Source organism: Lepidochelys olivacea (assembly GCF_965140295.1).
Source record: "Lepidochelys olivacea isolate rLepOli2 genome assembly, chromosome: 3".
Classification (NCBI taxonomy): Eukaryota; Metazoa; Chordata; order Testudines; family Cheloniidae; genus Lepidochelys; species Lepidochelys olivacea.
The window spans coordinates 170,713,351-170,785,439 of NC_140413.1; positions in this window are offsets into that span (position 1 = coordinate 170,713,351).

The window sequence follows — 72,089 nt, forward strand, 5'->3', positions numbered from 1 at the left end:
CCCGTGTTTTATTTGCAGAATTTCCTTTGATGCAATTAGGAATCCTGTGCAAAGATAGAGGGTTTAACATGCTCTTTTGAAGACATGTGACATGGTAACTTGTCCAAGACATGTGCTTTCAAAAAGAATGGGATCACACTGTGGGAAAATGTAGGCCCAAATGCTTCCCTGAATTGACATAGATAGGATCGATTGGAGTGTGAAGTCATGGCAAAATTTGATCCAGGTGATGTATTAACTGTTTGGTGCTCAAGGATACTGCATGTCCCATTGCTCTGGTAAATTCAAACTCTTACTGCAAGAGTTCTAAAACAGGATATCATTGAATGACCTTTTATTCATTTTAATTAGACATGTGCACAGAAAGGATCCCACGGACTTCTATGAGCTTTGGATCAGGCCCACAATGAATGACTAACACTAGGAACAAATGGATGATTAATTTAAAAGACAGCTTCTGACACATACCTAGGCAACTAATCATCAGAGACCATTTGTGTTTCATAATTTCTGGGTTATATCCTTTTGACCTGATGCACTTTGAGACGAAGTGAGTCAGTACTGAATGCCCTTGACCCACAACGTGATATGAAGTAATGCAGTCTGATCAAATACGAAAAGATGCCTTTTGTATCAGGCAGGGAATTTCCAGCACTAATTTCTCTCTTTCTCTACTTTCTTTCTTTTCAGGTTTAAGAAGACAGCTGATGTCATCTCAGAAAGTCCTGCTGACTATTGCCTGGGCTCTCACAACAGAGTCCCTGGTGGTAACAGTAAGTACTCTTGAAGGATAAATTTCACTTCTCCAAACACATCCCCTACATCAACCTGAGTAAAGAGATTTTGTACAGTTAACTCCAAAACAACCCCAAACCAAGTCCTAAAGGACTAAGAACCAACTCCTCAGCCGATATAAGTGGGCATAGCTCCACCAACTCCCACAGAATTATGCTGGTTTTCACTAGGCTGAGGACATGCAGAGAAAAGACAATTTTGTACATAAACAAGCCCTTTAAGTAAATACAATTGTTGATTAAAAAGTTAGCTCTAAATTTAAGGCATTGTAAAAACCATGTGAATGAAATCACAATGTACCTGTGAACAGGCTTTCTGGATAAAGCATACTGTATCTCTCAGGTACAGAGCTTGCCAGCTGTGTGTTTCTGCAGCTGCTTTTTATTGAAAGACACAATAAACACTGTAGTCGTGTAAAGCCCCAAAAAGAGCCAAGGCACAAGTTAGGCCTGCATCCTGTGTAGTGTTAAACAACACACCAACTCTCTAGCCGGCCTGCCTTACCTTGTAAAATGAGGATAATACTAATTCTTATCCACTGTTAACTGCTTTGAGAGCTTTTCTGATCCAAAGCACTTTATACCAGTAAATTCAAAGCATTAAAAATGTAGTTATTTGATTATTCTTTTATCATGTTGATCCATCTCCAATATCCCCCTCAAGCAGTTAGAAAAATTAATGGCAGACAGTCTATTAGGAAAAGGAAAGGGTTATTGCTGATTGATTATTGTGGGCATGTGTAGTGACAAAATGGAAGCAGACAACAACAGAAAATGTAGATGGCCTGGGGGAACTTTCGCCTCATGTCAGAGAGTTTGTTAGATCTGTTCAAAATCTGAAAACTATCAGATTGTCCAAATTCTCTAAAATTCATAACATCCCATTTTCAGTGTCTAGATTTAGGCAGTTGCTGCTACCTAATCCCCGCTCCCCCAAACCTCACGCTGAATTATAAAATAATTCTGCCTACTCCAAACTAGCCCTCATTTTAGTGCCCTGAATATAAATTCAGGGCCAGATTTAGGGATACCGGGCTTCGGGGCACCGGGCTCAAAGTGCTGTTTGTGTTGTTAGTGACAAAAGGGAAAATAGAATGTTTGAAGTAAAATGTTTCAGGTATTCTGTATGTGGATTCATTTTTCACTATTCTCCTAGAATGTTCTGGACCTTTGCAGAATCTCATGGAACCATCCAGACTTTCTGAGAACTACATTTTCCTTGTACTGCTTAGAATGTTGTCAGCCATGCCCTTGCAGGTATATAATGGATGGGGCATCGCCAGTCAGTCAGAGAGATATTAGAATGAAGTGAAGTGAAAAGCCCAGCTGCGATATTGTTAACCTTGTTTTACTGTGGAATTGTGAAAGTGTACTTGTGTTTTAGGATGTGAAGAGTGTAAGTAGCGACTAATAGAGGACATATTTAATGAGATGCCAGAGATATCTATCAAACCCCTATCTATGCAATAATATAAAAGAAATACTGTTACTTCCTTTGCCATGCTTAACACATCATGTTTGATGACTTTCTAAGACTGTGGAACACAGACTTTTGCTTTCCCTAATACTGTTTGTTTTCCCCTGTAGAAAATAAAAGCTGTCCCTGAAGAAGCCTTCAGGAGCTCAATATAGGACACAAAAAGCTCAAGTGCAATCTAGTTTGCAGCAAGGGGCAAATTTGATGGGAAAATATCTGAAAAAAACACAGACCAGGCTTTAAGGAATTAGCTAAAGTTAAGGAATCGAAATGTGAGGAAAGTGATGGAGAATCGTCCAGTTTTCCTGGTGGTGTAAAGGAGAGTGATGATGAAGAATGTGGCTCATGTGAAAAGAAGAGTAATGACAAAGAAAAATCTGGTTTACATGAAAAGGAGAGAAACAATAAAGAAGATTCAGCCTCGCATGATGACAGAAACAGCAGTGAGAAAAATTGCAGACTGCTAATCATTACATCAGATCCTGCTTTATAGCCAGCAATCCTAAACTTTGCCAATATTGATCATGCAATTTTGAACAAGCTGGGCAAAATCAAGGATATGTTTCCAGTAAATAAGCAGAAGCAATACTTCTCAAAGTCACACTGCGAAAGAGTGCTCAAGAATGGTGAGAAATTGCATCGGCGTTGACTAGTTTACTCAAAATCAACTTTCAAAGAATTCTGATTTTGTTGCAAAATATTTGACAAGAATGCCAAATCGTTGCTTGTGCTTTCCGAGTACAATTACTGGCATAACTTAGCTGATTCTCTGAAGCAAAATGAAAAGCCACCTGGCCATTTTATGGCCTACTCCAAATGGATTGAGGTCGAGTCCAGGCTCAAGCTGAATAAATGAATAGATGCAGAAAACCAGCAGATTATTAATGTAGAAACCCAGCATTGGAGGAACATGCTCAAGCATCTGATCTCAATTACCTTCTTCCTTGCAAAGAACAATTTGCCTTTCTAGGTCTCGTTGGGTAAATTTTTCCCTGAACATAATGGTAAATTTCCTTGGTTTGGTAGAACTCCTTGGGAAATATGACGATGTCATGCATGAGCACCTACACAGAGTAGTTCATGAAGACGCTATGGACCATTACTGCAGCAAAACAATTCAAAATGAATTGACTGACCTTATGGCAAGGAAGGTGCTTGATAACATATTGATGCAGCTCAAAGTGAAGTACTATGCTCTAATTATGGACTGCACTCCTGACATTAGTCACAGTGAAAAGATGTAATTTACAGTAAGATTTGTTGATGATAAGGATGGCTGTATCCAACTTGTATTCATTGGAAGATGAGACAGTTTGGTTATCATGGCAGAGATGAGGTGATGGGAAGCTCAGAAGGAAAAATTCAAGAGGGACTTTTTTTGCTCACTCATTGATACTGCTTGAGAGTCCATCGAAGAAAGGTTTGGACAAATGAAGCACCACAAAAAGACCTGGGTGGTTTTGTATGACCTTATGATCTGCCAGCAGACAGGAAAACACTCTTGAACAACTGTACAGTCCTTCATCGGATACTGACACATGTTTGGGGAATGTTTGGACATCAATGATAAAAACCTCTATGTTGAACTGGACAACATCTATCACATTTTGCAACAGTACTTGGGAAGTACTTTCCACTCCAAGTTGTTCAATTCATTCATGATGCAGAGCTGAAGGACACTTTTTCTAATGTGTGGATAGCTTTGAGGATTCTGCTCATGCTGCCGGTCACAGCCACGAATGGCAAGCGCAGCTTTTCAAAGCTCAGGCTCATTAAAACATATCTTCGATCGATGATGGCCAAAGAGAAACTGACATGGCTTGCTATTTTATCACTCGAAAATGCCATTGGCCAGTCTTTAGATCTCGCTGACACTCTGCTTCAGTTCGCAAGGGAAAAGGCAAGAAAAGCTACCTTTGAACTAAAGGACTAAGGTTAACATTCTAAGGCTGTCACCTACTGTAACATTATGTAACACTTGTCCACCCAGTATTGGTGCACAGTTCCATTTCTTGATGTTAGTACATTTCAGTTATTCTTAAAATTAAAAAGTTTCTATAAGCTTAGAGAAAATGATTTTTATTTGCTTATATATGGCATGAATAAATACAGATTTACAGATGCTAGAGTGCAAATTTATCATCTTATATGACAAAATAAATCATCCATGAAAATCATGCATCAGTCATGAAATGGGCTACAAATGCAATAAAAAAAATAAGGCATTCAAAAGTTTAACAAATGGGGCAGGGGAGGGCAGCGAAGATGCTCCTCACCTGGGGCACCATTTGGCCTAGGGCCAGCCCTGTATAAATCTTTCGGAGTTAAACCATCTTCTGCTCAAATTCTCCATCCCCATCAATAGCTCACATTCCTAACAAGAAGCTGTTTCTCCTAAGTGGCCCAGTAAACTCTACATTCTTGCCAGAGACTCTGTAGTGAACACTGGGCAACAGGAAGAATTCACACAGACCCAGGAAACATACACGACATCAGCAATGCAAAAAATGATTGGAATTTTCAAAATCAGATATGGAAATGCATTCTGAGTGAAGCCTGTGTTGTTCCTGTACTCTTTTACTTAATGTAATCAAGCAATTGCTGTCTGAGGATAATGAGGCTTGTGTGTGTAGAGAGACTCAGCAGGGTTTTCAGTCAGACGCTGAGCTAGGCAGGGCAGGATGGCAGCTGCCATTGGGGCAGGGGGCAGAAGGTGGAGCAGCACTAGACATAGGACAGGGGCCAGTGAGGACAGTGGAGGAGACAGAAAAACAGCTGTGGGGAAGAGGAAGCTTAATTTCACAGATACAGAAATGTTGCCATCATTAAGAAGGCAGCACTTTTCCCATCCCTGTCACAACGTGCTACTGAGTTCAGAGAGAGATTTTTGACTCCTCTGTCGGATGGGGCCTGAATGGAGCAGGGATTCAGAGGCAGAGCAGCACACAGCTGACTGCCTGCCGCATTGGGTTGGGTTGCCTTATTTGGGAAGAAGGTCATGGCATCATGAATGGGAGGATATCTGGGATAGGCAACTGGAAGTGTTGAGTGGGACAGTCCATCCCTGAAGGCTCCATAGGTGAGCTGGCAGGATGGGCAAAATAGTCAATAAATCTGGGCTCATTTAGCCTTCCCCACCCTTATTTTTGTGTGAGTTCTGCTCATTACTGCTGAAGGGATTCAAACCAGTGCCCATCAGCTCAAAGCCCAACAAAATTCTCTTTTCGTAAAGCCTTTTACACCACTCCAGAACTTTATTTTGTTCTTTGTTGTTGTTGAGCCAAGGTCTCTCTGGGCACATAGCTTGCCTCAGTCCAGCAGTTATTCTTTGCATATCTTAACACTGCTCATGCAAATATTATTAGTGATACAGAATGGGGACAGAACACTACACATAGTTGGCAAACATACAGTGCCAGAATCTACATTGTTTTTAAACAGAGTGTTTTCCAGGAGGCATAGGCTGCTATTTTTAATTAAAAAGTAATTAAATGGAATCAACCCCGCCCAACTGAAACAGCTTTGCAAATGCTGTAATGGTTAATCACAGGATAATGATGAGAAACATGAATGGCTCAGTCACTGAAGAGTCTGGTGGGGAATTTTTCATACAGGCTTAGTGCTCATGAAAGGTGCTGGATTGCTCCTTGGAGACGGATGGTTTCTACTCAGTTGCTGCACAGCATACTTCCCCACCGTGATCTGTCAGTGTACCTAACTTGCAGGGGAGCTGGGACCAACTTTAGGGTTAAGGGGGGTCATTCCTTTTCCTTTCTGATTCAATCCTGGGCTTCTCTTCTGAAATTGCCAAAAGGGTGACGAATTGGTGTCAATTGTGTTAGGGGTCTCCTGTCCACTGGGAACTGGACTGAAACCCCTAACTCATTTCACATAAACTACCAGTGAGCACCAGCAGTCACTACCAACTTGGGCTGGAATGGAACACTTCAGACTGCACTGTATTATCGATCTCTAAAGTATCCACTCGCCCTGGTGCAGATTTTTTCAGCAAGCTCTTGGGCCTGATTCTGAACCCTTTATTGTAGTAGTCCTTATAGAAGTTGTTCCATTTAAATCTGTGAAGCTATTTACATAAGGAAGGAGTCAGGAGGTTGGACAGTTATACTAGAGTTAGGTGAATAATTGATTTTTTGGTTTGCTGTCAGTTCCAAAAAACTGCAAAATAAAATTAATTTAAAAATGAATGACTATGAATTGCCACTTTGAATAGTCATTGGGCCAAAGTAAGAGCAACTCTATAGCCTGGTGGTTAGGGCAATCATGCAGGCTGTGAGAAACTCAAGTTCAAATCCTTGTTCCAATAACTAATTGGTTATGTGCAGTGGAACATCTTCAATGGGAAAGATCAAGAGTGACCTTTCACACAATATCCCATAGCCTTTGGTTAGGGAATTCTCCTGCAATGTGGGAGACCCAATTTCAAATCCATTCTCCACAATGGATAGAAGGGGGAATTGAACCTGGGTCTCCCATGTCCAAAGTGTGTACTCTAAGCAGTGGGCTAAAAGTTATTAGGACTTCTTTTACCACTGTCATCGAGTCCTGAAAAAAAATGTTTGGCCAAAAATATTTAGCAAATTCCTGTGAAATTCACAAATAGTTTCGGGTCAACCAAAACTACATTTTTCAGCAAAGAAACCATTTGTCTGAAAAAATTCAACCAGGTATGAATCAGACACATAGTAACCAATTTTTTCTTGTCATTTTAGCTTAGAATCATAGAATATCAGGATTGGAAGGGATCTCCAGTGGTCATCTAGTCCAACCTCCTGCTCAAAGCAGGACCAACCCCAACTAAATCATCCCAGCCAGGGCTTTGTCAAGCCTGACTGTAAAAACCTCAAAGGAAGGAGATTCCACCACTTCCCTAGGTAATGCATTCCAGTGCTTCACCACCAGTGAAAAAGTTTTTCCTAATATCCAAACTGAACCTCCTCCACTGCAACTTGAGACCATTACTGCTTGTTCTGTCATCTGCTACCACTGAGAACAGTCTAGATCCATCCTCTTTGGAACCCCCTTTCAGGTAGTTGAAAGCAGCTATCAAATCCACCCTCATTCTTCTCTTCTGCAGACTAAACAATCCCAGTTCCCTCAGCCTCTCCTCATAAGTCATGTGCTCCAGTCCCCTAATCATTTTTGTTGCCCTCCACTGGATGCTTTCCAATTTTTCCACATCCTTCTTGTAGTGTGGGGCCCAAACCTTGACACAGTACTCCAGATGAGGCCTCACCAATGTCGAATAGAGGGGAATGATCATGTCCCTTGATCTGCTGGCAATGCCGCTACTTATACAGCCCAAAATGCCGTTAGCCTTCTTGGCAACAAGGATACACTGTTGACTCGTATCCAGTTTCTCGACCACTGTAACCCTACGTCCTTTTCTGCAGAAGTGCTGCCGAGCCATTTGGTCCCTAGTCTGTAGTGGTGCATGGGATTCTTCCGTCCTAAGTGCAGGACTCTGCACTTGTCCTTGTTGAACCTCATCAGATTTCTTTTGGCCCAATCCTCTAATTTGTCTAGGTTTCTCTGTATCCTATCCCTACCCTGTAGCATATCTACCACTCCTCCCAGTTTAGTGTCATCTGTAAACTTGCTGAGGGTGCAGTCCATGCCATACTCCAGATATCAATGAAGATATTGAACAAAACCAGCCCCAGGACCGACCGTTGGGGCTCTCCGCTTGATACCGGCTGCCAGCTAGACATGGAGTCATTGATCACTACCCGTTGAGCCCAATGATCTAGCCAGCTTTCTATCCACCTTAAAGTCCATTCATCCAGCCCATACTACTTTAACTTGCTGGCAAGAATACTGTGGGAGACCGTATCAAAAGCTTTGCTAAAGTGAAGGAATAACACATCCACTGCTTTCCCCTCATCCACAGAGCCAGTTATCTCATCATAGAAAGCAATTAGATTAAATTAGGCATGACTTGCCCTTGGTGAATCCATGCTTTCCTCTCCTCCAAGTGCTTCAGAATTGATTCCTTGAGGACCTGCTCCATGATTTTTCCAGGGACTGAGGTGAGGCTGACTGGCCTGTAGTTTCCCGGATCCTCCTCCTTCCCTTTTTAAAAGATGGGCACTTCATTAGCCATTTTCCAGTCTTCCAGGACCTCCCCCGATCACTATGAGTTTTCAAAGATAATGGTCAATGGCTCTGCAATCACATCTGTCAACTCTTTCAGCACTCTCAGATGCAGCGCATCCAGCCCCATGGACTTGTGCTCATCCAGCTTTTCTAAATAGTCCCGAACCAGCTTCTATGTGGTCACCTCAAATGTAAGAGTATTTTGAATGGTAATGTATATTTCTGGAAGAAAAGGAGTCTTCTCCCTGTTACCTTCTTGTTTGCTGTTTCTGGCTTTCTAGCAGAGATGACCTGTTGGCCACTTTCTGACTGAGGAAAAGAAGTAAATTAGTGATAAAAGCATATCCTGCAATTTGCTAGGAATGAAATATGCATCACACATTTACTGAGTGATGCGCATGAAAATCTGTGTACTGTACATGGCACAAGAGGGATTTTTTTAATATGAACTGTGCCCAGAATACTAAAATTGAAACCTTGGTCTGGGTGGTCTTTATTTTTGGCTGAAGACTCCTAAAAGTTCCATAAATATTGATTTACGAAGAGCCCAGAACACAAGTGAATGTAGAACTCCCCACTTTCTTGGTGTTCTCACATCACCTTATACTTTACTATTAATATTTGCTTATAAAACAGTGAAAATACTGTTAAAAAATCAAATGAGACTTTTATCATTGAAAAAGTTTGTGGTTTGCTTATTCGGGATAAAAAAATTTTCAATAAGCACATGCAAATAATAACAGAAATGAAGTACAACAGTACCAGTTTTGACATCAGCCCCATTTGTTTCCTCTGAAACAGTTTGCCAGCCTAGCAGCCAGAGATTTCAAGAGCAGGCTCAAACGGGGAAGATTAAATGTGTGTGTTTTCATAAAACAATGACATCTTGTTTTCAAAGCCCTGCAAGTTTAAAATGAATATTAGAGCAGTCACATATAAACTACAATTCCCAAGGACAAGTGTTTAGCTTAAGTGCCATTTAATGTTCTCCTAAATGGTTCCGCTGTTTAGGGTGCAATATATCTTCTAGATTAGAGCTTTAATCCTTAACATTGTGCTTGCTGTGTCAAAGAGGGCTTCACGCCAGCTTCATCCAATTGGTGGGTCTCGGCCTCTCTCTCTCTCTCTCTTTTATAGGCATATGAGGAACATCAAAGTCTTATGCTTTGCCTCTCTTAAACCAAACAAGAAATCCAGTTAAAAGTTTTGTTAACTGGAAACATTAAACATTTTAAAGTTTTCCCCCCTGTTTCCCTGATTTAATTTTCACAGATTTCATAAACACAGCCATGGAGAAGAAAGGCCTGAACTAGTTTACAAAGAATTTTTTTAAATGAAAAAAAAAAAAGTGACATAGCTTACTTGGATGCATTTAATGTTCATGTTGATTTAAGATGGCTGCAATTTTCATACCTCAGTGATTTAAACAGAGGACCAGAGAACTCTTTGCCATTATAAATGTGGTACACAAAGCAGACTGTGTTTTTGCACACGGTGTTAAATCAGACAGAGTATGAGCATTAAGGAATGTCACTTTTTCCCCCTGCGCTGGCAACTCAGTGGGCTGCTATTCTAACTAGAAGGACCGTCATTACTGAAGGACCCTAGTGTAACCACTGCATCGCTGCATAAGTCAATAGTTGGTTTCTGGAAGCTAGCTCCAAATTTCTTGGTCTTGGCCATGCTTGCATTTGCTCTTGGGAGGGAAATTAAATTGGCCTATATGGCTTAAAAAGCAAAAACATCTGCCGGAATTCTGAGCAGCCTATTGTCCGAGTTCAGCAGCAGGGAGGTCGGCACTTGTTCAGCCCTGCCTCACTGCAAGACATAGTGAAAACCAATGGGAATCATTTCCAAGGGCTTCCGGAAGAAATGTGGGGAATAATGTCATCAATCAAAAGGGCATTCAAAAAAGGCCACCCCAATGCCTTGGCAAGCTGTGCATTAGGCTACCACACAGGAAACCCAGGTTTGGGACAGAACTCTGTACTCTTGGCTCCAAAGGCCAGTGATGGACTGCAGCCATTGGAGAAAGGAGCAACTCTATGTCTGGGAAGGTTAGCTTGTGGTAGCTGGCAGTTGGAGGAACATGCTGCAAGCGAAGCTAGACTAAGTGGGTGGTGAGGAGAGGAGTCAAATACAATGGCCCAGCTTCAACCTTTGGTTAAAAGAAACCCCACAACCTCAGTTTATCTAATTTGATAACCTGAATGCCTGCTTGGGGGAAAGGGAGAGTTACACTGGCTACTGGTCCTCATTAGGGTTGGCTGGTTGCAAAAGAGTCCTTACTCATGTTGATGCCTGAGGTCCAAAGCCACACACACAAAACAAAACCATCTCCCCCCACAAAACCCCCAATATTGGCTCTTATTTGTCACTTCTATTATCTGGAACTCTTATACCCCAGGAGAGATTGTTTGCTCTGCAATTTGGGGTATAATGACAATAACTAATACAAGAAATACATTGATTTGGAATTTTTTAAAAAAAATCTCATTGCTTTATTGCTGGTGTTTTTTTCTTTTTTTGTAATGTCACCAGCATATGTGTAATGTAGATGTACTGCACTTTATGTTCAGGTCCAGATGCAAATACATCTGAAAACCCAAAGTTTCAGTATCAGATGTGATTCACATTTAGATTTGAACAGGAATAAAATATGAAGCCAAATTTCAATTGTCTGAAAGAGAACTAGAGTCTCAGTGTCGAATTAAAAAGCAAATAGACAAAAGAACCCACTGTAGGCATGGGGACAGACCTCCATGTCTCCACTCCATCTGACATTCTGTCTACGTGGGCGGAGGAATCTCTTGAGCCCCTGAGATGCCCTGGTGGTCCAATTTGGTTCAGGAGGAAAAACCTCAACTCCTGTAGATGGAGTACATGTTCTCACAGTCCCTTTCACTTACCACGGCTACTCAGGTCCTACCTAGGCTAAAAGCCTTTCAAATATCCCTGGAAGTCCAACTGAGTCTTCCAAAAATAGGTCTTTAAAGTAAACATTCATGAAGTCTCTGGCCACAGAGACTCTTTCACCCAACCATTGTTTTCTCCCTCTGTCTGAAAATTGTCTCTATCACAGAACAGTACACATTATTATACTACAATAGAACCAGCCATACATCAAGATAACCAAATCCTTTTTCAATATGTTGTTATTACAGGGACCTGAAAGAGAAAGTTCTTCATTTATGTAAGCGTCCATTCAGGACAGGTTCAGTTAGAAATCTGAATAGAACTCCTGTTAAAATGGAAATAAACTATTAAATGTATTAGTTTAGAGAACAAGTGGTTTCTTCAGAGCCTGTGATTTTACAGATCTTCTTACAGCCACAAATATGGCCGATCAAAGTTCCAGGAGAGCTAAGTCTGTGGAGATACTCAGTGAAAGGTCAATGGGCCAGGCTGTTGGCCTCTCGTCCAGCCCCTTGTGTAGCTCCTGCAGTGCAATGGGACCATTAAAACTGACCTAACAGTATCTTCTGGCATAAGGGAATCCCCAACTGGCGGAGATCTTGTATAGCTTGATTTTATATCACCCCATCCTAGCCCTGAATAGCACAGGGGGCATGCTGGTCTTCAGGTGAGCTGTGCCTAGCAGGACAGCCCCTGGCAGCTATTGTAGGTAAGAGCTGCCCTGAAACTGCTACAATTTACTTTGAGGGTAGAACTGGCCACCAGCTGCAACCAGGATTGGGGGCGTGTAAAGGTTCCTTTATCCCCTCCCCTGCCCCTAAACCAGACCAGAAGATAATGCCCACCTCTATGGTTAATTGGACATATTCTATCAAAAGCAAGGAATCTAAGCTCATTAGCTTCAGAACAGCAACCAGCATATGGAACAGTCCTGGCATATTTTAGTTTCACTGCAGGACATTCAGTCCTTTGCTATAAAGCCTTAAAGATAAAAAAGGAACATAGATATAAAAAAATCTTTTTATATCGTGCTCTGTAAAACAAATTGAGATGAGTGTCCAAGTCCTCAAAAATGTCAAGTGTTAATATAATTTTTTTATGTACACATGTAAAGTTAAAGTGGTTGTCATACTAGGAAAACAGCGTACTAAATTTAAATATAATATATAGATTTTAGCTTTTAAAGTTTTACTATGAAAATATTACTTTAGTCAGATATTTGGTCAGATTCACTAGTGAACCCTGGCTGCTTAATGCTGCTCTAGTGATGCAAAGCAGTTGCTAACCCGCCTTAATTGATTGGCTAACCTGGGTTTATAGCCTCTCTATGTTGCTGGAAAGGAGCATAACAGCCAGATGGTATTGTTGAATCTGGTGCTCAATCTCTTATTAATCAAAGACCTCCCACTAGCTCTCTCTCAGGCATTTTGTATACGTTAAAATTTTAAATACACTCTACTCCACATCTCCACTGCCTGTATTTAAATAGATAAAAATCTATGTGAATTAGCAGGATGCTTAAAAACTTTACAAGTCTATGTAAACTACCATTTTAGACAGTTAAAATATCAAAACTGGTACAATCTTGATATTATGGAAACAACTTTAGGAAATCATTTGTTTAAACCAATATCTTAAATTATCATTTTTATCTATACCAGTGGTCCTCAAACGTTTCAAGGTCTTGCCTCCCCTTCCCTCTGTCCACACCCACCCCCGCCTGCCCCAGGAGCCAGGCAGGGCTGCAGCTCTCGGGGGCGGGGGGGCGGGCGGGGCGGGACGCAGAAAGAGGTAAGGGGGCTGAGGCTAGGGCCACAGCTGGGGGCAGGTCTAGGACTGTGGGTGGAGCCCTGGCTGGGGACTGAGATTGGGGGTGGGGCTGCAAGTGGAGCCCTGGCCGGGGGCAAGGTTGGGAGTGGGCCAGGTGCAGGACTGGGGGCGGGGCCATGGCTGGGGGCGGGGCCATGGCTGGGGGTGGGGCCATGGCTGGGGTCGGGGCCGCAGCAGGGCTAGGGGCAGGGCGGGGAGGGGCTGGGTGGTACTCCCTCCATGCCCCCCAAGGGGGCTGGCCCAGGACCTGCTGCACCCCCGAACATTCCTCCGCACCCCTCCGGCGGGGGCAAGCCCCACAGTTTGGGGACCTCTGATCTATATTAAGAATCCATAATAAAAATTCTTGAAAGACTCAACAGAAAAGCAGAAGATTGAATGGCCATGGAGAGTAAACTACCTTAAGCTTGTCCTTCCAGAACAAGTTTGAGGTACACTGGCTGGCAATGGCAGGAAGCTTGCACCGCTGCTGCTCGTGCCATGTTTGTCTGGTGGATAAAATTACAGGAATTCAACCTCTAGCACTATGAGTCTGGCACCTTTCACCAGCACTAAATTCATTTAAAATAAATGTATATGCTACTTCTTTATATATATATAAAGAAGTAGCATATAGATATATATATATATAGCATATATATATATATAAAGAACGTCTATCTATTTATCTAGGACCTGAGAAGGTCATACAAAAAAAAAAAAAAGGCTAAGAACAAATCCCCTTTCCGTGACACTGTTAATTAAAATAGCATTCTTAAAAGTTGGTTTAGAAAATTAATACAGAAAACCACCTGCTGAGCATTTGCTTTCTCTGTGTGTCAAGGCATGACCACCCTGTTCTTACAAAAAACTATTTCAAAGATAACATCTTCCTTCCTGAGTGGGTTTCCCATGAACGACAAAAAGTAAGAAGAGCAGAGGCACCAGATGTAAGGAAGCATCCATTTTAAAGGTAGCAGATAGAAATATTCATTAATCTGAAACACACTATTGTGTGACTGCTGAAATGTGCAGAACTTTGGGAGTCTATCCTTTCTTCCTACTCACAGCTGCAAAGATAACACTGTGTACTGTTCAACGGTTCCATAGGGAATTCTCCATAACAGTTATGTTCTTTCAATTCCTATTAAGATTTACATCCCCATTGAAAAAGATGATCAACCTGCTAGCTGGGTCAAACGTTGGCATAAATCCCACCAGGAATTATAACATTAATTTGACAATATAATTCCAATCATGATAGAGTATATGCTGGGCTTTACAGTATGTCAGGCTGGATTGCTTGTCTTTTCCCAGCCTTGCAATCAGTAAGTAATGCATAGAGAAAATTTCCCATTCAGATACATTCAGCCAACTAAAATTCCCGTGATGATGATGATATACATTTATGATGTATTAAAAATACCCCCAAACCAATAATATCTTAGAGAAGAAACATGTGTACTGAGGTCCAGATCTAAAGCCTACTGAAGTCAGAGGGAAGTTCTCCATAGATTGTAATGGGCTTTGGATCAAGCCCTGAATTACTTGTTTAATGATTAAACCAGCTGATGCACTGCACCAATTTACACAACACTTTTCAATATGCCAACTATAAATGTAGCAGGATGCGTCTCCTGGTTTCTTTTCATAAACACAACTTTTGTGAAGAAAGGCTTATGCTTCTCTTGTCCAGGCTTCTTAGGAAGTTAAATTCAATGTTTCATTAGAAATAATTTCCAGATCTCTTGAAATATTGCTGCAGATATATTTAGAGGATGCTCTTGGCAAGCTCAGCGTCTCAAGAATCCAGCTCTCTGTCTAAAGATAGTATTTTCCAAATGCTTACTCTGACTAGACTCTCCAGTTACCAGAAGGGGGGAAAACAGATTTCTAATAGCGTCATATGAGAGGCCACATCATGCAGTGTGTAGCACAGGAGAGCTTAAACACAGCATTTGGCAGAGAAGTCTTCTGTACCGGGAACTGAGCAATGTGTGGGGGATGGGTGCCTTTAGATATGAACAAAGAATGGAGCCCTAAGCGAGAGTGTTAACTGCCAAAATGCCAGTCCTGTAAAAGAGGGTTTTTAATAAGTTTAGGCTTTGCAGATTACCTCTCAATTAACAGGAAAAAGGATTTTCTCAACCTTCTGATGGAAGTTCCTATATGCTGGGCAGTGAAAATATCAACCTTTCAGCGGCCTACTTGCACACAAGAAGCAGAAAAGCATTTTTAAAAGTCATGCATATTATACATCTGTAGAGACTGAGAATCTGATTTTCCTCTCTGTTACACTAATCTAACTCAGTGAAGTTAACAGAGTTACACTCCACTGGTGGGAAACGGTGTAAGTGAGACAAGAACTAGACTCAACCTTTCCAAAGAAAGTTTGCAGAACCTCTGATGTCTGTAAAGTGTGCTGCAGAATAAACTGTTGTTGTTAGGTACTCGTGTACTTCTTGCCCCTTTAAAACATTAGAGCCTATTAAAAGTCAGTTTTAAAAACTGTTTTGATTATCTCAGTGTGTCCAATAGTTTTACTATAGTCCATTGTTATTCTTTCACAGATTAACTAGGCCATTATTCCACTGTGTGCTTTGAGGACTTTTGGTTTGTAGCATCTGTGGATTTACAGTGTGTCATCCCAAAGGTTATGGGTGGGAGAATATGTTGGCAAGTGAAAAAGGGGAAATCTTCATTCTGAAAAAACATTCAGATGAGGAAGGTTTGAGGGTTTGGTTCAGAGAAATACCCAAAGTGCAGATGTTTAGCTTAGCTGGGTGAGCTACCTGACTGTGCAAACTTGGGCTGGAAATCCTGTGAGTACCAGGCTTTTTTGCAGGGTAAGGTTTCTGATATTTACTGCTTCTCCTTGGCAATCCCAGTTCCAGCTGGGACAAAATACAAGAAGTGAGGCTGGAAGGTATGGAGAAGAGCACAGGTCAGAAATACCAGAAAAAGAGTTAACCAAGTTGATCTAAGGTCTTGTCTACCCACAGTTTTTGCAGAGGTATAACTAATTCAGTTATAGGGGGTGCGACTTTTATACCAAAATAGCTAAAACAGTACATCTCCTAGCATGGATGCAGTTATATCACTATAACTAATTCCAATAGCTAGACTGGTATAAAGGCTCATCTACGCTACAAAGTTAGGTCAGCTTGACTACGTCGCTCAGGGCTGTGAAAAATTTCATGCCTTGTGTGACGCAGTGAAGCTGACCTAAGCCCTGGTGTAGACACCTCTATTTGATGGAAGAATTCTTCCATTGACCTAGCTACTGCCTCTCAGAGAGGTGGAGTCACTACACCAATGGAAGAACCCATTCTGTCACTAAAGTGCCTATGCGACAGCTGTACAGATATAGTTAAAATTGTACAATTTTTGTGTGTAGACAAGGTCTATTTTCAAGTTTTGAGTGAGAGTTCAGGGATCATTAAGAACACATTTGTATGGGCAGAAGTCTGATCTATACATATTTTTGAAGCTTTTTTAAATACTGTAATATGACTTTGTAGCTTTGAGAGGTAACACGCCTTGAACCGGACAAGAGGTTTTTTTAAAGGACTAAACGTATTTGAGAAAACAAACCGGTACAGGAATCAACTCTTATTATGTATATTCTGAACACTCACATAGGATCACTTCCAGTGCAGATGTCTGTCATTCAGTATAAACAGAAGCTCTCACTTGTAAAACATTATGGGAGGTAATCTAAAGAAAATGGCTTACACAGCTGTGTGCTGGTGGATCTAGGACTTTTTTTACTCTGGCAGCATTATAAAACTATGGATTTTATTCAAGATTATTTAAATAAAAGCAAACAGACTTTGAATCCTGTTAGTTAATGTTCTTCATAACTTTTATGCACCCCAATAGTGAATTAATAAGTGCAAACCACACAAATTCCTGATCTTCATGGTTTTAAAACCCCACCTCAGCACACGCAAAAATACCGCTGGAAAAACAGTCTAGGAAAGAAGTGGTACCTTGCTGATCCTAGCACGTTCAAGTGTCCTGAACTGAGCCTAAATCATTAGGCTGAGCAGCACCTAGGATTCTAACACTACAGTCTTACTAACCTTGGATCACATTTTCCAGAGCTTCATTAGGAAAGTGCTGCCAGGGTGTCAAAACCCACGCTCTCCGTGGCTGAGCCAGTAGACAAACATCTAGATTCCACATGCAATTTTGTTTAGGAATATTTAAAGGTCACATTAAGAACCTACCTGTCTTGCGCAGTTAGGCATACTCAGAGCACACATAGCAGATTGGGCCCTGCAAGCAAGAGAGGTGGAGGAATGCCTAGTTTGTCAATCCTGCTGGGACTTATGCAAAAAAGCAGCTCCGCAGCAGCAGGGCTTAGGTGGCTTTGCGCAGGCCCACTTGTAGAAATTTTGGTGCCTATGGCATTAGGTGGTAGTTGGGTGGAAGTTCTGAGGATGTCAGTGGTACCTGAATATGGGTTTAGGTGCCTAAAGTGGGAATTTGATGCCCAAGTCCCTTTGTGGATCTAACCTGAAGACACCAGTGGTTGTGTGGTCAGAAGCGCTGAGCGGAGAGAGACACGTATTCGTGTGTGTGTGCACGCACAGACACCTAAATGGGATAGTTGAAAGGGTTTAAGATAATGTGTACTTGATTCCATTGTCTTCTATTGGCATGCATATACCATGGCTATAAGTTATAGAGTGCCTGCTGAGCTGATGTTGGAGTACTTTCGTCAGACTCCAGTTCTTTGTGTACAGGTCGTGGGTGGTTGGTTTGTTAAGCTTCCTGAATTCCTGATGGTCACTGAGGAGTTAAAACTGTTGCAGATGTAGCCATGTGACCACAAATAACTTGCTTTCCTGCTTAAAACTGGTCACATTTACCTCACATTTCTCAAGATGTCTTCTCCCAAGTATTTTCTTAGAAATCCTATGGAAGAGCTGCAGAAAAAGGCCCCTAACGTCTGCAAGGTCTGTTGTACAACAATGACAATCCTACTCATTATTGTAGGCATGCTCGTTACTGAACAGATGTGTTGGCAGATGGGAGAGGGCAGTGGCATTGGAACAATTTTTATCATGGGGTGCTGAAAGCCATTGAACCAAACTGTAACCCCTGTATATGATGGAAACCACGTCAAGCCGGGGCGGGTGGCAGCACCCCAGCACCTGCACCCCTGGGAGAGGGTGACCTGGGATATTATTTGCTAGGCTGGCCTTACACTGACACACTGCATATTTCCCTGCAGGTGAATAGAGTCAACAGATACAGAAACCCTCAGCTCGCTGTCTCCTCTGCTACAAGGGATGCTAGCTAATATTACCACATAAAAACTACATAAAAGTGTGCTTACCAGTAACTTAGGAGTCTAAACGTTAGAGGGATGTTGTAATTGTCCCAAATCCAAGCATCACAAACCCAGGAGATTCAGAATTAACATTAAATTAAAAAAAATCCAAACATGTTAAGATATACACAATATACATTTATGGCACTGAAACAACCTTAACTCACACTGCCTACACTGACACTATGCCATAACGGTTCACTTATGATTAGAGCATAATGTTTTTGATCCCAAATTAAAAATCAGTTTAATCTAAGGACCTATTCAATTTTTTTTTTTCATTTTTTCCCCTCCTGGTGTCCATACAGGACGCTTCTTCTGTCAGTGCCTGCACATAGGAAAGCACATGCTGCACCTAGCACAGGAGTGACAAAGCTCATGTGTTCTCAGAGCCCACAGAGGAATTCTTTCTGAGGCCTGGTCTACACTGGCGGGGGATGGGGGGATGGGGGAGGAAATAGAGTAGCGGAAGTTGACGTACTTAGAGCTACTTACCACGGTGTCTTCACTGCAGTAGTTCGATGGCTGACGTTCCCCCGTTGACCCTGCCTACACTTCTCACTCCGGTGGAGCACCAGAGTCAATGGGAGAGCGCTCAGCAGTCGATTTATCGCGTCTTCACTAGATGTGATAAATCGACCCCCACTGGATTAATCACTCCGGAGGTAAGTGTAGACATGCCCTCAGTCAGCCAAAACATCTATAGGGAGGTCCATGCCTGCATGCCCCTCCATATGCTTTTTCCCTTTCCCTCCTCCCCCCCTGCCATGGGCTCTGGCTTAAAACTTGCAATATAGCTCTTAATTAATATAATGTGTCAACTGTTCTCCCACTGAGTTCAACAGGAATAGCACAGAGGCACATCATTTGAGGTTTTGCGATGAAAGGCACCATATTATTAAGACTATTTTAATAATGACACCTGTTACTCTAAAGGATCCCAAAGTGCTCCACAAACTATATTATGGAGCCAAGGGCTGCAGCTGAGTTCTAATATAAACCTGATTTTGATCCCCATCCTCCATATAATCAACATAGGTTTCAGAGTAACAGCCGTGTTAGTCTGTATTCGCAAAAAGAAAAGGAGTACTTGTGGCACCTTAGAGACTAACCAATTTATTTGAGCATGAGCTTTCGTGAGCTACAGCTCACTTCATCGGATGCATACCGTGGAAACTGCAGCAGACTTTATATATACACAGAGAATATGAAACAATACCTCCTCCCACCCCACTGTCCTGCTGGTAATAGCTTATCTAAAGTGATCATCAGGTGGGCCATTTCCAGCACAAATCCAGGTTTTCTCACCCTCCACCCCCCCACACAAATTCACTCTCTTGCTGGTGATAGCCCAACATAGTGTCACTTAGATTCAACTCGTTCTTGGATGGAGGGCAGCAGCCAGATAGACATTATCAATAAGTTAAAGATGGAACATAATTAATTTGTTTAAATAAGATGGAATGGATAAGAAAACTATTTATTGGCTGCAACCAGTGAAAATGGGAAAATACAAGGCGAAGAAACATGGGAAAACAGCACAGGAAAAGATGAAGCTACACAAGTGAACCTAAATAGACTGATGACAGTAGATTTGAGAGAGACAAGGTCATATCTTTTATTTGACCAACTTCTGCTAGTGGAAGGTACAAGATCTTGAGCAATGCAGAGCTCTTCTTCAGGTATGGGGAAGGAAATCAGAGTGACTGACAGCAGCAGTGAAATGTACAGAGTTGCTGCTTTTTCAGCACCATTCATTCATTTGACCTGTAGATTGCCAAGTACTGTAGATCTACTGGGAGCATTCTCTCATCTTTTAGGATGACAGACTTTTATTATTCATCCTTATTCATTATTTTTTTCTTTTGTTACATCCCATTGTTAGGAAAAGAAAAAATAACCAGTACAGCTGCAAAGAACTCAGCAGTTTGGGTTCACAAGGCTCATGAAAACCTCCCCTCCCAATTTACTTTCTTTCTTTGGTCATTCCTCCCATTGTTTGATTTTGGGTTTCACTCACCAATGAATATCAAAACAGAAAGTAAAACTCACTCAAAACTGTGAATGTTACATGGATTTGACTAAACCCTAAACTGGTTCAGGTTTGTTTGAAATTGGGGGCAGGTTTGCGGACGTTAGGAAACCTTCTGACGAATCTGGGCTGAACTTCAGTTTGCAACACAATACTAAACCATGCAAGTTTCAAGTAGTTTCTGGTTTTGCAATGGAAATTTTGGACAGAACTAATGACCAGTTTTCATTTCTCTTAGCCTAGTGCATTATAACCATCATGTACACAGCATAATCCTGTTGGCTAGATTCATCCCTGGCCTCAGTGGAGTAATAGTAGGCATGAATTTGGCCAGGTGGGTCTGAATTTAAGAAAGAGTTTGGTTTGAGGTTCAAATATATGGTAATTGCTGCTCTTTGCAGGCATGATATAGTCTGTTGAAGAACATTCTGCTGTTTTTTTCCCCAAAGGAGAATCTCAGGGTGCTGCATAAGCTTCAGCATGCTCTGAGTTAATTATTTAAAAATACTCTCTGTGTTTTAAAAGCAATTCTCTTCCTGTCTTCATGCTGTGCTGATAAGGAGGCACAAGTGGAACTCTTTAATGTTAGTGGAAGATGCTGGGGGAGTATCCAGCTCCCAGGTTAACTCACCCAATACAGCAACATTAGAGGTCGTTAGAAAGGTCTATTTAGTTATATTTTAAATAAAACACCCCCCCTGCCTCCATGACCTTTCCTTTTGGAAAACAACACACTTGAGGTAGACTATGCCCAGGTACTCAGTGTGGGGAAACAGTAAAAGGAGCTTTCCCTCCCCACTTTTCTCCTGAGGATGGGGCACATTCCAAGCCCTTGAACGCACTTTGCGCAAGGACCCAGCGTCTTTAGGGCTGCTGGGAGTGCTACAATTTCCAAAACGCAAGGAGGGAAGGAGCTGAGAGATGGGGATGTCCTTTCAAAGGTTATGGCAACAGTCCATCTCTCCCAGAGACTCTGCATCAAATTCTGCCCAGACTTAGACCTTGTGAAACCTGCTTGGATCAGCAGGGTTACACTGCATTTAAATCAGGGCAGAACCAGCCTCATTGCTCCTGCTTTAGGTACAACGATCCTCTGGAGGATCCACAAGATCTGTGGCCTCTGCACCAACCTCTACTCAGGGATGTGACTCAAAGGCACCATTGAGCTGTCATGGTGATAGTAGCCTAGTAAAAGCTGGACTGCAACCACAAATAACTATGCTTTCTTCTGACCCTTTCAATTACTTATCACGCCTCTCAGGTTTCCATCCACACAGTAAATAATATCAAAACCAATACATAATTAGACCTAACTCCAGATGGAGCTACGCAGATTTACATCAACTGAGGCCCTAAAGTCTAATCCTGCATTCCCTGCTAATCCAAAATGTCTATTGACCCAATCTTAACCCACTCCATTACTGCATTCAATGGGTGCTGCTTATTGATCCTTCTGTAATTGATTCTCTCTGCTGGATAGATATTGGCGCTATAAAACCTAATTAGGCGTTTTCACTGTTTAAATATATTCTGCAGTTAAAGGTGTGTCCTCTGTGTAATACACAATATTTGCAAATAATAAAATCCTACTTTTGGATAGTAAAAATGTCATTTTACACACTAATTTTAGTTTTTTACTAGAAAAAATTGAGTGATAAATTACTTCGCAAACATTGGACTATTGGGATCTTTCCATTATCAGCAACTAATTTTACCTGGTGACATAAACATGATAAGTAGGGAGGTACTAAAGTAATTTCATCAGCTATTTCAGAAAGAGATCCCATTGTTGATTTGTGAATCAATAATTATTTTTAATCTGGAACCATTGATAAATGGTCAGCATGTAGATACCAGGTAACTTGTTTGACTCTTGGTGCTTGAAAGCTTCATGCTCAGACATCCAGTGAAGTTTCTTTTGATGTCAAAAGCTTAGCAACAAAAAGGTTTTGTCTTAACTTTATGAGTTGAGCTGAAAGTCAGTGCCACTCTTTTTTTTTTTTTCCTTTTCAGTGACTCGTTGCCATTATTACAGGTTAACCAGGCTAAATGCACATTTATGTGACAGACATGTTGACGGAAGTTAGACTAGAGAATACGAAATATAATCAGGTGTGTCTCAAGTTCAATGTTAAATTACTTTTTCATTGTTGTGCATCCTAATTATCTGCATTTTAAATTGAATGTTTTCTTTTTTCTCTCGCCCTCCCTTTCTGTTTCCCACTCTCCCTTTCTGATTCTATTTCTCTTCAGCACATCAACAGCCATGAATTGCAATAGACTGGTCACAGATCTTCATTTCTTGTGTCCCACTGGTTGAAGACAGGGAGTATTAAGTTAATCGGAGAAACTTCAACAAGTCCAACCTATCCACAATTATATAGTTTTGACTGCTTATCCTAATCTTCTTTTCTACAATTGGGACATATACAAGCAAAACTTTTCTTATAGGGAAACCAGAAAGCTAGCATTACTTCCTTGCAACCTGAACCCAGGTTTTCCATGATTACCAAGCTCGCAAGCACATTAACACAGTCATACCAGAAACCCCTGGTGTCTACGCTATACTTCCTTGATATCTTAAAAAAATACAGTCCTGTTACTTTAGAAACAGAAGCAACAACAGACACTGAATTGAGGTGGCCAAGAAAAGTGACAGTGTTAAATGGCTGTGTCATAGCTGGCAGAGCACTAGCTGAAATTATCCAGGCCTAAAGTAGCTGAGATTGAAAATGTTCTCAATCAAGTTGCAAAACAAGAGGAAATTCCAGTAAATCAGTTACTTAATGAGAGCAACGTGTAACTGATTTTTTCCCCTTAACAAGGACAAAGTCAATATTAATATTTAGTTATCACCATTTTGTTTCTGTTTCCTAAATTGCCATATTAGAGGCCAAAATAGTTGGCACTGTTTTGGATCTAATCCTGCTCTTGTTTATATTGGTGTGAATCAGGAGTAACTGCTAGAGCTGGTTGCAAATTTTCCAAATAAATGTTTTTCTGTCCAAAAATGCTGACTCAAAGAAATCAAAACCTTCCCCAGGATGGAACTCTGACAGTCTTCTGACAAGTTCAGCTGCCTCCTCTGCAGCCTGCGTGACAGGGAGCTTGGGAGCAGGGCTCCAACGATCCCAGACTCTTCAGCAGCCCACCTGGCGGGACCTGTGGACCACTGTTCCCAAGGCTTTGGGTTCCCAGTTCCTCAACAACTCATCTCGTGGGCTGCCACAGAGCCCGGTCTTCCAGGCTCCTCGGGAACATCTTTTGTTTCTGAAATACTGAAACATTCAGAAAATGTGGGTGTTTTCACAACTAAATATTGAGGAATTTCATTTCTACAAAAAATACTGAGTTTTGGCTTTACATCCCACTTCGGGATGACTTTTTTCCAAAACCTTGACATTTTTCCATGGATGTGAAATTCATTTCCCCAGCTAGCTCTAGAAACTGCATGGAAGTGACTGGAGTTGCACCCTTGTAACCGTTTAGGGAAGCTAGACACTGAGGGCTAAATTCAAAACCTGATGTTTGCATATACAATTCTGCTGACTTCAGTGGCACAGATTCACCTCTCACGTAATTCATCTGAACTCAGCAGAGTTACACCAGTTCACAAACTGGGGCAAAGGGGTTGCAGGGCATCAGTGAATTGTATCCATTTAGCCCTGTTGGGATCTGGGAAGTGGATGGGCAAAGCTAAAGGATCCCCTCCCCCCGCAGCCTAAGAGGAGGATCCACAGGCCCTGGACACCAAATGATTCCGGGGGACAACTAATGAAATAACCGGTACAGGAGAGTGGTCGTTTAGCATAAGGCAGGCACAACGCCTTCAGCAGCACTAGGGGAGTGCAGTTCTTACACTACTCATAAGAGGGAGCTACTTGATATTGCCCCCAACCTCAGCACAGTGCCATTTAGTCTTGCCACCTTAGAGGGCAGGAGTCCTACAAAGGGGTGAGATACAGTCAAGCCCAAATTATTATTTAAAAAACAAAATGCTCTGCTTATGCACTTAAATAAATAACACTAATATGTCTCTATTCTATAACAACTTCCATGGAAGGATCTCGGCAAGCTTTGCAACCAGTTACTTTTAACTTGAGAAAGGGCTTCTGTTCTGACAGGCAGACAGGTGTCATTTGGAAACCTGTTCTGACGATCAATTATCTGACCTCTCAAAGCTTTAAACAATCTGTGTGCAATTAAATTATAATTACATTGATTTTTATATAATTAATAATGTGTACTTACTAAATGTTATCAGACAACTAGCATTGTCAGCCAGGCTGTGGGACAGCTGCAGATAACTGATATTAGTTATTTTTATAGGTTAAAAAACAGCTCCCAAATAATTTGAAACCATCACTTCTGATGATTTTATTAATGTCATCATTGGTTTTTGTTATACCCACTTGTGCCTTCTCATTTCAAAATTAGATTGTGAAATTTTTGGGGTAAGACCCATGTCTGCACGTGTCTTTGTACAGCACCTACCACAACTGGGCACCAATCTTGACTGGGATCTAGTGCAATACAAATGTAACCCTTCTGCCCGTCAGAGTTGGCAGCAACAAGGGCCGGGTTCAATATCTAGGGGTTCCATTCCAATAACACAATGCAAACCGGCTCGAGCCCCCACCCAGTGACCTGGGACCAATATATACCACCCCCGCTGGGCGCCTCCAAGAGGCAATACTTCCCCTCTCGCAAGCACATAGTCTGAGTGTAGCAAAAGTCTTTTAATAACAGAGAGAAACAATGTGGCATTATGTTGGGGAAACACCACCAACAGGATTCATAACACAACCCATGAGCAAAAACAACCCCACCCCAGGCAAATTGGGGCATGCCCTTTTCCCTTTGGTTCTTGAGTCCAGCAACCCCAAATCACCCAAAGTCCCAAAAGTCCAATGCCCCAAAAGTCTCTGTCCCTGGTCAGGGCAGCCCCAGAGTTCGAAAGTTTATCGGCGGAGCTTTACCTCCCAATCTGGGTGGAAATGGGACAGGGGTAAGAGGCACCTTACGTGATCTGAAGCTGACCGCCCCATAGCTCCATAGCGGCGCTCCGCTCCGCCAGCCGCCCCACGAACTCCTTCGCTCAGCTGCGCTCCGCTCCGCCAGCCGCCCCACGAACTCCTTCACTCAGCTGCGCTCCGCTCCGCCAGCCGCCCCACGAACTCCTTCACTCAGCTCCACGGCCCACAAGCAGCTCCTGCCATCCACACACTGCTCCGCGTCGAACTGCTTCACCAGCCGTCCCGCAAATTGCTCCACAATATATCTTCAGGCTCCCCCACTACTTAACACAACACTCAGTGATTTCAGCTCTTAGGTGAATTCAGCTTATAGTAGGGGAGCCCCAGTGCTGGTGCACTGTCAGCCCAAAGTGAGCTCAGCAGCCTATAACTAGACTTCTAATGAAATCAAAATTAGCTCTGATATTCCACAGTGGAGAGAGGAGGAAGTGCAATCAGCATGTAAGGCCCTCACCAAGGGGCCCATGCCACCAAGTATTAATACTTGTCCCCAGCCTCTCTCCATTCACACAGTTTTGGAACCCATGACCCTTGCCTAGCGAGTGCTACTTAGTTGATGGTGAATCCCTCCATCATAACAAAAGGCCACGTACAGTTCCAAGCACAGTTCCCATAATCAGGGTAATAGCAATTTATTCTTCCTGCCCCAATAACAGAGACACTGGGGATCCCACAGCAGCCAAAGTGACCATTTGGGCAGCTATGGTCTCATTCTAGGCGTGGTGGGTGTGCCTATGCAAATGAGATCGGCCCCTGAAGTTCTTTTCCACAACTTGCCACACCTCACCACCAGATGTCAGGGTGGAGCTCATCCTGACACTGCTTACACAAATAAATAACAATAATATTAATATACTTCCAATGACATACTGCTGCAACTAAAATCAGCAGAGGTGTTTGAGCTGGACCATCATCAGTATAAATGAGAGAGAGTAGCTGGGAGGGAAACTTCTGTACCTTGTTCCACCAGCGCTCAGAACGTTAATCTTTTGGGCATGATGTGATGTCCACGTTTGCTGGCATTTTTGCTCCCTTTCTCTCTCCCCAAAGGCTCCTGAGGAGAGTGTGGATGGTGTCATAAATATAAAGGGAAGGGTAACCACCTTTCTGTATACAGTGCTGTAAAATCCCTCCTGGCCAGAGGCAAAATCCTTTCACCTGTAAAGGGTTAAGAAGCTAAGGTAACCTCGCTGGCACCTGACCCAAAATGACCCAAAAGGACAAGATTCTTTCAAATCTGGAGGAAGGGGAAAAGGCTTTTGTTTGTCTGTCTGTGTGATACCTTTGCTGGGAACAGATCAAGGATGCAAGCCTTCCAACTCCTGTAAAGTTAGTAAGTAATCTAGCTAGAAAATGCGTTAGATTTTCTTTTGTTTAATGGCTTGTAAAAGTCACTGTGCTGAAGGGAATGTGTATTCCTGTTTTTGTGTCTTTTTGTAACTTAAGGTTTTGCCTAGAGGGATTCTCTATGTTTTGAATCTGATTACCAAGTATTTACCATCCTGATTTTACAGAGGTGATTCTTTTACCTTTTCTTTAAATAAAATTCTTCTTTTAAGAATCTGATTGATTTTTCATTGTTCTTAAGATCCACGGGTTTGGATCTGTGTTCACCTGCACGAGTTGGTGAGGATATTATTATCAAGCCTTCCCCGGGAAAAGAGGTATAGGCCTTGGGGGGATATTTTGGGGGAAGACGTCTCCAAGTGGTCTCTTTCCCTGTTCTTTGTTTAAATCGCTTGGCGGTGGCATCATACTGTTCAAGAACAAGGCAAAGTTTGTACCTGGGGAAGTTTTTAACCTAAGCTAGTAAGAATAAGCTTAGGGGGTCCTTCATGCAGGTCCCCACATCTGTATCCTAGAGTTCAGAGTGGGGAAGGAACCTTGACAGATGGATATATATAAGGACAGTCCTATTTTTATTTTGTGATTTTTAATGTAGGAGATAGCTGAAGAGAGCACAGGATGGGCATATCTGGTTACATTTTAAAAATGTGAATAAATATATTCAATATCTAAGATGTTCAGGCTTCACTTTCATTTTCTTATCTCAAAGAAAAGTTTTTAAGGCCTTTTCCCTCCAACATAACATTTATAAGACTTATGAAGTGGCTATTTAGAGCCTCTCTTTTACTCATTATCTGGTATAATATAATTTTGAATTGATAAATACAATGTTTACAAAGAGCTATTTACCTAATATGTGCAACTTAAAATGGCAATACAGAATATTCAGCTATTGCTTGCAGAAAGATGTTTATTTTATTGGCATTTAGTTTTTGTGGCCAAATTACCTTAGCATGAGATAGATCTCCATGTGGACATCTGGTGCTATTGATCCTACTGACCTTGATAGACATTCTAGGAGATGGAATCTCAGGAAATGTTTATGTGATTTGCTCTTAAAAAGAAAGGTTTTACTTTCCTTTATGATCAAATGCTAAGTGCAAAAAAAGAAATGTATTCTGGCAGCTAAAAATTTTGCTGTTATTCCTTTTGTGACTTCTATGGCTAAGATACTGAATGGATTCCATAAGTGAGAACTTGTCTATATGCCAACTCCACATGGTCTTCTTTCTTTAAAAAATGCCTTTGATTTTCACAGACTCCAGCTCTGTGGACAGACTTGTGCTGAAAAAAAGCATATCCTGCTGCTACAGGAAATAGTTTTCTCAACACCACTGTATGTTATTTATTTTAATCATTACTTTAAAAAAATTTCATACAAAAATCCATACAATATTGTTTGGCATATCAGGGCAGAGCAGATTTCAAATGTACCTTTTTAGAATTTGCCTCAACTAAACATAAAAGTTCAAAGGGTTAACATGTTTGGAAAAGCCTCAAAAATGCTAAATGGATTTTTTTTTCTTAATTTAAAAATCCAAGAACTAAATGTAGCAGGGCATTAAATTAGTCACTGGATTCACATTTAGCGGGAGCAGCACACAACAGGATGAATACAGCGATTGTTCTGTTCAGTATCTGATTCAATCCTATACAATTTACAGTAGGTGGTCTAATTATTGCCCTACTTAAGGTTAATGCCTACAAGCCTGAGAACTGGAGACTGGGCCAAAACTGAAAACCCAGACTCAAATACGGCCAAACTTGTGCAAAATTCAGAACCCAAATCCAAATCTGAATTTTGTGATAAGCTCTTATGTCTTGTGTTCATACAATCCAGAACCTCAGATCCAAACAGCCTCATTTGCAGATCCAAACTGTGAAACTCAGACCCATGTTATCAAAAGTGAAGAGTTTTCATATACAACACTCCTTTCCCTCAGTACTTCACCATTCTGAGTGCTTATGCTATACCCATATCCACTGAGGCAGATACTTCACCAATAGCCTACAAGAAGCACAAGTTCTCGATTACTAAAAAGAGAACTTTTGACAGAGAGTCCCCCCAGGTACTGCAAGTACTTGACATTTGCTGGGTATCATGGTATATGGCTACAGATACTAAAGATTGCCTGTGGCAGATTTGCTACTGTGAAAAACTAACACAAAGAAAATGCTTATAGACTCATAGACTTGAAGGTCAGAAGAGACCATCATGATCATCTAGTCTGACCTCCTGCACATCGCAGGCCACAGAACTTTGCCCACCCACTCCTATAATAAACACAGAACCTCTGGCTGGGTTACTGGCATCCTCATATCATGATTTAAAGACTTCAAGTTATAGAAAATCCACCATTTGCTCTAGTTTAAACCTGCAAGTGACCTGTGCCCTATGCTGCAGAGGAAAGCAAAAAAAACCAAAAAAAACAAAAAAAATCCAACCCCCACAGGGTCTCTGCCAGTCTGACCCAGGAGAAAATTCCTTCCTGACCCCAAATTTGGTAATCAGTTAGCCCCTGAGCATTTCAACAAGACCCAACAGCCATACACCTGGGAAAGAATTCTCTGTACTAACTCAGAGCCCTCCCCATCTAGTGTCCCATCACCGGCCATTGGGGAGATTTTCTACTAGCAGCTGCAGATCGGCTACATGCTATTGGAGGCAGTCTCATCATACCATCCCCTCCATAAACTTATCAAGCTCAGTCTTGAAGCCAGTTAGGTTTTTTTGCCCCCCACTGTTCCCCTTGGAAGGCTGTTCCATAACTTCACTCTCCTGATGCTTAGAAACCTTTGCCTAATGTCACATATACTAAAATTGGAACGATACAGAGAAGATTAGCATGGCCCCTGAGCAAGGATGACATGCAAATTCGTCAAGTCTAAACTTGCTGATGGACAGCTTATATCCATTTGCTTAAAATACTCTTCACAGGTTCACACCCCCTCCTGTGGAGAACAGATTTGAACTGGGTCTCCACTGGGTCTCCACTGGGCTATGGGATACTCTTAACTTAACTTAAATAACTCCTCTCCCTTCCTGGTATTTATTCCTCTGATGTATTTATAGAGAGCAATCATATCTCCCCTCAGCCTACTTTTGGTTAGATTAAACAAGCCAAGCTCTTTAAGTCTCCTCTCATAAGGTAGGTTTTCCATTCCTCTGCTCATTCTAGTGGCCCTTCTCTGAAGCTGTTCCAGTTTGGATTCATCTTTCTTATCATGGGAGACCAGAATGGCACACACTATTCCAGATGAGGTTTCACCAGTGCCTTGTATAATGGTACTAACACTTCCCTATCCCTAATGGAAATACCTCACCTGATGCATCCTAGGATTGCATTAGCCTTTTCCACAGCAACATCACATTGGTGGCTCATAATCATCCTGTGATCAACCAATACACTTAGGTCTTTCTCCTCCTCTGTTGCTTCCAAATGATAAGTACCCAGCTTACAGCAAAACTTCTTGTTGTTAGTACCTACATGCATGACCTTGCACTTTGCAGTATTCAATTTCATCACATTTCTATTACTTCAGTTTTCAAGGTTGTCTAGATCTTCTTGCTAATTAGATACCTGAGCATTTTGAAAGTAGATGGCCTGGAAATCCATGATGTACACAAATATGAACAGTGTGAAGGAAGATTAGAGTTGTGGGTATTATCAGTAGAGCTGGGTGAATTCTTTTCAGCAAATAGTTTACTCACCAAAAAAAAATTTTAGTTTTGCTCAACTCAAAAGTAGTCACAACAATAGTGTTGAGTTTGCCAAATAGTTTTGACCAAACTGAAAAAGTGAAGTGTTTCAGCAATGGCAAAGTTTTAACTTCTCATTCATTGTGGCAATTCATAGTCATTCATAATGACAATGGACTGTTACTAGAGCATGGTAAACTGACTTTGTAGTCCTTTGGTTCGGGCATTCACAAAGGATGTGGGAGAATCAAGTCCCTGCTCCAATGACCATTTCATTATTTATAAAAGGTGGAACAGCTTGAACAGGAGAGATTAAGAGTGACCCACAATAAAAAAAAAATGTCAAACAAAATGTTTCATTCTGAATATTTTTGACTTTTCAGTATTCTGAAACTATTCATTTTTGGTTTGACCAAAAACAAAACTTTGTTCTTAATGTTTCAGAATTGCCTGCAATCTGAAAAATCCATTATTCACCCAGCTCTAATTATGAGTTGAGGCTACATTACATCCCAAGCTGGCATCAGTCAATACAAAGAGTTCCATGATCCTGGATTCCAGTGTGAAATATGTCAGCAGGCTTTCAAGACTCTTCCTTATACATGTTGTATTTATATATACTTACAGGGCCACCTGCAAGAGAAAGGGAGTATCGGATTCGGCATGTATCTAAAATGAGAAGAGACCAATTCTTAGTTTCTAATATATGAGAGGCTGTTATAGATTCACTTTTCTGAGAGACTCTTGCTTTCATGGGTCAAAATCCTCATGACAAAGACCACTCAGGGATGCCATAAGGCCTTGCAGTGACTTAAGATCTTAATGAATGCTTAAAGTATTTTGAAAGGTTAAGCCACTAGGAAATGTTTGTGGTGAATGTTCACTATGTTATCCAAACTGACCCTATCTCTAAAGGTCAGATATTTAAGAGGTCCAGCCAAATCATGCATTTCCTTTTTAGGGTCAGGTTAGTTTCAGGTTTCAGAGTAGCAGCCGTGTTAGTCTGTATCCGCAAAAAGAACAAGAGTACTTGTGGCACCTTGGAGACTAACAAATTTATTTGATCATAAGCTTTCATGGGCTACAGCCCACTTCATCAGATGCGTAAAATGGAACATATAGTAAGAAGATATATATATATACATAGAGAGAATATGAAAAGGTGGAAGTTGCCATACCAACTCTAAGAGGCTAATTAATTAAGCTGAGCTATTATCAGCAGGAGAAAAAAAAAACTTTTCTAGTGATAATCAAGATGGCCCATTTCAGACAGTTGACAAGAAGATGTGAGGATACTTAACATGGGGAAATAGATTCAATTTGTGTAATGACCCAGCCACTCCCAGTCTCTACTCAAGCCCAAATTAATGGTATCTCTCCTGCTGATAATAGCTCAGCTTAATTAATTAGCCTCTTAGAGTTGGTATGGCAACTTCCACCTTTTCATGTTCTCTCTATGTATATATATCTTCTTACTATATGTTCCATTCTATGCATCTGATGAAGTAGACTGTAGCCCATGAAAGTTTATGATCAAATAAATTTGTTAGTCTCTAAGGTGCCACAAGTACTCCTGTTCTTTTTGAGGTTAGTTTCAGAAGAGAAAGATATTGTGACTACTGATTGATTTTGATAAATCCACTTTGAAACAAAAGACATTTTCCAGTGCAAATGAGTTTTGGTCTGATCTAAAAAAGATTTTTTTAAAAAATGACTACCCAGAATTAAAGCAAACGGATACTGAATTATCTGAAATATAAACTCTATGAGCTTTCAGAAAGGCTCTCGAGAATGCTAGAAATTCAGTAAATCAGTGGCAGGGTTGACAGTTACAGAGAACAATATTGTATACAAACTTTTTAGAATTCCAATTAAATGACCTGACTTGTTTTTTATACCCGAATTCTGATGTCATTAACAGAAAAAAAAATAAAAAAACAACAACAAAAAAACACTCAAAGATTCCAGTTCATTCAAAACTTTACGCTAAACAACCCAAATGCTATCCACAACCTTGCAAAACTGGAGTCAGTGCCAAAATGATGGAGACAATATTTTGAATAATCTCTGGACACCATATTTTCTTTACTACCTTAACAAACTAGCATATTCCTAACTTGATTTTAAATAAAACGTGCACAGAGATATGTTCTGTTTAGATGTAATGAAGTAACCTTATGGATAGTGGATAACTCCCTAATTACATTTTATGTTCTTATGGTTCTTGAGTTTTCATTTTCCACAAATGGAGCAGATGTATATGAGTTCACATGACTGCTCCAGCTCAGGCAGAAGTGACCACGGCTGCCAGCAAGTCTACTTAGCCATTAGACACATAAGCTAGGTAGTACTGTATGTTTAATAGAACTAGGTGTAAAGTGATGGTTCTTTTTTCACTGTTTATTGCTAAGCCAACCTGCTATAAAACATTGATCTCTCAGATACAGGAGACACATGACTCCCATGCCTCTAGGTCCAGTAGGCTTAACCTGTTGAACCCAAAGTGCTAAAAGGACTTAAAATGTAATCATTAGTAGATTTTTGCAAGCAGCTGGTAAAACAAGACTTCTAGGCAGTCAGGGTGCTTTAATTTATTTCTTAATCCTGCTAAATCATCAGAAAAGTATTTTAACTTAGTTCCACTTGGCAGGCAAAAGTTAGAATTCCAATAGGACACTATAATAAAAGGCATCAATGAAGTGAAGAATGATAAACTTTGTGCAGTGAAAGAAAAGTGACCATCAGCCTTGAGGTCCAAACTTTTATTTCTCTTTTGAAAAATCAGAGAATTACTGCACATCAGTTTGGCTTGGTGTTCCTGGCAATATATTTAGTTTTTTCAAAAGGCTCAATATTTCCAGCCTCCATTAAAACCATCACAGTCTAGCGAGACAGACGGCAGACAAAAGAGATTATTGATTGACACACAAGACAGGAGTTTGCTTTTTTTTATAGTTACTGCACTGACAGGTAAATTGCAAGTCACCCATTAGTAATTGTTCACTTTTCATGTTTAAAGAAAACATCATGATGGCCAGTCTTTAAGACCAGATCTTCCATTGTGCAGGCTTGACCCCATCACTGCTAAGGAGAATAGAAAATAATGGCATGAAATGCTATGGGATAGCACGAGAGGCATCATCACAAACAAAATGAATGAATATTTGATAGTATTTAAAAAGAATTATACAGAATATGTTGTGAACAATTCCATTTATTTCTTATGTGCCTAATTAGTACATCTTATCTAGATCTGAAAAAAGTAAACTAAGAAAGTTATGACCATGGTTTCTTGTCATTTTGCACCTAGCTACAGAATAAAATCCTCAGTGTGCAGTAATTATTCTTGGCTATTAAATATGCTACAGTGATTGCAGTACAAATATAGTCCACGAGCTCATTTTCACGACATGATTTAGATGATCTGTTTAATCTAATGCAATCTGCAGACTTGATTTCTTGCCAGGTAGTGCACACAGGAAATCCTGGAATAATATCCAAAGACTGTGCTGGACTGAAAGTGAAACCTTTGGTTTAACATGCTGCCAAAAGTTTTAAAGAAACAAACTCACAAAATGAAAATCCTCTAGTGTTCTTGAAATCATGATGTGCAGCACTGGCTGATTGGAGCAATACTACCTGCATTGAAATTTGAATTAATGATTTTGAGAGTCAGATGAACTATTAGTTTGGTGAAAGGGATAAAAAAGGATCTAAGAAACAAAATGCTCTGGCTTTTAAAATGAAAATTGTAAAACAAATGGGAGGGGGAAAAGGTGAGCATTACCATGTTAAATTAATTTGTTAGAGGGTTTTTGGATTTTTGCCATTTTTAAAAATCAAGGTGTTATAGAAGTGCTTATATTAACTGTTACTGAGTCACAAAAAAGCAAAAGCCAGGCCAGAGGTTTAAAATTGCTTGCTGTGGAATTGGAACCTAGAGTGCAGTTTTACTCTGAAAATGTACTCTATAAATATGGAAGTGTTGGGTTCTATGTTCATTGTGTCTCACTGATTTCCACAGTACATTTGCTCAGTTTGTAAGTACAGATGTTTTTTCTAACTGCAGGCTCCAAGAACTTTGGGATCTGATGGCCAAGCCAGCTCGTTTCATTTCACACACCATCAAACAAACTGCAAGCTACTGGGGTTGTCCAGATGTCACTGAAGGAAGACTCTGAAGAGAACTGTGTTTTACAGGTATAGCTATAGGCAGAATTTGGCTTACAGAATCTTTATTACTGGGAATGGTGCGTAATATGAAAAGAATCCAGAGTGAGGCTGTGGAGCCTACGATTAGGAAAAATATCTTTTGAGCTGCAAACTGAGCAAATGTAATAGGAAAACGAGTGAGACATAATGAATACAAGGCCATTGTTATACTCACTTTAAGATGCATTGCAATTCTACAAGGCTTGCCTATCAATAGCAATATTTGAGCCACTTCATTTATAAACTCAAAGCTTAGAGCCATCCACGGGCTGAAAAGGCAGCTTTCCATAGTTGTGAAATGTTTAGAATATATAACATTACCATGCTGGATATCAGAATTAAAGATTGCACAAAAATATAATTAATATTACCCAAACATAGTCCCACTAGTTATCCAATGGCAACCCCAACCTCAACTGCTGCTTTTCAACAGGAACTCTGTATTAGCAGAAACTTGAGAACTCAATATTTTACATTACAGTGCATTTTGATGCTGAACTGCCTTTAAAATTCAACCGACAGCTACTGTCTGGAGAATTCCCTGAATAACAGCCTACATCTTCATATTTATATGCTTTGTAGCAGCAGCATTTTCAAAATCCTCTCTCCCCGCCCCTATTTATTATTACAAAAAGCAGCTATAAAACTGCAATCTCTTTCTTTTATTATAGAGTGTATGCTCCTTGGGACAGGGACCTTGTTTTATTTATATGTAATGTGCCATACACACTTATGGCACTATATAAAAATAATAATTGGTGGTGGGCCAAAAGAGGAACCTCGAATCTGAATCACTTTTTTTTTAAAAAACCCACACCAATTTATTTGTTTGTTTGTTTTTTAAGAGAAACAGGACTCCTATGGGTTAGATCTTACTCCCAGTTCCAAACCCAGTCCTAGAATTTTGCTCCTACATCAGACATAAAACCAGAAAGATTCAATTTTCTGGTTTGGATGTGAACAAAATCTTGCATTCAAGATGGCAGAAATCTCATAGGAGCAGCTCATCTCAAAAGAGTCCCAGCATTTGAGATTGAAATATCATGAGAATAGTCTGGAATAGTTTCATGCCAGCAAATCCAAACCCAAATCCTAGTCCTGATTTGTCTTCAAAACCGAACCGTAATCTCTAGGGTATCCTGATTCGTAGCAAGCTCTGAAATCTACCTTCTTGAGCTAACTCTAAAAATAAGAGTATTTCTATAGCATATTATTAGCCAGGATTGGTGAAATGTTCTAGTAGACACTAGCTAGCCAGGAACTGATGGCACCATATGCATCCACTCTAATCCATTTGAAATGCTGCATTTTAGATACAGCCAGCAGTACAAATTATCTGTCCTTTAGTATGACTGAATACCAGATTTAGCAAACAGCTGATAAGCGGAAATGGTTGCACAATCTAAAAATGCAAGGGGCCTTTGTTTTCCTTAGAAATTATGTTTGTCTTCACTTTCATCAGTTACCAACTACTATGTTGCATATGTTCTTGGTTTTTTTAATTCAATATCACATTCTGAGGATAAACTGCAACCTTCCTGTGGAACAGTAAGAGTAATATGACATTCCAAGATCATTGGCATATTAGTGCCAATATTCTACTTTCTACAAAGTGTGATACAGCATGGCCAGTAGAAAGTAGAATATCAGCACTAATATGAAAGTGAAGACAAACATAATTTCTAAGGAAAACAAAGGCCTTAGGCCTTATTCCCTGTAGAGGGAAGAAAGGTTTCTATAGATTAATTAAAAGCACCTGAAGCCAATTAGAGCACCTGGAGCTAGTCACGTGATAAAAAACCCCTGCTTCAATCAGCCAGGGGAAGGAGTTGGAGTAGAGTGGTTTGGAGTTGGAGCAGAGAGCAGTTTGAAGGAGTTGGAGCAAAGTGGTTTGGAGTTGGAGCAGTTTGGAGGAGTTGAAGTAAAGGAGAGTTTGGAGAAGTGCCACGGCTGGCTAGAAGACCAAGACCCTAGGTAAAGAGACACCCGGCTTGTGAAGAGAGAGAGGGCAGGAAGCCCCACAAGCTGAAGAGTAGAAGAGGGAAGTAGCCCAGGGGAAGGAAGCACTACTTCAAGTGGTTTACCACTATCCCTAGGGCCCCTGGGCTGGGACCCGGAGTAGAGGGCAGGCCTGGGTCCCTCCCTCTCCACTACCCTTCTCTGGGTTACTTGTGGGACAGTAGATACCCTAGTTCCGGGGAAGGAAACTGCGCCCTGAACCCCCCACTGCCCAAACAAGAGGAAGCACGGGACCCATCATAATCATACCAGCAATTTGCCACAAAAGATTCGTTATCAATGGCCTGAATATAGCTTTTAACTTGTTAAGTGTAAGTGCTCTGTTCTTCTCTCCTTATGTGTGTAAAAGTCCTACTGACATTCATGGGAGTTGTATTCACATAGGAAGAAGAGAGCAGAATCCCAAATGTGGGACACGGGCCTATACTATAAAATACGCAACAAGGATCCAATCCAAAGGAAGTAGCAAACAGTAGAGGAGGTCAAGGACTAATCCTGTGGGGATCTTGCTTCACCATAAAGAAAAGATTTTGGATGAAGATTTCATGATTCAGTATACCATCATGTTGATAATTAAGCTAAAAATGGAGATCACAGGTGGTCTTTGTGGGAGTGTGCTAAGTCTAGATTTAAGAATGAGTAAAACCATTGAGGTACCTTAACTGGTAGACTGTACTTTGCAAACTGTGGATACAGTTCTGCCCTTGGAAGCATGAAGTGTGCAGCTGCTGGGGGAAAATGGAGCTGTACCAACTGAGCACAAGGACTCTGAGCCATGTTCAGGGAGCCAGGAGTAATACACTCTAAAGCATTTCAGACTTCTGCTCCAAGACCAGTAAAAGTAATACACAGGATATATTTTATATGGGATCGGATGCTGGCTGAGATAGCAAGGAAAAGACAGTTACTTACCTGTTCTGTAACTGTTTTTCTTCAAGATATGGGTGCAGACGTGTATTACACTCAGGTGTGCATGTACCCAGCGCACCAAAGCCGGACAAGTTTGCTTACCAGTAACCATCGGGGCAGTGCTCTAACCCTCTGGCCCTCATAACCCTGCCCACGGCTATATAAGGGTGCCACCACTCTGACTCTCCTCAGTTCCTTCACATTGGAATCTAAGACTGGAGACTCCGAAGCAGCGGAGACAGAGGGTGGGCAGTGGCATACATGTCTGCACCCACATCTCAAAGAACAACAGTTACAGTACAGGTCAGCCACCGTATTTTCTTCTTCAAGTGGTTGCAGACGTGTATTCCATTCAAATGACTTACAAGCAGTACTGGTAGGAGGTGGCGCTCGGAATCTACTTAAACAATGACTGCAAAACTGCCTGCCCCAGGTTTGCACATGACCTAGATGACGCTATAACAGCATAATGTTTAGTTAAATGATTTAGTTGGGGTTGGTCCTGCTTCAAGCAGGGGGTTGGATTAGAAGACATCCTGAGGTCTCTTCCAACCCTAATCTTCTATGATTCTAAAAGTATTACAAAAGACCACAGTATCGAAACATCACTGAGAAATATGATAGATATTGCTTAATCTCATGTCAAATGAACCTGTTATGTCTGTGGGGGTGTGGTCTGAGCTACTCCATACGCCACGTAATGTAGGAGGTTATCCACCTGGAAATTGCCTGAGTGGAGACTGGCTGAATCTTTCATTTGATCCGCATAAGAAACAAAAGGCCGATGCAGTGAACATAATTCTTTTCATACAGAATACCAAGCACTGCCTCTCGTGTAAAGTATGAAGATGCTATTCATCTGCATTTGAATGTGGCTGAGGAAAGAGTACAGGTGAGTAAATAACTTGGTTAAGGGGAAACTGTGAAATCACTTATGACAAAAATGTCGGCTGTGGCATAAAAGATACTTTTGTCTTTGACAGGGGCGGCTCTACCAATTTTGCTGCCCCAAGCAGTCGCCGCTGAATTGCCGCAGCAGCAAGAGCGGCGGAGCTGCCCCCGAATTGCCGCCGCGGGACACGGACTGCCGCCTCGTTCTGAATGCCACCCCAAGCACCTGCTTGGAAAGCTGGTGCCTGGAGCCGGCCCTGGTCTATGAAGAACTGTGTACATGGAGGCCTGCCATTAGAGCCTGTAATTCACTGACCCTTCGTGCGGATGTTACAACAACAAGAATCAGAGTAACAGCCATGTTAGTCTGCATTCACAAAAAGAAAAGGAGGACTTGTGGCACCTTAGAGACTAACCAATTTATTTGAGCATGAGCTTTCGTGAGCTACAGCTCACTTCATCGGATGCATACCGTGGAAACTGCAGCAGACATTATATACACACAGAGATCATGAAACAATACCTCCTCCCACCCCACTGTCCTGCTGGTAATAGCTTATCTAGAGTGATCATCAAGTTGGGCCATTTCCAGCACAAATCCAGGTTTTCTCACCCTCCGCCCCCCCCCCCCCACACACAAACTCACTCTCCTGCTGGTAATAGCCATCTTGGTAATCTTGGCTATTACCAGCAGGAGAGTGAGTTTGTGTGTGTGTGGGGGGGGGGGGGCGGAGGGTGAGAAAACCTGGATTTGTGCTGGAAATGGCCCAACTTGATGATCACTCTAGATAAGCTATTACCAGCAGGACAGTGGGGTGGGAGGAGGTATTGTTTCATGATCTCTGTGTGTATATAATGTCTGCTGCAGTTTCCACGGTATGCATCCGATGAAGTGAGCTGTAGCTCACGAAAGCTCATGCTCAAATAAATTGGTTAGTCTCTAAGGTGCCACAAGTACTCCTTTTCTTTTAGCAACAAGAATGTCTCTCCTTTCCCAAAAGACAGCCTAAGAGAAAGTTGTCAGAAGCTCAAATAGAGGAACCATGAGGGTGGCCCGAACAGTATTAATGTCCCACGATGTGACCATTTCCTTCACAGGTGGAAACAGGCAGACAATACTTTTCAGAAATCTCAGTGCTTTGGAGTCTGAGAAAACTGCTTTTCCCTGGATGGAATGTCGAGATCACTGCCAAGTGAACCCTCCACAAGCTAAGAGGCAGATCAGAGGACTTCAGATGTAACAACTAATTTGAAATGTCCTGAACACAAGCTAATATTAGCGCAACCAAACACTGCTCCCATGCCCCACCAAAAAAAACTGAAAAAATTCTACCCTAAGCAGAATTTTTACCCAGAAAGGGGAAAAACTGCCAGAGACTATATGAAGTCCATTTTATGTGGAAAGTGCTCAGACACTAAAGTGATAAGCAGCCATATAAAACCAAAGCTAGATTAGATAGATTTCTTTTTAATTTGATTTTGATGTAATTTTTCATTAAACAAGTTCAAATTTCAACAACAAAAGGAGGGAAACTGAACATCCCCTCCCCCATTTTTGACCAGCTCTATTATTTAACTGCTATCTCTTCCTGAAAGATTAAAAATGCCAGTGGTTTCTTCAAGCCCTCTGATGGTAAGTGTTAGGCCCATCCAGTCAGGGAACAGAATCAGAATCATGTGATGTATGTGACCAAACAATTCCTAGCAAAACAACACATTATGAACTTAAATATTGAACATCAAATACTCTCAGCAAACTGTTCACGATCCATAGTGGAAAACAAACAACAACCTGCTGAGCAAATTTAACTAACACTCGTGAGTAAATCATGAAGCGCTCACACTTACCTCATGAGCAGAAAAAAAAAAAAAGGCTAAATTTTTCAGATAAATTGAGTCACTGCAAATTATTCACTCATTTGTACAGCAGATGCGATATAGGCCTGGATTCAAACATTCACCCAGTATAACAAAATCAGAAGAATGAAACTTGCACCATATCTTAGTATGAAGAATGTATATTTGAAATTCTCTAGAGGTTGGTTAGTTTTAATTGTACATATAGGTTATAATGTATTGTTTCTCTTTCCTGATTGGATGAAGATAACTCTTAAAAATAGGTTTCTGGTGTGAAAACTCAAATTTTTAGTGCAAAATGCACTTTCTGGAAATACCTTCTTAAAATTCATTGTCTTCATGAACACGTCTGGTGGTGAATGTACTTCCTAGAACAACCACAGAAAGCAAACAAAAGGCAAATTCAAAGGGTGAAATCCTGGACCCAGTGAAGCCACTCGGAGGTGGGCCATTGACTTCAGTGCATCAGGATTTGACCCAAACAATTAAATTGAGAGAATATTTGTGAACAGTTTTTGGGGGCATTTCTTAATCAGCTCTATCTGTTCCTGTGTGATGGAACTGCACCCTTTATTGCCTATATCAACTTTTTATAGGCCCATCTTTTAAAAGACACTGTGAACACAACTGTGTGTAAACTAGCATTTGCAGATACAAATGACCACTCAGGCTTCTAACTATTCATCATCATCATTTATTATTTGTATTGTGGCAGTGCCTAGGAAACTGACTCATGGACCAGAGTCCCATTTTGCTACGTATGACAAAAATACATAACAAAAAGATGGCCCTTGCCTCAAAGGCCTTACCTTTGCATATGTAAATACTTGATTTGCAAGCCCAATGGAAGTAATCGCACATGACTACATAGGTGCACATGACTGTGGGTGTCATCTTAAAAAAATGTAGCACTAAAGTCCTGCATGCTGGGTTAGTAATTTAACATGACTTTAAAAACATCTGAATTATCTTTTTAAAAATACTCATTTCAGGGGATAGATCATGCCAGTCAGGCTACTATTTTTTTGTTTTGTTTTTTAAAGCAGACATCTTTGCGGAGCTGAGGATAACACAGTAAAAGGGCTGGTTGAAGAATCAGCTCTAAGTTTTCTTCCAAAACCTTTTAACAAATGGAATGTTTGACAGAGATGAGTGCAAATCTAGCAGCATTGCTTAACTTGCATTTTCAGGACAGAAATTTAAATATCCCTTACCGCCACCTTTAGTAGCTAATCAGTGAAAACATGCTGTAGAAACAAAGTATGATCAATTGTACAATACTGTTCCCCATCAACTAAAATAGTCAAGTAGTAAAATCTAAGCTATTGATTTCAGTTTCTGCAGACTGTTCAATATTTATCAGCCATGTAGGCCCTTACCTAGTTCACTCCACCAAAAGGACATAGAGCACTCTGATAAATAAATGGCAAGTTTTCAGTGAGAAACATTTCGCTGGCAGGGAACATTTTGCCAGGACATGCCATCCTATGAGTAATGAACAATCCATCCATCTTTATATTTAGCAAGTTTTCCATTTCATCCCCTGCCCTTTTTAGTGTATGATTTAATTCACAGCACATAAACATTTATACAGGAACCTTGTAAAAACAAAAAAGTGCACAGTTATACTGTCAGTGTGTTTTCTGAGACAACTAAGGGCAGCTGGAGAAACTCATTTTTAAAACGAATCCATGTCCTGTGTTTGTTCTCACTGTGCAATCTCTTATATTTTCTCTCTTTGCCTGACTGACTCCATTTATTGTGACAAAGTTCCTGCTTTACCTTGGTGGGTCTTGCGCTTATTGGCAGATTTGCTCGCCTTGGAGCTTCACGGCAGCCCTCAGCTTGGTCATTTATCTGAACCCACAGTCCAGGTCGACTCCTCCTGTGTCTGACCAGGAGTTGGGAGGATTTGGGGGGAAACCCAGGCCCGCCCTCTACTCCGGGTTCCAGCCCAGGGCCCTGTGGAATGCAGCTGTCTAGAGTGCCTCCTGGAACAGCTGTGCGACAGCTACAACTCCCTGGGCTACTTCCCCATGGCCTCCTCCCAACACCTTCTTTATCCTCACTGTAGGACCTTCCTCCTTGTGTCTGATAATGCTTGTACACTTCAGTCCTCCAACAGTCCACGTTCTCAGTCTCAGCTGCTAGTGCCTCTTGCTCCCAGCTCCTCACACGCACACCACAAACTGAAGTGAGCTCCCTTTTAAAACCCAGGTGCCCTGATTAGCCTGCCTTAATTGATTCTAGCAGCTTCTTGATTGGCTGCAGGTGTTCTAATCAGCCTGTCTTAATTGTCTCCAGAAGGTTCCTGATTGTTCTGGAACCTTCCCTGTTACCTTACTCGGGGAAAAGGGACCTACTTAGCCTGGGGCTAATATATCTGCCTTCTATTACTCTCCTATAGCCATCTGGCCCAACCCTGTCACATTATATAAATCTCCCTCCTCTTCTTCCTTTTTAAACTATAGCCATTTACAAACATTGGACCTGACCCTTCAAGGTTCTGAACAGCTCTTATATAATCGCCAGTAATTTGAAAAGTGGCCCGGGTAAAATTTTGAGCTCTGTGAGGGCTATATGGAGCATGAAGAATGTTCCAATAGTTAGGGTGTGAACCTAAGACTTTGTGACAACCAAGTTCTGTTCCCTACTCTACCACATACTTCCTGTGTGACCAAGTCTCTAAGGCCTGAATACACAAAAGGAGTTAGGTGTGTAAGTCTCTGTTTTAAGTGCCTATGTCCCAGTTTTGGGATCCTGCAATACACAAAGCTCCCCCTAAACTCTAAACTCACTCTTTGCCTAAGTTTTTGCAGTAAAAGTTCCCTATGTTTCTGCTTCTGAGCATGCACCCTGCAGCCTCCCTCTAAGTGCCCGGGTGCCCATCTCCCAGAGCAATTCTCAAATCAGGGGAAGATAGGTGTCTGGCCCCCAATTAGGGCCAATCAGGTAGGCCTGCTGAGAGGGTGCCTACCAGATCGGACCCCTCAGGCGAGTTCATATAGAACAGCTGAAGGAGGAAGAGTTCCCTCGTAACTTTTAGCCCATTTGGGACAGAGAAAGAGTGAGAGAGTAAGGGTGTGAGAATAACTCTACAGTCTGGTTGTTAGAGCACTTACCTGGGTGGTGGAAGACCCTGAGCCCAGTCCCTCTGTACCAATGATCCTCTCATTATTTATCAACAGTAAAACAGCTTCAAAAGGAGAGACTGAGGGAGCCCTGCATCAGAATATCCCATCGCCCAGTAGCTAGAGCACTCACTTTAGAGGTAGCAGATCCCTGTTCAAATCCCTACTCCCTTTCAGGCTGTGGGGAGACTTGAACCAGGGGTTGCCCACATCCCAGGTGAATACCCTAGTTATAAGTCTTTCTTCCCTCTCCCCCAACTAAACCAGCACAGGTGTTGGCATTAACACCAAGATAGGGTTTGTACCTGAGATTCCCAAGCAGAGGGAAGCACCCTCCTGCAGCCCAGACTTCAGGTCCTACCTCTGAAACAGGAGCAGGGCTTAGTACCCCCCAGGCATGTCCCATTCCCTAGCACAGGGGGCTCCCTGCACACCTTGCTGGCTTTAGTGAATTGCAGCCTAAGGCACCTATCTCTCCCCATTCATTGTATAGGAGCTTGGGTGCCTAACTCCGGCTTTGTGAATCTCTGTGATTTTATAGGTGCTGAGCGTCACAATGTCTAATATCTTTTGTGCATTCAGGCCTTAGTGTCTCTAGGCCTCAGTTCCCCATCTGTAACATTGGGATAATACTTCCATACCGCTGAGGCGCCTTGTAATGAAAAAAGGTGTTAGAGCGTGTGAGGTGCTCAGATACTCTGGTAGGGGGCAGAGTACAGGAATATCTAAGCTAGATTGTGTACACATCTTGGGGAATTTGAAATGATTTTAATATGAATTCTCAAAGTCTCAGGGGATTCAGCTAAGCAGTCAGAATCCATGAAGACAGTGTCCTTTCCCACAAAGCTTCTCCTCCCGCAACTGGTGTCTTTTCCCACCCGCTTATCTGCAGTTGTCTTCTTGGGAGGGGACCTAGTGGGCTACAATATTTTTATACCCAAAATCCATTTTCATGGAGAAGCAAAAGGCCTGTTCAGCCCTCTGGCATCTCCAGCACTTTGTCTATTGTGAGATGATGGAGGTGGGGCATAGGGTATGCTCCCACTCACTCCATTGAGGGGCTTCCAGCCCCTTCCTCTCCCTCCTGGAAGATGAAGAAATATCATTGCCCCCTTCCCTTATTCCCCCCTGCCATCATGAGGCTGACCTAAATCAATCCAGGGCCATTGTCACACTCCCATATGACACCGTATCCAGGCTGTGGCCCTGCCCCTCCTTGGGGTATCAGCGGGTTCCAGAGTTGGGAATAAACCAGTTCACACATCTTAGATACTGGGTGAAATCCTGGCTCCGTTGAAGTGAATACCAGCTCTTCCCTTGACTACAGCGCAGCCAGGATTTCACCCATTGTTTCAGGCTGTTTGCAGATTTAAACATGCCTCAGTTACAAGCAAGTCACATTTTCAAGATTTTCGTTGCACCCCTCAGAGCCAGAAACATAATTCTAATGATAGTTGAGATTTCCATCAAATCAGGCAATTCCAGGATCTCAGGCCCCATCCCCATCAGAGATCCTCTGTGCACTCCCTGGCAATCTGAAAAGTCAATCCGTCCCTCCCACAAATCAATTCCCTCTACTCTCCCACATCTGCCCCTGTGCAGTAAGTGGGCTATTACTGTAAGAATCTTTCACCTGTGGAAACCAAAACAACACTTCCCTTGAGAATGGTTAAGGAGCCAAAAGGAAACACCTTGAGTATTTTTAATTGTACTCCTCCACCTCCTCTCCCCTGCAAGAAATTGAGATATTTAATGAATCTCAGTTATTTACATATTCCTTGAAATTTTCCTTTTCTATAAGGGTTTCTCTGTCTTTTCCCTGGGGTGGGCACACATTACAGTTCTAAAGCATTATCACAGCAACTGCTGGCCTGAGAGGCTTGACCCAGAGCCCTGCACCAGTAAATTATTTCCCCCTGACATATGGCTTAAGGCTCAAGGATTTGAACATTTAATTGGTGCATTTTCTGCAGGGCTTTAGAGGCTTGGCAAGGTGAGATTCCTGCTACTCAGGGATACAGCATGGAAACAGTTCCTGCTGTGCATCACTGTCAGCCTCTGCCTACAAGAATGGATTGATCTCCTTGAGCTCCAAGGACTTGTATTATCTGTGTCATGGACTAAAATCATCTCTGAGAAAAGCCATCACTCCGTCTTTCAGAATTTTTATTCATCAAAAATTTTTTATTCATCAAATAGATCATTCCTCTATTGCCTTTTGGAATAGGAATTAGCTCATTCTTTTGGAGAAAATGGACACTAAGTTCCTTTGTGGCTGAAATTAAAACCTCTCCAAAACTTTTTGATTTTTCAGCTAGCTAATTTAGGACAAAAAAACGGGAATAGATGCCCCCCCGAAACATTAAAATGTAGACTAAATGTATGCATCTCTTTAACTCTCACTTATTACCAACACCATTGGAAAATATTAGGGGTATTTTTTTAAAAAATAATCCCATTATACCATTTGCATGCTGTTCTTATGCTGAATTTTGAAATCTAGATTGCTGTGAAATTCCCCACATGTGGCTGATATTTGAGCTTCTGTGGAAAAGCTTTGTTAAGAAAAAAAAATCCCACAATTTCCACTCTTGCTGATTTACTCCCACTGAACTCCTTAGTAACAGTACAATCCTGCAAGCCCTCTACGCACTGACTTCCTGCTGTAGTCAAAAAAAGTTCTGCACATGGAGGAATTGCAGGATCGATGCCTAAATCTTGTATGAAGTGCTAAATAGGTAAAAGCTTCATTCACCGCTATATTTTTCCAGAGCCACAATAAATATTCAGTCAAAATGAGCTTTCTATTAAGAAAACAAGAAAATGAGAGAAAAATTCTGGTTCCCATCAAAGAGCAGCAAACTGCATCTGAACATAAAAAGGCCGCTACTTCTACAAAAAGGATTGGAGAATTCTCTGCGTTTAAAGATGCAGTATGCAGAAAACAAGCCATAGCTGGTACAAGCTGCTTATATCATGACTACTTCGGTAAGTATTCCACCAAATTTTACTAACAGTATAAATAACTATTGAATAAAAAGATTGTTTGCTGCTATTCAACAAAGTTTCTTTCTTCTAAACAAAAATGGCTAGCAAAGGGATGAACAATGCAAAGTAGCATGGAGACGTTCAAAGAATAAAGTACTTATGGCCCTAACTCAGAAACTGTATGGTAGGAAAATATGTTTTTTTACCCCCTATTTTTTCCTTTTCACTCTGCTAAACATGTCTGATAAATTGGGAGATGATACAAAATTCCCCGCTTTCTCCACTCACAGCCACTGAGTATCCACATCTTCAGGAATTTTATTGTTTTTCTGTTTCATAGACTCTCGAGAAGGCTTTTAGTTCTGGCATTGTGTGGAAGCTTTGTGAGAGCTGGGGTAAGATAACAATCACAAGTAAAAATTCGGACATAGGTAACCTTGTGCAGTCTTTTTAAAGCCTCTTTCTCTTTCCATGTTTACACTAGCATTATCCACGACTGTGCAATGCCTTTCTCTCCTTAGTAAAGGATACTGCTCTTCAAACAAAAAGCAGGCTCATTTTGTTAAAATACATTTGACAGCTTAATCAACTTTGCAAACTGGCATCTCTGGAATGTCAATTGTAATTTAGCCAGGAGATCAATTAAGAGATTAATTCATTTTCTATGTATATGGTGAAGTATTTTTTGCATTAGCAAATACCAATTTACACTTGTTAACTTCTAATAAGCTTGCTGATAACTCCAGGGGTATCACTGAAATAGACTCTTCAGAGATACAGTAAGTGTACTTTTCATCCTTTCTTTAACTGTACTGTATTAGCTCTTTGACAATTAAGCAAGAATACTTTTATCAGAAGGGATAGGAGGTGGATTCTACCACAGTTATTATTGAATACCTTTTCTTGTCAACCCACCAGCTAACACTTAATTTAAAACAATTAGGACCAAATTCTGCTCTGTTACAAACCTGTAAATCCAGTGTATTTTCTATTTACTCCATTTAACGCCTTACGCCCTTCATTTGGCTCTTCTGTTTTTACATTGTAGGGTACTAAGAATCTACGGGTTTTGTTGACACATTCATGTAACACACTGTGCGCCTGATCAGCCTTGAAGGGAATCCTTTATCTCTGAGTTAAAACCCAAGGATGACTCAACCCTGGGGTTAATATATTTGCTTTCCTGCAACTTCAAAACAACATTTCCCCCCCAAATTAAGTTTGTGGGCTACGCAGCACAATTAACACACATGCAATTTACTTTTTCACGTGCAAAATGCTGTAACTTCTCAGTAAGATACAATTTTCTGATATTAAGTTGAATGAAGAAAATATTACCAGTAGCTTTTTGTGTGTCTCTTTGTCCAATAGTGTACCTATATCACACAACATAGCAATGGGTATGTAGTCAACACCATTTGACTAATATTGTCTAGCTGTAGGGATATCGATAAACCAATTAGCTTCATCCTTTAAATCCTTCTGTAATGTTTAACATGCTATTATATTATTTTGTTTGGGCACTGGGATTCAGAAAGTAAGTAAGGGCACCAGGGCAGACTTTTGAGGACACATCTGGGGTTTGTGGGCTCAACAATGGGTGCCTATAATACATAAAACAGGGCTGCGTGGTAAAGGATTTCATTTCACTTATATGACAAGCAGCCAACACAACCCTGACATTGCAATTTGCCACACTTTTTTATTATGTTCTGCATCCCATTGAAGTCTCATACATCCTACCCACTGCCATAGGCTACTGGTCTAGAACAAAGCTTGAGCAAAATATAATAAAATAGGGTTTGAGAACAGGAGGAGAAGAATCACAATGGAGATTTTGTCACCACTGATGTTAGCAATCCTGTTCCCACAAGAACTATATATTCTGTATCAGCTGATACTGAGTAAGAGGGATCTACTGTTGATCCACACAGTTAGAGTAGCAAGAAGGGGGAAAGAAATCCCAAGGAGGATCTATGTGTGGACAAATGTGGGTGTCCTCTTTACTACATATGTACACAAACATGCTCAGAGAGAGAAAGAGGGAGGATGCAGAATGGTGTGCTGTTATAAACAAGTTTTATAAACAAATGTTTAAGTTGGCAACATTACAAGTGGCAAAGTCATGAATGAGTTAAGCAGGTTATTCCAGATGGGTGGTAATCAGATCTTTATATCATACCATCATGCATTCCATAAATAGCACAGAAAAAGTATTCTAGAAATGTTAAAGATAGATACATGTATTTTGTAAATACTTCTGCCTGGAAAGCCAGGTCCCTTAAGTATCATAAATCCAATTGTAAAAAATTACCTAAAATAGCTTTTAGATATATATAGAATATTACGGCCTTAAAGTCTGATATCACAGGTTTTTCCAGGGCTAGAAGTGAGTTTTGTGTGTCCTGCTGGAAAACTGATATAAAATTCTGTAGGGCTGCAAGATATCAGACTTTGTTGCCATAACATTTAAGCTGGAAGTGGATCTGCTCTGTAATTATTAATGAATATTGTATGTTGACCTGGTTATGGAGATGTTTACTGTATTAATATATTGATTTAGTTTAGTAGGCAGCTGTAAGGAAAAAGAAACAGAAAGGAAAATGAATAGCCCAAGAGAAATCACTTCTCTGCAAACTCTTGAGAGTTAAGAGACACTGAGCTTGTCTACACTTAACGAAGGATTGACGCTGCGTCAATTGATGCATTGGCAGTCTAGTGAAAACCCGCGAAATCGACTGCCAATCGCTCTCCCGTCCACTCCTGTGCTCCAGCTGATCGAGAAGAGTAAGGGGAGTCAACGGGAGAGCATCTCTATGTCACATAGTGTGGACCCCGTGGTAAGTAGATCTCAGCTACATCAATTTGAGTTACACTATTCACGTAACTCAACTTGAGTAGCTTAGATTGATTTTTCCCTTAAGTGTAGACAAGGGCGCTGCCTGGACAGGAAAAGGTTTGCTCTAACAGGAGGTCAAAAGAACTATGGCAAGTTTAAAAAGGAGCACTCCTTCAAGACTGGTGAAATTTGTTCAGAACGAACCTGCCCAATGCAGGCACTTTTCTGGACTGTCTGAAGAAGTGAAGTCTGCCCAAGTTACCATCAGGGAATTAGATAGAATATACTTGAGTGCAGGCTGTTTGTTGTTGTAATATTCACTTTCTCTAAATCATTTGTTCCTACTGTTAAAATAAACAATACTTTCAGGTATAAAAAGGGTGTCTGGGCACTTTATAAATCACTGGGCACAGACTCCCAAAGAGAAGTCAGACCTGCTGGGTAAGCATGGTTGATACGCAGGGTACTGCAGCCCAGGATCCTCTCTGACAGTGGGAGAATTAAGGGATTCCATCCCTGAAGAGGTAAAGGCATGAGGCCTGACATCTGAGTGGGTGCACTCACAGACTAGTGAGGAGGACAGAGGTGCAGCTAGTCCTGTAACTCTAGTGACATTTTATTTAGAAAAAAGTCCCCCGTCCCTCCCCAAAGGACTGAATATTACCCATCCTGGGCTGCAGACCAAGGTAATGGGTTGGTGGGAGTAGGGAAATCTTTTTTTTTTTAAAGGTGAGGGAAGCTGCTTAGTGGCTTGCACAGTTATAAGTAGGGCCCTACCAAATTCACAGTCCATTTTGGTCAATTTCACTGTTATAGGATTCAAAATATCTTAAATTTCATGGTTTCAGATATTTAAATCTGAAATTTCATGGTGTTGGAACCGTGGCGGTCCTGACCCAAAAAGGGTTTGGGGTGTGGGGTCACAGGGCTATTGTACGAGGGGTCGCAGTATTGCCACCATTACTTCTGTGCTGCTGCTGGCGGCAGCGCTGCCTTCAGAGCTGGGCTCCCAGCCAGCAGCCATGGTAATTTCTGCAGCCTGTGGTGGTTTCTGGAGGTGGGTCTGACCCAGAGCTGAGAGCAGCCCATACCTCCCCAGCCTGGCCGGGACTAGCAGTTGGAACCTGGAGCATCTCAGCCTGGGTGCTCCCAGCCCTGCCTCTGCCTGGCTCAAGGCCCAGCACTTAGGGGTTAAAGGGGCCTGGGCTGGCTGTGTGTGTGTGTGTGTGAGAGAGACCATGGAGCCTTCCTGACCATGGTGCCCTGGGAAGTCGCCCACGTTGCCAACCCATAAGGCCAGCCCTGCCCCCCTGCATACCAGGCCACCCTGACTTCTGCAATGCTGCTGGTGGTCACACTGCCTTCAGAGCTAGGCACTATAATAGCCCGATTTCACAGGGGGGCTAAGTTCCCTCTAAGCCTCATGGCTGCACAGCAGGCTATCAGGGCCACACAGGCAGGGAGAGATGCCTCTCCCCTGGCCCCAGCCCTGGAGCTGCCCCAGTGGGGAGAGGCACTCTCCCCCAGCCCCGGGCTGCTGCAGTGAGAGAGGGCTAGGGGAATCCTCTCTCCCTGCCATAGCCTCAGGGCAGTCAGCCCCCCAAACCACTCATCCCCAGCCCCACTCCAGAGCCCACACCCCCAGCCGGAGTCCTCACCCCCCCTCACCCCAACCTTCTACCCCAACCCTGAGTCCCCTTCTGGCACTCTGACCCGCATACCCCCGGCCCCACTCCAGAGCCCATACCCCCTAGCCAGAGTCCTCACCACTCACCCCCCACTCCAACCCTCTGCCCTAGTCCCGAGCCCCCTCCCGGCACCCTGAACCCCTCATCCCTGCCCTCACCCCAGAGCCCTCACCCCTAGCCAGAGCCCTCACCCCCCACACCTGAATCCTCTGCCCCAGCCCTGAGCCCCCTTCCGCATCCCAAACCCCTCACCCAGCCAGAGCCCACACCCCCCTGCACCCCAATCCCTCTGCCCCAGCCCTGAGCCCCCTCCCACACTCCAAACCCCTCAGCCCCACCCCCACCACACATCACTGCCATATTGGTGCACATAACAAATTTCATTCTGCACATGGATGTAAAAAATGAGAGGGAACATTACAGGGGAGACCAGATTTCATGGTCCGTGATGCGTTTTTCATGGTCTTGAATTTGGTACGGCCTTAGTTATAAGTCTTGGGGTCATGGGGGAAATGGATTACCATATGGTGGGAAGGTGGGGTGATCAAAGATGCATGATGAATGCATTATATAGCCCTACAATTTAGCACATGGGTATCACCTCTATGGATAAGAGATATATATTTTCATTTCCTTTGTGTTAAAGATCTATATTATCCTTGTGGAATGGAAATAAGAAAAGGCCATTGCAAAGAGGAGTAGTCTAGCATATTCACCACTGCTTTGCTGTAATATTCATCTCAAAGATAACTGAAGCTCACAAGCATTAGGAGAAAAACTATCCCACAAAACAAAGCAAAGAAAATAAATTTAGATTTTTAAAAAAATGTTGTTTTGTTCCCCCTATTGGAAGTGTCACAATATTTTAAAGATATGGTCATGGACATATAAAAAGCAAGATGTTTATGCAATAATATTTTAGGGTGTTTTTTTTAAATTAACATTGATAGATGTGGGATGAAAAGGTAGACAAATTACACATAAGATTATTTATTTGTTGGGTCTCTGCACACAGACTTCTCCTGCAGCTTCTGAATTAACTGAGGTCTGTGGGAAATGGAAATGTTGACCAGATACAACTTTTTCTCTGAAAAAAGATACACAAAACCTTTTAAACAAAGCCCTATTTTTAAATGACATTTGCATCAAGCTCTTTTGAAAAGGTCTGATATGTTTTATTTCACTTTACCCCGAGGAACACAGATGTAATTGTACCTCAGTCATGGTTGAAGTCACACTGACGTTTCCTGTCTGTGTCTGGCAACCACAGATCACATGATGAAGAGACAGGTTTAGTGAAAGTTTTTACATGCTAGCAGGTATAGTTTTCATATCCAGGGCTGGCTTGGTTAGGTGGTCTTAATTATCCAGCTAGCATGGGTGTTAGGTAGCTATTGTAGGGATCCATATATGTCAGTGTGCCTGAAATCTGGTATGTAACCTCATATTCCAGTGACAAGATGGAGGGGCCCCTTGTTAAAATTATGACACCAAAAGGAAAGGAAGAGTGGGCTAATTTCTCTGCCTCTGATGGCATTCATTCCCCCTAACACTGCATTCTACCAAAAACCCTCTGCTTACAATAAATGGCTTGTGCCTGGGACCCACCAAACTATTTTTGAAGAGCCAGTTTTCTTTTTGTTCTTGGTGTGGGCTAGACTACACAGATGAGAGGCATTTTCAAAAATATTTCTATGGGGAAGGGAACCCCAGGCCCACCCCACAAGGCCTTCACTCCCATTATGTATTACACAAGATGAACAGTGTGCTGAAATATTACTATTGCACACAAAAACCTGTACTATGAACAACATGAGAGATATGTATATATTGTGTCTCTCTTTGTTTGGTTATTGTTATTGCTATATGGAGCGTTACAGGTTAACTCAGTCCTCCATGACTTTGTAGCCCAGCCACGAAGATAAACAATGTCTAACTTATTTGTCAATACTTGAATGAATAATGCAGGTGTTAATTCCTTTGAAGCCTATCTCCACCAACATGAAATCTGAAGTCTGGCTGATCTGGGCATGGGAAGGTCCTACCCTGAGACCTCAGGGACTCTTCAGGTGGGAAACTGGGAACAAAGAATGGGAAAACTGTTAAAAACTTGAGCCCCAGAGCTGAAAGCATGTAAGAAGGAGATAGTAAGTCCTGGGGAGACTCTGTCCCACCACTCCCACATGTAATGGGGGTTGGAGGTAAGTGAAACCTACTTAAACCAAATAGGTCTTTTGTTGTTTTAATCCTTGTCTCTGATTACCATGGTCCTTAGGATAAATAAATATTTTGTTTTGAAGATGCTGTATTGGGTCATTACATTCATCCTATGGCCACAAGTCCCAAAGCAAAATCCATAGCTGGGACCAAAACTCAAAAGGGAAAAATAAAAGATAGTACCTGAATTCCTGGGCTTTCCCCCTGCCAAATTGCAAAGGGCAGCTGTAAACAATGGAGGTATTAGAGCTTCTCAACAAGTAAGTGAGAATCTTTTATATAGAAAGTGTTATGTAACCTAAATGTAAGAAGAAAAGAAGTACTAGTGGCACCATAGAGACTAACAAATTTATTTGAGCATTGGTGCCCAATAAATTTGTTAGTCTCTAAGGTGCCACAAGTTCTCCTTTTCTTTTTGCGAATACAGACTAACACGGCTGCTATTCTGAAACCTGTCTAAATGTAAGAGTCACTACTTGGTCCCAATACAATACTCAGTTTATTTTTCAGGAAGAGAGGACAAACATTTTCAGCAACATTCAGCTTAATACAGTTTTGGTTGCCCAGGGTTATTTCTTTATGATTATGTGAAAATGGGCCTGTTTAAACTAGAAAATAAAGGGACAAATTCCTCCATCCGTCCCCAATCTGCACTCTGCAAACATCACCCCCTGGTGCATAAGGGTTATGAAAGGCTACGGAGGACTTTTTCTGAGTGGAATCTGTTTCTTAAAATAATGGAAACACGTCATTGTCATCTTCAGTGATACACAGTGTTGTCGTCCCCCCCCAAAATCCAGATAGGTTCAAATCTACACCTAGAATAGTAAATCCGTCATTTAAAATACTACTCTTTTTTAGATTAATATAATTGTTATGCCCAACCACTTGCCCTTGTGGCATCATGCACTTTTTGACATGGAAGATTACCTTTTATTGATAAAATTAATCTGTAGTGATGTGTGCATATGGAAAGGGCCCTGGTAGAGTTGCCAGTGATAATGGCACTGGCAATAAAGTAAGTGTGCAAAGATTTGAGGTGCCAGAATTACCAGTGAGCAGATATCAATAACAACCTATGGCTTAATCAAACAAGTTATTGCTTGCAGCATAGGGGGAATTCTGTGGCCTGTGTTATGCAGGAAGTCAGACTAGATGATCTAATGGTCCTGTCTGGCTTCGGAATCTATTAATTTAAAATCAGTATCTGCTAGGGTGTTTTCCTGTAATTACATGTGTGGTTTTCATGTTTTAAAAAAAAATTGGGATTAAGATGAAAGATTTAGTGCATAAAGGCCAGGAAAAATGTACTACAGATTTCAGTCTTTTTTTTCCCAATGGACTGGCTGCGTCTAATGCAACTTGGGGGTCTTGAGGACAAAGAATGGCTTGGAGATCTTAAGAGAGAATTCTGCTTTAGAACAAAGAAATTAAGAATAGCCTTCACTGCTAGTAAAAAGAGATGCTAAAACCTCAAAATTGGAATCTGGATTTCAAACAACCTAAAAGGTCAGGGCTATAAGGCTCTGGGTTTTGTTTCTGGCAATTATAAAGGAAGGATGATCTTGCTGTAAAGGCACTGACGAGGACTCCGGCGATCTGTGTTCTGTTACTGCCTCAGACACAGACCTCCTGCATATGACCTTGATCAAGTTACATGCAGACAAATTCTCTAGAGTGGTCACTGATTTGGGGTGCCTCAATTTTAGGCTGTCTCAAATTGGACATCCAAAATCAGAAGCCCTTTTGAAAATGCTAGCCTTAATCTCTGAGTGCCTTTAGTTCTCAGTTGTATAATCAGGATAATAATACTTCCCTATCTCCTAGGGAGTTGTGAGATGAAATTAATGAATGTGTTATTTGTATGTGATAAGCACCATAGAAAATCCTATCAAGAAAGTAGAGATGGGACCAGCTGCAATATATGAATTCTGCTCTGGGTTCTAGGGGCATACAGAGCTGGGCAGTTTGGATTAATTCCTCTCTGATTTTTAGTTTTATGTGTAGACACTGTGTTGAAGAACAGGGCCTTATTTTTTCTTAGTGATGGGAAGTGCTTTACCTCACTAAGCAAAATCACATTGATACACACAGAAGGATTTGATGCTTTGCGTGGATTTTTTTTTTTTTTTTAAGGACCACTGAAAAGTCTGAGAATGCTTCTTGTTACTCACACTGAGCGGAAATGGTAGTCAATGGAAAAATCTACTCTGTGCGAGTCAGAGTTGAGATTTTTAGTTTTGCCTAAGTAAAGACTGAAGGATTTGGCCAGTACTTTATTTGTACTGCACTCACCCTCTTGCCAGAGTTTGGGATATATTTTCTTGTTTTATTTTAAACAAAATATAAACGAGTCCCTTATATTCCTTGTGAATACACAAGTATTCATAGGGAATGTAAAGCATCCAATGCAGACTGTTGACAGAGCTACTCTGCTTTACCTCCCTGTCCTTTCAGCCTGTATATTTATCTCATTGGCTTTCTGAGACATGTTGTCTCTCTTTGTTCTGATAAGAATAATCCTTTGATTCTTGTCCTTCCTCTGCAGTATTCGCACAAAGGCTGGTGTGGGCTAACATCCATATAGCTTCCATCCCACTGAAGGACAGTAAACAAGCTGCAGTACTATGGAAAGGCAGATCAGCTGGAAAATAGGACTGAGGCACCCTGCTCAAACTGCTAGTTTGCTTTCATGTTACAGTGTATTCAAGTTTTAATACTTGAATATTTACACTTTTTCTGTTGCACCCATTGAGGCACAGTGAGAAAGGCTCTTCTGCTGGAGTGTTTAAGCATCCTCCCCCATGCACAGCCCATGCCAGAGCATCTCATACCCCCGACTTCAACATGAACTGCTTCCTTGGTGCAGCACAAAGAGGATGGGAGCAGAGCAGATGAGGTTCACTGAGGTTGGTGGGTGTGTGTGTGGACAGGGGTGGAGGGGAGGTTGCATATCCAAAAAGATGGGAGAATCTGCACAGTTCCCATGTGCACCAGGCAACTGCAGAAGGAACAATCCCTGCCCCTGGATGGGTGGCTCTGCTCTGTTATCTTAGCCTATTCTGTTTGTGTCTGATATATTGCTGTTCTTTTGGGATGAGTCATACAACAGTAAATTAATTTAATATGGAAAGTGTCATAATCAAACTTTGAGAATATAAATCCAAATTCCTCCCCGGTGTAATTCTACTGACTTGAATCTCCCCATGCACTTTAGCACATCCTCTTGGAAGCCAAAAGATGAAATATATTTTTAACTATTTTAATATTCCTCCAGTAGGGTTAGGGTTATACAGGGTAGGGCTTTCCAGCCTACAGATAGGGTTATACAGGGTAGGGCTCCTCAGACCAGGGTGGGTGATATAAAAGATAGAGCTCCTTGTGGCAGGTATGGGGATATAAAGGATAGGGTTGAGGTTATAAAGGACATGGCTCCTAAGGCAAGAGTTAGAGTTTTAAAAGGTAGGGTTCTTTGGACAGAGATTAGGCTTTCAAAAAACAGAGCTCTCCCAGCTAGGGCTGGGGTCAGAAAGGGCAGGCTCTCCTGGTTAGGGCTAAGGTCTCAAAGGGTAGGGCCCCCACTGATAGGGTTAGGGATGTAAAGAGTAGAGTAGGGCAAGGGTTAGGATTATAAAAGGTGCGGCTCCTTTGGTTATGGTTACAGTTATTAGGGGTACGGCTCCTCAGGCTCTGGTGATAAAGGGTCGGGCTCCGCAGGCATTGGTTAGTGTTATAAAGGGTAAAGCTCTTTGGGATTGTATAATAGTTTTAAAGGGGAGGGCTCCTCGGTTATAAAAGGTAGGGCAGCGCAGGCTAGGGTTAGGGTTATGAAGGTTAGGGGTCCTCAGGCTAGAGTTAGTGTTATAAAGGGCAGGGCTCCTTGGGCTAGGGTTAGGGCTTTAAATGGTAGGGCCCTTCTGGCTGGGGTTAGGGTTACTGAGGACAGCTTTCCACTGACTAAGGTAAGGGTCCTTCTGCTACTGTTAGGATTTCAAAGGGTCAGGCTCCTCAGGCGAGGGTTAATATTAAAAAGCGTAGGGCTCCTGCAGCCAGGATTAATGATATAAAGGGTGGGCTCCTTAGGCTAGGGCTATTGTTTCAAAGGGTAGAGTGCCTTCTGTTGGGGTTAGTGTTAAAAAGGGTTGAGGTCCTCAGGGTAGGTTTAGAGTAATCAAGGACAGGGTTCCACTGACTAGGTTTTGGTTTTTAAAGGTGAGGGCTCCTCTGGCTAGGGTTAGCACTTCAAAGTTTATGGTACCTCCAGCTAGGGTTAGCGTTTCAAAGGGTGGGGCTCCTCCAGCTAGGATAGCGTTCCACCAGCAAGGCTTCGTGTTATAAAGGGTAGGTCTCCTCCGACTAGGGTTAGCGTTTCAAAGGATAGAGCTCCTGTGGTAAAGGTTTCAAAAGATAGGGGCTCCTATGGCAAGAGTTAGGCTTTCAAAAGGTAGGGCTCCTCATGGGATGCTTAGGGTCAGGAAGGTAGGGCTCCTCATGGGATGTTTAGGGTCCGAAAAGTAGGGCTCCTCAAGCTAGGGTTAGGGATGTAACAATTAGGTTCCTGAGGCAAGGGTTAGGATTATAAAGGGTACGGCTCCTCTTGTTATGGGTTGATTTATTAGGGGTAGGGCTCCTCTGGCTCAGGTGATAAAGGGCAGGGATCCTTGAAGAAGGGATAGGATTATAAAAGATAGGGCTCCTCTAGCTATGTTTAAGGTCATAAAGGGTAGGGCTCCTCCACCTAGTTTTAGGCATATTAAAATTAGGTTCCTCAGGCTAAGGTTAGGATTATAAAGGGTCAGCTCCTCTTGTTTTGGGTCGATTTATTAGGAGTCAGGCTCCTCAGGCTCAGGTGATAAAGGGTACGGCTCCTCAGAGAAGAGATGGAGTTATGAAGGGTAGGGCTTCTTTGGCTACTTTTAGCATCATAAGCGATGGGGTTCCCTATGCTAGGTTTTAGGTTATAAAGGGTAGGGTTCCTCCTGCTACTGTTAGGATTTCAAAGGGCCCCTCCAGCCAGGGTATGGGTTTTAATAGGTATGGCTCCTTAGGTGAGAGTTCGAGTTATAAAGGGCAGGGCAGGTTTAGGGTTATGAAGGGTCGGGCTCAGGTTTCTAAAGGTAGGGCTCCTACAGCGATGGTTATTGTTATACAGGATAGAGTTCCACTGGCTAGGGTTAGGTTTTAAAGGGTAAGGCTCCTCCACATCACCTTTCACCAATAGACTGAGGTCCTGCAAAAGGTCTTTGTGATGTCACTGCCACACCCATCCCTCCCCTGCAGTGCTAATGTCCTGCCGCTGGCCAGACACTTTGGAGGTTTGAGCTACTCCCTGTAGATCACCCCACTCAATGAGTGTTGCTTCCTAGAATGAAGCCGGCTAGACAGTAAAACATCAGAGGCTGCTCCCAATGCTACACTCAGTTTTTCAGAAATGAGTAGACTTTATGGCCAGAAGAGACCATTAGAGCATCTAATCTGACCCCCTGCATATCACAGGCCTCCTGTATACCACAATAGCTACTTTTTGGGCAAACACATTCCAGAAAGGCATCTAGTCTTCATTAAATGACATCAAGAGATGGAGAATCCACCACTTTCCTTGGTAGCTTGCTCCTGTGGTGAATCATCCTTGCTGTTGAATCTTTGTGCCTTATTTGTAATATGAATTTGTCTCTTCTCACCTTCCAGCCATTGGGTCTTGTAGTGCCTTTCTCTGCTAGATTAAAGAGCCTTTTAATACCCAATATTTTCTCTCCATTGAGGCATTTCAATACTTCAGTGAAGTGAAGTTTCAATCTTCTTTTCATTAGCTAAACAGGTTGAGCTTTTTCAATAGAAGGCATTTTTCTCCAGCCCTCAGAACATTTGGTGGCTCTTTGCTGCCCCAGCTCCAATTTCTCAACATCTTTTTCAAATGAGGATGCCAAAACTGGAGGCTGTATTCCAATATCAGTCTCAATGATGCTGTGTCACCTCCCTAGCCTACTCACTGCTCTGCTCCTACTTCTAATGATGGCTTTAGCCCTGTTCACTACAGCATGACACTGGGAGCACGTGTTGAGTGGCTTCTCCACTATGGACCCTTGCAATGGAGCACCGCCTCACCCAGCACCGCCTCCTGCTGGTTGTCTGGGGATTAGCTCTTTTTACCAGCTCCAGAGCACCCTCTGCTAGTGTCTTGCAGTCACTGGCCCCCAGTGTCCCTCCTGGACCCCAGTGCCCTTTTGCCTGGAGTGCTGCCCCTCCAAGCAATACCCTACAGATCTGGGTGTCCCCTCCACACCTTGCCTCAGCATATGGGCTACTGCCAGTCACCATCTAACCCCTTTCACTGGGGCCGACTGCAGTCTGTATAAGCCAGTCACCATAGGCAAGGGGGGTTTGGGCCTGTGGCCTCCGCCTGCCCTTGGGCTGCCCTGTTGCAACCCCAGTACCCTGTCTTAGACCGTCTGCCAGGCCTGCAGCCTGGTGCTTTTCCAGTCTGGAGCCTCCCAGCTCCTCTGGCCTTCCCCAGCCCTGCTTCACCTCAGGTACCCTGGTACACTCCCCAGCAGCCAGGCCCATCTCCCTCCACAGCTAGAGGAGACTCTGTGTGCTTCTGGCCCACTGCCCTCTAATAAGGGTCAGCTGGGCCCTGATTAAGCCAGCTGCGGCCTGATTAAGGCATGGCCCCCAGCTGAGGCTGCTTCTCCCAATCAGCCCCGCTTTTCCTTCCCTGCCACAGCTCTCTCCCCAGGCTGTTTTAAGCCTTTTAAGGCAGGAGCGGGTGACCACCCCGCTACACCCCCCCACCTCAAGATCCCCTCCACCGGGGCGGGGTTGTTCTACCCACCCAGCTTCCCTCTCAGCTGGGCCCGCAGGAGGTCTCCCTCCTGCCGCAGGTTTTCTATTAAGAGGAGTCACCTGCTTCCCTCTATAACAGTCTGGATCCCCACCGCAGCCCTTTCAGCTCCCGTGTGGGTTTCCCAGTTTGTCGGGGGCCTCTCTGCTTCCAACATTCCCTGGTGAGGGGCCACAGCCTTGCCCGTACCTTCAGCCCGGTCAGGCTCAGACTGGGCCCCTGGGTTGGTGCTCCCCCTTTTTCTTAGGGGGCAGTGCCTCTTTACATGGCCCTCATTGTGGCACAGGAAGCACCTCTCGTGCCTTCCCTGGGCCATGGCTTTCCCACAGTTTGCGTATGGTTTAGCCCTTCCTCCAGAGCTAGCCTGGGCCCTGCAAGTCCCCTGAGGGCACACCCTCCTTAGGTGCCCGGGCTCCTTGCAGGCCCAACAACTTTGGAGCCCCCCTGTTGTCCTCACAGGGGGCACTCTGGCAGTTCCTGCTTTTTCCAGATGGGGCCTCTGTGCTCCATCCCAGTAGGGACACTCCCATTTATTGTGTCCCAGTGGCCCAGAGGTGAAACAATTTTTCGGCCCCCGCACCGGCCTCCAGCCCTTGGTGCCTGGTCTCTGTTGAGGTCCATGTGCCCTCCCCTGCAGCAGTTGAAGCAGCCCCAATTGCTGCTCAGCAAGCTGGGCCAACAGGATCTCCAATACCAGTCCATCTTTGGTCTCTCCACCTTCTGTTTCTCAAGTCTCTCGGGTCTGGGCAATAGTCCCACAGTCCTTGCCCTTGCCCCTTGTAACAGGGGCAGACCGCTTGTGCCCGCATTCTCCACCACGATGTAGCGATGCAAAACTCACCCCTGCAGCGCCTCCTTCTGGCTGTCTGGGAAACAGTATTCCAATATCAGTCTCACTGATGCTGTGTCACCTCCCTAGCCTACTCACGGCTCTGCTCCTAATGATGGCTTTAGCCCTGTTCTAATGATGGCTTTAGCCCTGTTCACCACAGCATCACACTGGGAGCTCGTGTTGAGTGGCTTCTCCACTATGGCCATTAAATCTTTTCAGAGTCACTGCTTTCCTGGATACACTTCCCTATTCTGAAGGTGTGGCCGGCATGCCTTGTTGCAAAGTATAGGACCTTGCATTTGGCTCTGGTCAAACTTGTTTTCTTTGAATGGGTCCAGCTAGCCAAATGAGCCAGACTGCTGCCCTCTCCTCATCAGTAATTACCACTCTGCCAGTATTTTGTCACCCATCAATCTTATCAGCAGGGATTGTATGTTTTCTCCCAATTCATTGATAAAAATTATTTTAAAAAATTAGTCCTTGAGAGCTTCTTCAGACCCTCAGTACCCACTCCTCATAGCACAGCGAGAAAAGGCCATCCAGCCCTGCTGGTACATAAGGGATAAGCACAGAACAAACACATGTTTAGGAGCTGTGTTGTCCATAGTCTCTGAACAACATGTGGGGATTAGCAGCTTACAAATGCACTACAGACCTGTAGCGTAGACAGGTACCAACTGTGTCTCTGTTTCCCACCCTGCAAAATGGGGAGAACAAACAAAACCTTGATTAGCTCTATTTGATAGTTGGGGAAACCGAGGCACACAGCAGTGAAGAGACCCGCTCATGGTCCCAAAGCCAGGAATAGAAAACAGCAGGTCTTCTGATAGCCAATCCTGGGACCTAGCCCTGGTTATCTGGGCCTGGCTGCTCTAACTTTAGTCACAGCCTCCACGTCTTTTCCTCCATATCCCATAACCCCACGTCACTGCAGAAGAAAGAATATCTGTTCGCCAAATGGCTCTAATGCATGTGGATGTCATTCCAAAAGATGTGCTCTGACTCAGTCCCATGTTATGGTTGGCTGAAGGAACCACTTGGTGACATTCTAGGGCCTGAGATATACAGGAGGTGCGACTAGATGCATATAATGATCCTTTCTGACCTTAACATCTATCAATCTATACATTTCTGCTGCTAGGAAGATAACTCTGGACCTATTTTCTCTCATTCACTTTCAGTTGGAATAATTTAAATCCAGGCCGAAGGATTTCCTCTTCCATTGTGTCTTCAGCACCTTTGAGAGCAAACAGTTACTGTTAGCCTACAGGTTTCCAGTTTCAACCTGTCCCAGGGTGAGATGGCCAGGAAAGGGGTTGGAGCTCAACTGCACCTAGCCCAGGTTAGGCAGCTCCCTAGGGTGAAGGGAGTAAGTGTGGGGGTCACGTGGCAAGAAGCAGCATGTGACTAGGACCCAGGCCTGCTGAGAGATAGAAGGGCAGCCTGTGCTCAGCCAGGAGAGAGACCCCAAAGGGAGCAGGCATGGGAGGGGCTTGGAGAGTCCTTTAAAGGTCAGGAACAAGACAGGAAGGGACCAGGTTGAGCACTTAGGACAAGGTCCTAGGAGGGAAAAACAGGGCAGTTTAGGTGATGGGGCAGACAGTCCAATTGGTTTAGGCTCCCAGGACCAGACACCCACAGGTGAAGGTGATTGTCAGGGCTTATGTCCTTCTTCCCCAGGGTAGATTTGATAGCGGATAAGACTGATGCCGTAATGGGGAAGTGATTCTAAGGGAACAAAATCCTAGTTAGGGAATAAAATTCTGCCATCTTAAACTAGTGTTTTGCACGCCTAGAATTCAGCTGGCACCAGATGTATCAGACTGAACAGTTTCTAAACCTCTCAGAGGCTCTTACCTTCTAAACAGGGACGTCTGTTTTCTAGTAAAATCAGGAAAAGGAAAGGAGAAAACTTGAAAGAGGTTCCTCCTCGCGCTCACGTACGTAAACCCTAATACTCTCTCAGTCCTCAAAGAGAGACCTCGAGAAGGAGACTTGCTGAAGCAAAGCCACAGGGGGTCTCCGAGGTTTCCCTAGCCCTGCGCCCCTGTCCTGCCTAGCTGATGTCAGCATCTCTCTGTGAGGTCACCACCTCCTGCTACTGCTAGGATTTCAAAGGGCACGGCTCCTCAGGCAAGGGTGAGGGATTGTTGCATGCAGGTTACAGTTTTAAAGGGTAGGGGTTCCCAGGCTAAAGTTAGGGCTCCTCCTGCTACTGTTAGGATTTAAAACCGTAGGCTCCTCGGCTGAGGTTTAAGGTATTATGGGTCTGGCTTCTTGGGCGAGGGCTAGGGGTTGAAAGGGTAGGGCTTTTCCTGCTAGTGCTTGCATTTCAAAGGGTTGGGCTCTTTCAGCACAGTTTGGGGTATAAAAAGCTAGGTTTAGTTTAGGGTAATAAAGGGTAGAGCTCCTCCGGCTAAATGTTAGGGTTTCAAAAGGTGAGGCACTCCCAGCTAGGGTTAGGATTATAAATGATAGGGCTCCTCTGACTAGGGTTAGTGTTAGTGTTTCAAAGGGTCAGACTCCTCCAGCTAAGGTTCGGGTTTCAAAATGTAGGGCTGCTCAAGGTAGGTTTAGGTAATAAAGGGTAGGGCTCTCCTCACAGGCACCAACTTCTGTCGGCGCTAGTGGGTGCTTGCACCCCACCCACCTGCCCCCGCCCCAGCTCCACCCCTCCTTGCCCCTATTGGATCCCTCCCCAAATCCCCGTCCCGGCCCCGCCTTCTCCCCCAAGCGTGCCACGTTCCCCCTCTTCCCCTCTCCCTCCCAGGCTTGCCGCATGAAACAGCTGTTTTGCGGCTCAAGCACTGGGAGGGAGGGAGGAGGGAGAAGCAGGACCCAGCGGCGCACTCAGGGGAGGAGGCGGAGGCAGAGGTGAGCTGGGGAGGCGGGGGGAGCTGCCCATGGGTGCAGAGCACCCATCTATTTTTCCCCGTGGGTGCTTCAGCCCCGGAGCACCCACGGAGTCAGTGCCTATGGCTCTCCTGGATAGGATTAGGGTTTCAAAAGGTAGGGATCCTCTTGCTAGGGCTAGCATTACAGAGGATGGGACTCCCCTGGCTAGTATTAGCATTGCAAAGGATAGGCCTTCCCTGGCTAGATTTAGCATTTTAAAGGATGGAGCTCTTCAAGCGAGGGTTACGGTAAAAAAGGGTAGGGCTCCTCCGACCATGGTTAGGGGTTCAGAGGGTAGGGCTAGCGTTATAAGGAGTAGGTTAGAGTTTCAAATGGTCAGTATTTCTGGGGCAAGGTTATGGTCTTAAATGGCAGGGTACCCCTGGCTAGGGTTAGGGATGTAAAAGGAAGAGATCCTCAGGCGAGGGTTCATAGAATATCAGGGTTGGAAGGGACCTCAGGAGGTCATCTAGTCCAACCCCCTGCTCAAAGCAGGACCGATCCCCAATTAAATCATCCCAGCCAGGGCTTTGTCAAGCCTGACCTTAAAAACTTCTAAGGAAGGAGATTCCACCACCTCCCTAGGTAACGCATTCCAGTGTTTCACCACCCTCCTAGTGAAAAAGTTTTTCCTAATATCCAACCTAAATCTCCCCCACTGCAACTTGAGACCATTACGCCTTGTTCTGTCATCTGTTACCACTGAGAACAGTCTAGATCCATCCTCTTTGGAACCCCCTTTCAGGTAGCTGAAAGCAGCTATCAAATCCTCCCTCATTCTTCTCTTCCGTAGACTAAACATCCCCAGTTCCCTCAGCCTCTCCTCATAACTCATGTGTTCCAGTCCCCTAATCATTTTTGTTGCCCTCCGCTGGACTCTCTACAATTTTTCCACATCCTTCTTGGGTTAGGGTAGTAAAGGGTAGGACTCCTCCAGCTTGGGTTAGGCTTATAAAGGGTAGGGCCCCTCTGGCTAGGGCTAGGTTTGTAAAGGCTAGGGCTCTGCTTGACAGGGTTAGGGTTTCAAAGGTAAGTCTTTGTGGTGCAAGGTTATGGTCACAAGGGGCAAGGAACCCCTGGCTAGGGTTAGGGTTATAAAGGGGAGGGCTCTGCAAGCTAGGGTTAGGTTTTCGAAGGGTCAGTCTTTCTGGGGGAAGGTGAGGGTTATAGGGAGTAGGGCACCCCTGGCAAGGTCAGGGTTATAATGTGCAGGGAGCCTATGGCTAGGCTCAGTGCACACTTTCTGCAGCAAACATTTTCATATCAAATGATGGTGGTGAACTCATGCACATTGCACCTTTACATATTGCTCTGGCTATGTAATTAGAGTGAGCTGAAATACTTCAAACGTCCCTGGAAACAGAAATTTCAATAAAAGATGGAGGGGTGGGGGAATTGAAGCATTTTTTCTTTTTACTATCGCTTAAAAAAATCCATGTCAGAATTATGTAACACACTGAGAAATCAGGAAATGTTTAGCACAGCTACCTTATGCTGCCCCCTGTTTATATGCACAACAATGCAGTCTTTAATTAGATCATCATACGCTAGTTCCCCAATAATATGAAACACCAGCCACATTATTTCTACACCCTTGCAAACGATCTTTAGAGCAATATTCACTGTTTAATAGTGCAGCCAAACCAAAATCAATGTTCAATACAACACCTAATCGAGCATGCTCTTCTCAGCAGGTACTATTTCCATGCCAAATTTCAGCTTTCTACTCTTAGCCGTTTCGTTGCTTCAGCTATTATGTAGAAAAGATTTTTTTTTATAACGGGGAAGTGTTTTTCTACCTCTCCTCATGTTCCCAGAAGGCTGGACCATTTTTGCTGAAACTTTCAAGAACAAATTACAAAACATTTTAAAATTCTAAACTACCTACTTATGTATCGAGCCATTTTGTGCTACAGCAACATCTAGGTACATACAAGACAAAAAGGTTTTGCTGAATAGATTTGGTTGGGTTTTTTTAAATCATTTTCATCAAAATTTCAAAACACTGTGACCAATTCTGGAATTTACTGGAAAATAATATTACTATGCCCATTTAGGCCCTGATCTTCAAAGTCGATGGGACTACTCACCTGCTTAAAATTAAGCACATGGTAAGTGTTTGCAGGATTGGGATAAATGCTTTACCCTCTACTGCAGAGGTGGCCAACCCGAGCCTGAGAAGGAGCCAGAATTTACCAATGTACGTTGCCAAAGAGCCACAGTAATACATCAGCAGCCCCCCATCAGCTCCCACACCCCGCTCCCAGCGCCTCCCACATACCGGCAGCCCTGCTGATCAGCTGTTTCATGGCATGCAGGAGGCTCTGGAAGGGAGCTGGGAGGAGTGAGGGCACTGCAGGCTCAGAGGACAGGGCAGGAAGGGGTGGAGTGGGGGCAGGACCTGTGGCCAGAGCCAGGGGTTGAGCAGTGAGCACCCCAGGCACATTGGAAAATTGGCGCCTGAAGCTCCAGCCCTGGAGTCGGTGCCTATACAAGGAGCCGCATATTAACTTCTGAAGAGCCGCTTGTGGCTCCGGAGCCACAGGTTGGCCACCCCTGCTCTACTGCTTATGTTTAACAACTGATATTTAACAGCCTGAATCTTGTCATTACCCATTTACAATATTTTGCTGTATAGCGACATACTTCTGAACTTTAGAGCTGTTCAATTATCCATTTCAAACAATGTACATGTTGAATGTAACCATGCTGGAAACAGATTTTTTCCATATGCAGACTATCTATTAATATATCAAAGTTTTTGCCGTCTTTCCCTCTCACTGCTGCTTTTGCTGGTGTTATTTTTTTTGTTACGTTTGAGAAAGCCATTGTTCATAAAACACTCTTCTAGTCTCTCCCCACTCCCTAATACCATCACTCCCAAAAACACAGAAGTATTTTATTACAGGTGGAACAGGGAGTGCGACTTCTTGTTAAGGTTGTCCAGTGCTTCTCATTATAAGACCTTAATGTCAGTTCCTTATAAAACTTTGCCAAACGATAACTGTTCTGGCTAAAAATTTTCATGCCAGGTGTCTGCCTCAGGTTGACTTTTTAAAGTTTTAGCTAAAACTGTTCAGTTGTTTCAAAAAATGAGGTGAGAGAAAAATACATTTTTCCCCATGTTAAAGAATTCTTCCAAATATTCCCATTGAGAAGCTCCAGTACCCTCATGCATTGGAACAGGAACTTGAAATTTGGCAGGGGAGTTTCACTGGTGCCAGGGATGTGTCTCTTCCATCCCTGTGAAAGTCTTCCTAAAATTGGCCACATTATAAGCCTATTGTTAGAATGTGGCAGCTAAATGCTTCAAAGATTCATCTGTACTGAGCATACTTCAACCCCACAGAGTTCCTGCATGCTGACTGGACTGTATATGTGCCATGCCCCACAGAGCAGCTGAGCACTCTCTATCTGGGGCTGCAAAGGCTGGGTAGGACTTTCCCTGCAACCACTCCTCCTGGAAGCTGGGGCAGCCGTGGCTCAGGGACATCAAAAATGAGAGGAGGCAGATTCTTCCAGTGCTCCCCCTGCTGGTGCCTGGGCAGGGGAGAAGGAGGAAGCCACCTGAGATGAAGAGCAGAAGGCAAGAGGGCAAAAGGTTGGGTCAGAGAGTTGAGGAGCAGAGTGGGAAGTGGACCGGAGAGCTGAAGAAGAGCGGGGGAGACAGTGATAGGAACAGAGGAGCATGGGGGGAACAGAATCAGAGGGAGATAGAGCCATGAGAGGGGAGACAAAGACAGGAGCTGGAGAGTGACCAAGGACAGGAACCAGCAGGGCTAGATGGATAGGAGCAGAGGGAGTAGAGGCAGGAATGGGTACAGGTGGATAAGAGTGGGGCTGAAGTGAAAGGGGAAGAGGGGCCAGGGATAGGAATCAATGATAGCGTAGCAGATAGCAGCAGGAGACAGAGACAGGCTAGGGGTAATGGGTGGGGGGGAATTAGGTAGACGAATTTATAACACCTGCAGTACACTCTGCTCCAAAACCTGGAATTGTACCAAAGGTTTCTGAGTCTCACTATTCCTCTGCTGTCAGAAAACAGCTGTGAAATCCACTGGAAAAGAGAGAGGGTAATAGACTATTGCTATCATTTACTCTCTTCGCTCCCGTGGTAGAAGCCAATGGCATCCATCTAAAGGTCTCAACAGCAATGTGGAGGATCAATATGGTTCCCCCACAGCCCACTGATTGGCTTATACAGGTTTATAAACTGGGAAGCCATCCCGGGGAGCTGCCTGACAAAGATGCAGACTGCCTACTTGCTTCTGCTCCAGACCTTGCCTTGCTGTGGACGGCCCTCAACTCCACCTTCCGACCCTGGTTCATCTCCAACTCTGCTGTTTGCCTCCTGTCTGTAAGCTGTTGCCTGACCCTGCCTTCCTGGTATCCTGACCTGGCTTGATCCCAACTCTGCTACTTGCCTCCTGACTGCAACTTGATAACTGCTGCACACAGGCCACCCACGGCCACCCACCCCCGACAATGCCCATCCTCCCATGTGGTGTGTATTGTGTCCCAAGGGGTGTACAGAAAGAATGCACAGGCAGCTCTGCAGGACACCTTTTCCCAGACAATACTGCACAGCAGATATCCCCACCCTTATTGGATCAGTCTCTGGATCCCTGAACATTGTGTCCATGTTGGAGGTGGAAGGGAGTATAACCAATGGATTTATGTGGGATCTTCTTGCAGTCGAATACTTAACCCAGTCCTCTCAATACTCATCTGCAAATGCTTTGAGCCCAGCCTAGAGACAGGGCAAACCCCCGAAGGCCCTTTGATTGCCCCACACCCTCTCCCGCCACTGAAAGGTACCATTTTTCAATGCACATTTTTCTTCCTAAACCATCTCCAAGTTACTATTGTATGCCAGGTTAGGGGGAAGGAACAGAGGCATAGGTAACTTCCCCAGAACTGCATAACTGAGATGTGCATGAATGCAGGCCTTCAGGGCAGTCATAGAGTGAGATTTCCAGTTACTCAGGAGAAAGGAAGGAACCAGTGATAGGCCCCAGACAGGGCCACTGTAAAAGCTGAGGCACTGATTCCTTACAGGACTAAAGTTATCATCACCACAAAGCTTTGTCTGCACACAGCAGCTCATTCTCCACACCATGTGGTGCTGGATTATAAGTGGTGAATACCAAGCTAGTGCTGGTGGGCTGTTCCATAACCTGGGGAACTCCTGCAGCTACAGGTTTAGCAGCATTGTCTGAACTCAAGAGTCTCATTGCCTTACTCCTTCCAGACTCTGCTGATGCAACGCTCTTGAAATGACTGCGAGCATACCAACATTTTGGATTTCTCCAATACCAGTGTAGCACATAACATGATACCTCTCAATTTCAAAAGATAATTGAAATCCCCATGGGTCAAAGAAGCTTCCGTAACACTTGTTTCACTCATGACTCGCTGCAGGATACAAGAAGTCTTGGCTCGTGATGATGGATAGGCTCAGAACAGCAGTGGTTGTCATTTTCTAAATCTTGCTCTCGTAATATGTTGTCTGTTTACACAGTTGCAATGAACATTCTCCACCGGCTTTTATCCTGCCTGATAAATAAAGCACAAGTCTCCAGCTAACCTTGGATACTCTCACGGATAGTGCTTGGTTGATCCGACCTGCATTTTATCTTGGGTGCCTTTGGAAACTTTCCAAGGAGCTCTCCCCAGGGGTTAGGAAGCCTTGACATTGATTGCTTAAAATTTCTCCTAACAATTATTGGCTGGGTGTGATTTTTTTAGCATACAATAGCTACATATTTAGCTGGTTTCTTTAAATCTATATACAAGACTCAGAGTCGAGAGATAAGCAATATAGAAAATCCTTAGCCATACAGAGAGACAGACCAGAATTACGTTCCAGTTTCTGCCTCTACATTGCTATGTGCCTTTGTGCCAGTCACAAGCAATCTGTGTCTCAGTTTTCCATATATAAAATGGAGATAAGGGGCCTGATTCTTCTCTCACATATACCTGTGTAAATCAATAACACCACCACTGGAATTAAACCGGTGCCGGGACAGAATCAGGCCTTCTCAGTTTATCTACCTCACCTGGGTGTTGTGAGACTTAGACATTCATGTTTGTAAAATGTTCTCAGATGGAAAGCACTATAAAACAGAATTGCTCTTATTACTATTATAATACCGTTTCTGATTCTGAAACGCGGTGGTGCTAATGTGCACGACTAGTACGTTTTCTAGTTATTTCAGAATAGTGCAGCACGTTTGTCACCAGAGAAAGGTTCCAGTCATCTCAAACTAGCTTGTGCTATTGCTAGGATGCTATTAGTAAGGTGCACCAAGTAAAGGCATTACTCCAGGGGAGAACAAGGAGGAATTCGGCCTCAATGACCCACAACACCTACCAGAGTTCCCAGTTGCACTGGGTGGTGTGAGGGGCAGAGAATAATTTGCAACATCTCTTTATGGGAAGCACCATATTTCTGCTGGTGTGCAGGGAGGTGGGGCCATTTCCCATCTAATCCCTGTCTCTCCTCTTCCACTTGTTCCTGCCAGGGGAGTATCTGGTGCACAGCTATTGCACTCCTCCAAGTACATCAAACTATGATCAGAGCAGCCTTAATGCTAGCTGGACACAGTGCGGATCTTTATACCCTTCTGCTCCCCTAGACGATCGCATTAGGTCTAAGCACAATCTGACACTTGTGAGTAAAACCTCATGACTAAGGCTAAGATTCTGTCATGGTTATTTTTAGTAAAAGTCAGGGACAGGTCATGGGCAATAAACAAAAATTCATGCCCATGACCAGTCTGTGACTTTACTAAAAATAACTGGGGGCAGGACTAAGTTGGTGAGAGGAATGGAGTCCCATGGGTGGGGGACGACGGGGGACTGACAAGCCGAGCCCCCTGTGGTGGGGGGCACAGCCCCAGCTCCAGCAGCCCCAGCGGGTGGCATAACCATGGGGGGGGGCACATAACCTCTGCTCTGGAGCTGGCAGCAGCTGTGGGACAGGAACGCACAGCCCAGCTGCAGCCCCTGCCAAGCCCGAGTGGCAGCTGGGTGGGGGCACACAGAGCTCCAGGAAGCTACAAGTGGGACACATGGCAGCTACTGCAGCCACTGGCCAGGAACACATGGCCCCAGTTGCAGCCCCTGGCCTGGCTGCAGCATGGCCCCAGCTTCAGCCCCCAGCAGAAGCTGTGGGCCTGGGGCACAGCAGGAGACGCAGCCACAGGGGCCATGCAGCCCCCGCTCCAGAGCTGGCCGCAGCTGCAGGACAGGGGTGCACAGCCCCAGTTGCAGCCCCTGCCACACCCCGGCTGTGGCCAGGGCATGCGGTGCACAACCCTGGGACGCTGCAAGGGGGGCGCAGGGCCCCGGCTGCAGTCTCCAGGGGGAGCTGTGGGGCTGGGGTGAAGGGCCCCGACTGCAGCCCCTGGTGGAAGCTGCGGGGCTGGAGCGTAGTGGGGGGCGCAGCCACGGGGGGCGCACAGCCCCCTCTCTGGAGCCGGCTGCGGCTGCGGGACAGAAGCACACAGCCCAGCTTTTGGTCCCCCTCTCCCTGCAAGCAGCAGGGAAAGGGCTGCAGCGTCCTGGTTCCAGCCATCCAGCCCCAGTTGTAGCAGGGCAGGGGAGCACAGTTCCACCTCCAGCCCGGGCTTCAGCTGCTGACAGCTGAAGCGGACGAAGTCACGGAGGTCCGGTCAGGCCACGGAATCTGTGACTGCCGTGACTCCATGACTAAATCGTAGCCTTACTCATGCTATGTTCTGAAAGCAGACTGAAAACACAGCCCTGGCTTCATTTCACTCTGCTCATCTGAAAACCTGATCTTTTCCACATGCAAAACTCCTAGAAAACTCACACCAATTCTCCCCAAAGAGGAGAGGAAGGATGGGCCAGTGGTTAAAGCACACTAGCTCTGCACTTGGGAGCAAAGAATTCAATTCCCTGCTTTGCCACAGATTTCCTGGGTGACGTTGGACAAAGCACTTGGTCTCTCTGTACCTCAGATCCCCACCTGTAAAAATGAGGATCATTACCTCCCAGGGATATTTTGAGGATAAATACATTAAAGATTATGAGGCGTTCAGATACTATGGTAATGAGGGTCATATAAGTACTATAGACAGAAGAGGTCCTGCATTGCTAAAGTTGTTTGCCAAATAGACTAGCACACATATGCTACTATTCAATGAAATAACACCTAAAGAATTCATTCTAAACCAAAC